This window comes from Patella vulgata, chromosome 1, assembly GCF_932274485.2.
Source record: "Patella vulgata chromosome 1, xgPatVulg1.2, whole genome shotgun sequence".
NCBI lineage: Eukaryota > Metazoa > Mollusca > Gastropoda > Patellidae > Patella > Patella vulgata.
Window position 1 is genome coordinate 13062530 of NC_065879.2, and position 72089 is coordinate 13134618.

At 35.2% G+C, this 72089-nt stretch overlaps 1 long non-coding RNA gene across 2 annotated transcripts; it reads left to right on the plus strand.

The window, feature by feature from the left end:
* Nucleotides 1-8790: 8790 nt before the first annotated feature.
* LOC126808678 (uncharacterized) lies at nt 8791-39108 on the plus strand. Of its 2 annotated transcripts, XR_007674718.2 has the most exons (4): nt 8791-9209; nt 9925-9987; nt 29100-29267; nt 35961-39108. It is a non-coding gene; the product is annotated as an uncharacterized LOC126808678 (long non-coding RNA). The 2 variants fall into 2 exon arrangements; XR_007674717.2 differs by lacking the exon at nt 9925-9987 and having other exon boundaries at nt 8805-9209.
* The last annotated feature ends 32981 nt before the right edge of the window (nt 39109-72089 follow it).

Sequence of the window (72089 nt, forward strand, 5' to 3'; positions counted from 1 at the left end):
GTTATGAGTGAATTTAACATAGCTTATTAACAGATAGATTTATATACCAAATATCCCACAGCATACACATATAAGTATACAATTACAAAGGTATGAAATAAGTGTACAGTATAACTATGGCCGAGCTGACTCGAGACATTCATGTAATATTTCACTTGTTTGGTAAGTTAACATAGCTAAGATTTTTTGTTACATCACACGTGTTTAATCCTGTTATTTTTTAATAATGGCTGCCTTTTATTCACCAAAATCACTAGAATGCACCTAATAAAAACTTAGTTTAGCGTTATGGGTAACTGCATTATATATACACATAAAATTACGATAATACACATAATAAAAACTTAGTTTAAAAATCAAATGAAATGAACTGGGGGTTTAAAGGGACAATAACACTCTTGCTGGCTTGACAGCTCCAGAAAATAAAAACAATAGCCTTATTCTAAGTACTAGATGTGTTAGTATCCTACCTGTTGTGTAAATTATCCATTAAATCCTACTTTACTTGTTCAGAGGGTTCAAAAATATTTTTAAATCCAAGTCACATTTGAAAAGCTTTACGTCAGGCTTTTCAAATCGTTTAGATGAATTTTTCCAATTTTTTAAATTAGGTGTGTTAAGATGAAATTTGTATCATCAATTAATTGGAAAATTGTAAAATAGTACAATTTGTTGACCAGAATAAAGATTGGGACATATTAGTTAGTTACAACAAGAGTGGTATTGAGCCTTTAACATCCGGTGTTTTTGCTCCAACTGGGATAATGAAGACGGGAAGATTGCGTAACGTTGTGAGCATGAGGATGCTAGGTGGATCAGTGCCATTTTTTTTAAAATAAGATCATTTCATTTTTTGAAATAAATCCATTTTTAGCAGATTTTCTTAACAACTTGTTCAGATTTATCATTTTTATCACAGTGCATGTATATGCCAATTTTAGTGTTGTGGTATAAAATTATGCAAAAATACTATTTTTTAGCAGTTTGTGTGAAATGGCACTTGTCCACCTTATTGCACAATCATCCTCAATTGTATTATACATACATACGAAATAATCACTGAGGAGATTGTGCGAAGCATATACATATAAGTAGCAATACCAGGTGTATGAATTTCGAGTTGGACGTTTTTCATTCCTCGGCATTCTTGATCAATTGTCTCTGTTTTATCAAAAGTAGGCTATGGCAATGCACCGAATAAAAAATTAGTATAGTATTATCAAAAGCTGGTCAAATTTAAACTAAATGTTATGACAAATTAAAAGGTACCATTTACTCGGACAGCATTGTTCTTCTTGATGAAACCAGTGGTAAATGATATTAGATATACCCTAGCACAACTTGACGGTAACAATAAAACCTCGACATAAATTTAAGGTTACAATTTCATATTTTCTAAGAAAGTCAAAACATAATTATTTCTGTCTTTTGCTCAATAGGTTGTCACTCACTATTATACGATCATATAGGTTATCTTTCTCACACTTAAAAATCTTCGCCCCGGAAATAATAACACAATTACCTCCCTTCTTTTCCTATTCCCCACCATGGAATAGCTATCTTCAAAGTTGAAAATGATATTTTTGCCAATTTCTCAACTGGCAATAGTGAATTATAGGATTAATAGGATTATTCTTTAACAAGGTAGGACTGTTTATAGGTACCATCTATTTTAGGGCTTTATTTTAATACTTTTTAAAAATATAACTTAAAAATATGAAATTGTAACTTTAAAGTACATAAGTGTATACAGGGAATGGTTAGTGACACCAATGACAATATCGAAATACGGAAGCACGGCTGTTCGATTTTCACAAAATTCGTTTCCGAGAAAATATGGTTCAAAATTTCAGAATCACAGAACTTCTAATTATTACAATGAAATGAAATTGAACTGTATGCTATTACTATCATTGGTTTAAATAGAAATGTAATGGGGCTTAACGTCATACTGTTCTGTTCCGACCGAGTTGATGAAGACGGGCATGCACCATACAGTGTATTATGAGGGACATTTTGCCCGGGCAGCGGCACTATTGCCTACTCATATCGAATTCCAACTGCCAAGGGATCTTTTACGTGCACTCCAATGTATACATGGGTCCTCGGTTTATCGTCCCATCGAAATGACTAGGCAGTTGTCATTGTCAGGCTCTTAGTCCTGTACCACTGACAAGGGGAAACCACGCCGGAAAATCCCGATGAACTTTCTAGGCCAATGCAGGGATCGAACCTCCAGGCTAGCGAGTCAGCGTGATCTAAATAAACTCAATAAGAACTAATTCTGTTTCTGGGGTATGTCCTAGTAAACACATTTTCATGTTTGAAGAAATTCTCGGAACCAGACTGTTCGTAAAACAAGGATAGAGATAGAATAGTCTGGTTCTCACACCAAGGTTAGAAATAGGACCTAGAGGGTAAAATTTAATAATCGTGGTCTTCTATTTGGTTTTGAGATAATAGGTGGCGTTAAATGCATACCTGTTTCACAAAATTGGAGGTCGAACTGTCTTGATTGACAGATAGCGATATGTTTGATAGATAATGTAAATAAAGAGAGATGCTAATTGTAGGCCGGTTGGGGAGGGGGTTAGGGTTAGTATTCCCCAAAATACTCATTTATATAAAGCGGCCATTGTAGACTCCGGAAATTCCTGAACCTCCAGAATCGGCCTACAATCAGCATCAACCGTAAATAATACGACAGTGGTGAGTCGTAAAGGGGTTTCCCCATAAAGTTATACTACATGGTGTCGTCACACCTTTCGACACTTACCATGTATATAATATCGGGTGAGTCGTAAAGGGGTTTCCCCATAAAGTTATACTACATGGTGTCGTCACACCTTTCGACACTTACCATGTAATATCGGGTGAGTCGTAAAGGGGTTTCCCCATAAAGTTATACTACGTGGTATTGTCACACCTTTCGGCACTTATCATGTGTTTTTACCTTTAATAATCGTATTTACCATGTAATATCGGGTTAGCAGCTAGAATCACAGCAAGGTTGTGGGCAATATGTATTGTGACAATATTTTGTCCTATGACAATATGTACTGTGATATTATGTAGTGAAAGTTTGTGCGTAGGAATTATGTACTGTGATATTTTGCCTTAGGGCATTATCTATGGATTTCCAGACAACATTTTACAGCCCATAATGTTCACACTCAAAATATCACCGTACATAATGCCACGAACAAACTTAATGTACATAATGTCCATGGATAAATAACAAATTTGCCACAGGGTTAGCTAGAATCGCTGTAAGGTTATGGGCAATATGTATTGTGACATTTGCCTTTGGGCATTTTGCCCATGGACAAAGTGGGACAGTCCGGAATGCCTCCGGACAAAGTGCCACAGTCCATAATGCCCAAGGACAAAACATCACAGTACATAATGGCCATGGACAAATGGCAATTCGATCATTGGGTTGGGATTTGCAGAAACTACTCTCCGTAAATATACGAAAACCAAAAACTAAAGTATACTGCCAGAATAAAGCTATGCATAAACCCATGAATAATGTTTAAATGATTGTATAATAATTCTTCAACTGGATGTTTCCTTTTCTTAGTAAAACCGGTATTAGGGGGGAAATTATTAGTCTGGCACGTTTGCGGTTGGCAGATACACCACAAAGGGAAAATAGCTAGGAAAGCAGTTTGTCTGGAGCTTGATATGGATTAAAAACCCATCTTTAACTTTAAATATAGATATAATCTTCTTGTGTTGTCGCCTGGTGTTATATAGGGACATATTTAAATAACATAAACGGTATCTGAAAAGGTTTTGATGTTGGTATGTTCGGCGCTAGAGTGATTGTATCATCACCAAACTTAATGAGCCAAGAAGTTTTTAATGACAAAAATGACAAAAAATCGTTGATGGGTTTTCTCGTGATTATATTTCTTAAGTTAAAGATAAACATTTTTAAAATTTTAATTTTGGATATTTTAAAGTATGTCTGAAGGTCCTTGAAATGGTCTATAGAATTCGGTAAATAAAGTGGTTCTAGCACGTTGATGTCTGCAATACACTTTAATCAAAGTTCAAGTAAACTATAGAGATTGGAGTTCTTGGTTGTTGTCATTATATATGATGTATGTATTTTGCTTTTGCCGCCTTTGCCTCTTAGAGTAGGTGATGGTTTTTTTTTTCGACGTACTTTGTCCATGTCTATAGCCCTACTGGAAACTTCTTGTTTGCTTTAAAAACAAAACAAAAAATCTGGAATAATATCGCAATTATGCTCTAAATTTTTACAGCTTAACAATCTCAAAATGTCGCGTTTTGTTTTGGCGTACATTGGGAATGTCTAGCACTACTGGGAACTTTTAAAATCACAAATTACGAAATGCCTTAAGCTAGTTTTAAATAATCTCGTAGATATACAAATCACTAGAGCAGCTGTAAATTATGCAGCTTATCAATCTGAAAATTTAATATTTGTATTTCGTCGGACTGTGTACTTGTCTTGCCCTAATGGGAACATCTTTAACAAAAAAATGGGCAAGCGCACTTGTCCAGTCGGTGCAGAACAGTAGGACGTTAAACCCCTTTCATTTCAAATCGCACCTGTAAATTGTGCAACTTAAAAATATAAAAAATACAGTACTTTTGTTAGGCCTTGTAGGAATATGCTTTACAAATCACAAATCCCCAAACGTCTTGATCTCGAATAATCGCTAGAGCACCTATACGTTTTACAGCTGAACAATCTGAAAATATGGTATTTTTGTTTTGGCGAACTTTGTGCATGTCTAACCCTATGGGAACATTTTTTTTAAAAGCGATCTGGAATCATGTAGTTGTATAAATCAGTCGCGCTACCTGTAAATTTTACAGCTCAATAATCTGAAAATGTTACAATTGACAAAAAAACTTAACCCATATGCTTTACAAATCCCCAAACGTCTTGATCTCGAATGATCGCTAGAGCACCTATACGTTTTACAGCTGAACAATCTGAAAATATGGTATTTTTGTTTTGGCGTACTTTGTGCATGTCTAACCCTATGGGAACATTTTTTTAAAAAGCGATCTGGAATCATGTAGTTGTATAAATCAGTCGCGCTACCTGTAAATTTTACAGCTCAATAATCTGAAAATGTTACAATTGACAAAAAAACTTAACCCATATGCTTTACAAATCACAAATCCCCAAACGTCTTGATCTCGAATGATCGCTAGAGCACCTATACGTTTTACAGCTGAACAATCTGAAAATATGGTATTTTTGTTTTGGCGTACTTTGTGCATGTCTAACCCTATGGGAACATTTTTTTAAAAAGCGATCTGGAATCATGTAGTTGTATAAATCAGTCGCGCTACCTGTAAATTTTACAGCTCAATAATCTGAAAATGTTACAATTGACAAAAAAGCTTAACCCATATTAGTCACTCGCTAAAGGCAGTTGTAAATATGACCCAAATAATGTCATGGAACAGAACTCTTCAATGACGATGACGAGATATGACAACCGCTTGACCTAAATTAATTGAGTAGAAAACACGACCCCCTCGTGGGAATCATGAAAGACCAGTACTCCCTATTTTAATTACCGCTGTCAGGTGCGAACGCGACGGGGGCGTTCCGCAAGGTGAGGCTCTCACTTCGCCTCTTTTCATAGTATTTAATTAGACCCCTGATGCCTGGAGGGAAACTGAGCGAATCTGATGAACGACTCTGTGACTGTTTATCTTTGCAAGTAACCTTAATTATCCTCTTGAAAATATCGTGACGAGAAGCATTTGCAACAAGAGTGAGGAGAGATGTAGTTTAGTAATTTTATGACAGAGAGAAAACTAGCTATCGAGTACTAGAACATGAAAAGGGCTTAAATATATATATATATGTACATACATAGCCATATGTGAAATCGGTTTATGAACACGTTCAAATAACTGTAGTTCCGTTTCTTTTATCCATTATCAAATAAATTAACATATTTTCCGATAATATAAATTGAATAAATTTCAAGTAACTGTAGTTCCGTTTCATTTAACAATTGTGACATAAATTACCATATTTCACGATACAAAAATGAATAAATTTTTATCAAAAATTAAAGAAACATTAGATAACTGGGGGGGAGAGAGAAATGGGGGTTAACGTCCACTTGACACAAACTAGGTCATTTCGGGACTAACATGGTTTTAATTTTGTTTCAATAATTCGCTTGCGCATAGGGATCTGTAGCAGTGGGAGGACCCGGATAAAAACAACGAGGTTGGACAGGCGACTCTACTCCTTGTCACGTACAACCGGGGATTCGAAACCACGCCAGTTGACTCAATGACAGGCCTTATGATACAGCGCACACGTGCTAACCATTCGGCCGTCCAGCCCCCCTGATAACTGGGGGACGGGGTCAATGTCTGAAGTATTCACTGCGGATATGCCAATGGGTTACTTATAGTGCTTAAGAGTTTTGCCTTTTAAGGGTTTAATTCCTTCGGGTTCCCCACAGAATCTGGAACCACTTGGACCTTCAAACATATTCGGGGAATTGTTTACAATTGAATATTTCTGAGGAACCACACCCCACATATTGGAGTTTGATGATGACGTGTGGCAACATAGATCTCTCTAAACAATAATGTGCTAAAAGGGAATGTGATAACGTGTAATGCAGGACGGGGGACCTGACAAGGACAGCTGTCTAGTCGTTCAGATGGGACAAAAAACCGAGGTCCCGTGTACAAATTGGCGTGCAGGTAACAGATCCCTTGACAGTTGGAATTCAATATAAGAGTAGGCCGTAGCGCCGCTGTCCGGGCAAAAATTTCCCTCATGGCGAATGCCCGTCTTCATTAGCCCAGTTCGGAGCAGAACAGTATGACGTTAAACCCCATTTCATTTTCTAAAAAGGTCCAATGCACTGGAATAATATTAACTTTTGCCTCATAGACATCTGTAATGGGACTGGTGTGTCTGTGTCTACTATCATATACATCTATTCAATGGGACGGACATCCTTTGTTGTGTGGCATGCCTGTCAACTTGACATGTTCTTCATGATATTACACTGACGTATATTTATGTAGTTTTGAAAATGGATTGCCCTTTAGGTTCGATGGTACGGTATTTTAGTTTGAGAAACTGATGTAGCTGAACATTAATATTTTGATGTTTTTATTAAGCCCCATGGCTTTCGCGACCTTTGGAGGACCTCTATATATGGCCTACACAGTAGATAGCAATGTTCATCTTATAGCTGGGACGAACACCAAAGTCCAGTTTACACGTAAAAGAACACTTGGCAATAGGCTTAAACGCAGTGGTACGGGCCAAATATCACTCATAGCACAAGGCATCACGTAACACGATCGGTGCAGAAACGTAGACCGTCAATTCCCATTTCATTTCAGTTGATTACTGTAAAGTTATTTCGCTATATTATAGACTTCAAGATACATTATGGGAGATTCGATGACGAGTTGGCAGTTCGCACTATAATAGTTAAAAACGAGATAATGTAAAGGCAGTTTGCTGAAAATTTCATTCAAATTGATCAACTATGAACCGAGAACTAAGCTATTGAAATTTCCGCCTAGCCTCGATCATTATTACTAAAGCCAGTACGATAAACAGCATAGTCTCGATTATCCATTTAATCGTTAAATCGTGATGGAAAGTTATGCAGTAAATCGGCCCATAGTCCACTAAAGATCGCAGACTAGCGATGTCATCTAGAGTTGATTATGGTCTGGATAGGTTATTTAATGTCTAATTAATAATTTAGGTAACATTTCAGGCCTAAAGAAAGACCTGCAATAGACAGATTTAGCTCTTGCATAATGTATGTTTAATGTACCATTACTGCAAAGCTACCTTGTAATATTGTATTGTTAACTTTAAATGATAATGCAACATTGCTATAACGTCATTTCTTCTAATGTAACGTTATCTTTAAATTTGATTTCGTTAATGAAATGCAATACTATCGTTACTGTATAGTTATTACTCTATATTATAGCCTTACTGAAAAGTTATCTTATTATGATTTCACCCAAAGTTATCTTGTAATCTTGTAATGTTACTTTAAACTCTAATGTGACTTTGGTATAACGTCATTTGTAGTAATGTGACGTCATCTTGCAACATTGCAGTGGCGTCATTTGTAGCAATGTGACGTTATTTTGTAACATTACTATAACTTTGTTATACGGTAACGTTATCTTTAGATTCTAAAGTAGCGCTATCTTGTAATATTGCTATAACGTCACATTTGTTCTAAAGTAACGTTATCTTGAAACATTGATGTAACGTCATCTTGTAACATTGCTATAACGCCACATTTGTAATGATGTTTCATTATCTTACAATAACACAATCCCTTTAAATGCTAACGCAACGTTATCTAGATATCACATAACGTCATTTGTATTATTTTGACATGACTGTAAGTTATCTTGTAAGCTTTTTACAACATTAGTATAGCGTTATCTTCTAACACAATCTTCTGATAAAAATGTAACATTAACGTTCTTCGATTCGTGTATATCTTCTGTACTGCGTGATACAGGCATCTTCGACCGCTGTATTCATTGGGTGTATTCAATGTTTCTGTGACAAGGAGCTCACTTGATACATCGGCTACAGCATGTCTATTCAACTGTATCTTCTTCAACCATAATAACATTGAAACACATACAAGTACGCCACGTCCTGTACAACTAACTACGACTATTGAGATTGTGCTGTTGAAAAGAGAAATGCGAATTAAGCTCGTTAGATTTCTTTAGTTAGAGAAATTCAATTGGCAAGCAATTCTTTCTTCTCCCTCTGTATTTCACTCGTTCATCTGCGGAGTAAAAGGAAGGCATTGAAAGCCTTCGTTCGATATTAGATGAAGAATGTGTCGGCTTTAAGAATAATGAAACTCCGCAAAGCATAATGGCCCTTTCTTCACCATATGAATAGCCAAATCCGCTTCTTTTAATGCAGAATCGAAGTGAAGTTAGATTTAGTTCGCTATGGCTCTTGATAAGACGTGTGTGGCTCATACTGGGGGGAAAATGTACAAATATATATCTTATGTTCTTGAATTCAAATTCAATATAATATCAAAATTCACCGAGGCATCGGAATGTATGGTCTGAGACAAGAAAAATGGGAGTGAAGTCCGTACTCAGCGATATTCTATCCGACCACCAGCTCGCCATATTTAAATTCTGGAATAACAACCTAAGACAAGGTATTATTATTATTATTGTTTTTATATTAAGTATTGCCAAATGTATCTTTAATCTCCAAAGCCGGAGATTTATTGTTGTTGGTGTGCTCTCTACAGAACGTTGTTAAAAACACATCCAGCCTCTGTGACGTTCATGTGGGTCTCTTGGGAGCGTCGTAGTGCTGCATTACGATGGTTGAAGCGAGCGAATGCCAATATTTTCAGGTAGTAACTTGTTCGATAACGAATGGATTAACGCATGTTTATATCTTTATGGTGGCATCGTAAATAATATATTAAGAATATATATACCGCGAAACGCTTACGTCAAGCTAGACTCATTGAGCACACTTGACGTGTTTGCACACGAACAGGGATGTAAGAAAAATTTGCATATATTTTTTTTCATTGGTCATTTTTAGTTTTTTGTTCCCGCCCGGTTCTACTTACCATTTTACACGACTAAATAAATTTCACTCGATGCTTTTTTTTTTATTTTATAAAGAATTCTAATTTAATTTTGTGATAATGTTTCTTGAAAAAAAATCCTGCTTCTTTTATCGACTTAAGAGAAAACAAAATGATTTGTTTAGCAATTTCAAATCATAAGACAAAATATTTTTTTTTTATATTCACTCTTGACAATATTTCATGAGTTAAATTACAGCATTTAAAATTTAGACTACGAAATAATTTAGTGAATCGATTGACTCACAATAATTAATTTTTTTTCCAGCCTATTTTACTGGGTTCATCCTGTACATATAATTTTAAATGATTATTTGTGTTTATCAAACTGGTAAGCATTGATAGAATTTCCCATAGTTATCCCTCGAATATATCTTCTACTTTCTGACTCATTCATGATTCATTTTAATATATCGTCAAGATAAATCGAATATTACCCAAGTCAGTTTTTAACTCATTTTACAAAGAACACTACCCATTGATACAGAAATATTATTTGAAGCCTTAATAGTATTCCTTTTGATAAACATGACGATTTGAGATGTCCTCTAGTAATATTATTCACCGGACAGTCACTGAGCACTGAGGTTTAACAAATAACCAATTTTATTCGGACAGATGATTATGTCAACCGTAGTTGTTTTCATAGATGATTTTTTGCCTCAGCTTGTTGGTATTCAATTTTTACTGAAATGAAATGGGGTTTAATGTGTTACTGTTCTGCTCCGACTCAACTTTTTAATGAAATGAAATTTGTATTTATCGTCCTACTGTTCTGCTCCGACTCAATATTTAATGAAATGAAATGGGTTTAACGTCCTACTGTTTTGCTCCGACTCAATTTTTAAGTCCCATGATGTAATATATAGAAAATGAAGAACGGATTTTTTGTCTTTATTCTAATTGTTCTCTCTTTGATGTTTTTCAAAATTATTTTTGTATTCATATTAAGCCGACACAAGCATCAAATTTTAGAATACATTTTGGTAGTTTTGTTTAAACTTTTTTGTTATTTTCTAATTGAAATGTTGGAATATCTTCCCAAAATATTTTAAAAAAATATTTATTTAAAAAATATTTATAAATATAATTTAAATATTCCAGTACATCAATAGAGTGTTAAATGCTAATGTCAACTGCTATCGTCACCCAGTATTCATCCGCATTTTGTAGCCTTTTATATTCTAACTTGTTTTCAATGGCGTGTGTTTATCCCGAGATAGAAATAATGCAAACATTCGGGTAATAAACGTTAAGTTGACTGGCTTAATTTAAAATGTATCTAAAAACTCGGAAAGGTAAATTTGTCCTGAAACTTATCATACCTGAGAGAACGGCAATCTAACCAACATCAAAGAAGTCGACAGGTAAAATAGATACCAGACGATTAACCGTAGTTGCGTATCTCTACTAAAGATCTTTGCTTTAAAAATTGTAACAGTAGGATTTTAAGTAGATTTGTATATAGGCTCTACACTGCCACGTAGATACAGTACTCTGATGAACGTAAAGGGACATTTGGTTGATGTTCAAAGCAAAATAGATTAAATGAAATGGGGTTTAACGTTCTACTTTTCTGTACCAATCGGTTTAATGCAGACGGACAGCAAAACAGGCATTAAATATTAATTTTTATAGCACAGCATCTATAATTCTTTGTTTTGGGATCAACATTTACATGGTGGTTTGGTTTTATTAGCCCTGTTGGTCCAGAAAAGTAGGACGCTAAACTTCATTTCACTATTATGGTTTCGCTTACACAGTATTGATTATAATAATTCGGTTTGAAGATAATATACACCAGTTAATACTGCGATGGTAATAATAAAACAATATGGTCCAGTTTTGCTGACTTTTGAAGACCCAACATTGCTTATATATTTACTCTGATAATGATAGAGTGAACGAAGGAGGCAAATGCGACTTAACTTTCACTCAACACAAACAAGATCATTTCGGAACTAAATAATTCGATTGCACGTAGGTGTCTTTAGCATGGTTCGGAAACCTGAGGACACACAGAAAACCCATGATGTTGGGTTACCATGTCTCTTTAAAATGTCTGTTCTATGGTTAAAGAGACTTCAAAGTACTTTAATTTCTTTACGAACAGAATGTGGTCTGTTTGTCTTTCGATGTAATTAGTAAATACTAAGAAAAAAAAATGAAATTGACACAAGATTCAAGCCTACAGAAAAACTCGAATTTAAACTGACTTTATTTAAGCAAAGACTTTTCATTCATTCATTCATTCACGGAGTGTTCAGTTCATATTAATTTACAATAAACTCATAACTGAGGAATCGTTCGGTATAACGAGCCTTTTAATAAGTCATTTGGCATACAATACCTCGGGTCAAATAAAGGCATGGTCGCCCCAACACTATCCCAAGGAAATGGTGATTGGCCCAAGCCTCGCTTAAGTCTCTACTGACCATAAGGCAGTCTACGCAAGTTCTGTTGCCTAACAGTACATCTGGCCCAAAAAGGCATGGTGTTCCCAACTATATCCCAAGAAGACGGGGACTTCTCCTCAGCCCTGCGTTACTATTTTCTTAGTCTCTACTGACTATAAAGGCAATCTGCAGTTACCCCTCTTTTGATCGACAATAGATCCGGATGAACAAAAAAAGGCCTTGTGTGCCCAACCCTATTTCAAGTTGATTGGTCATCAAGATTCTCGAGTCTCTATACTGACCACGAGGGCCATCTACACCGGGTCGCCAGGAATATGTGCATACCCTTAGGTTCAAACATACGGGCAGTGGAAGTAATAAAATATTTCTTAATAAATAAAAATGTCACAGAGCCACGTATTTTGGAAGGTTGCCATAATCAACTGTTATCCTATATATTTTTGTGGCAAAACATATTCTAATCTAATATTTTGTTCTAATCTAATAGTTTCAACTAAGACATTTTCTTGCTTTATTTTGATCTCGATGTAGATCAATATAATGCTTTACTCTTAATTCAAAAACAACTGAAGCTTACATAAATATTAAATATTCTGCCATGAATTCTAATAAAGAGTTGCAAATATGTTCTATTTTCGTGCACCAAATAAATCAGAAAAATATCTGTAGGAAATTGATTATAAATTGAGTTAAGACGTCTGTAGTGACATATGCTGTAAATAAAAATCCTTCTGTTACCCATGAAATCAATCACAATATAGTAACATACTGACTAGATCAATAAATAAAAATCACAACTCAGATTTTCATGTTTTAACTATAATATTTGGGGTATGGAGCTACCCGTGTAATTCCTACTTTTATAAAAAAAAAAAAAATAAAAACAAATCTTTTAATTTATGATTACTTTTGTTCTGAATTCTGTTAATCTCGAATTGCATTTGTCTTGACTGTTAATGATTGCATTTAGCAACGGAGATCTTAAGAAATAACCGCGATATATATATATATATATATTACTGAATTATGGGGAGCATATTTATACATAAACGCATTATTTTGATATTAGTATTGCAAAATATATGGTTACTATTATTTTGATAAGTATTAATATTTGACGGTTTGATTTTGTATATGTCGATTCGTGTTTTATATGAACTGTAATAAAACAGTTCTAAAAATGTTTGAAGTTGAAGTTTAATATGTGTTTATGAAATATAATTAATATAGGAAATACTATAAATACTTATATTTGGTTTATGTATTACTTTGTTTATGTTATTTCCAAACATGTATATAGTTGGAATTATAATGTGTATAAGCAATTTCAAATATTTAAAGTTTTCAGTTTTCAGTATATTTGTTACTTGTTGTGGTTGTTTTGAAATGTATATAGATTGTATTTATTTGTTGAAATACAATTAGTGTAAGAAATACTATAAATTTCAAATATTTGGGGCTTTCGTTTTTCAGTATATGTTTTACTTGTTTCGGCTGTTTTGAAATGTATATAGATTGTATATATTTGTTGAAATACAATTCGAGTAAGACATAATATAAATTTCAAATATTTGAGGCTTTGAGTTGTCAACTTATATATTACTTTGTTACGGCTGTTTCAAAACAAGTATAGTCGGTATTTATCGCTGAAATATAATGAATATACGAAATACGATAAAATTCAAATATTATTGTGTTCGAGTTTACGATCTATTTATTATTTGTTTTCCATATTAACATTCAAAACCAAAACAATTTCTGACATGTTCAATTGTTTGCCTGATTAGCCTAGGTTTTGTTACTGATCGTTAACTAATTGAATTTGAATTTCTTAATTATTTATTTATCTATTTTGTAAGGGTAGAGAGAAGTGGTAGAATTGTTATCCAAGATTTTTAAACACCAGATACTAAATAAAAGTAGTCCAAATTCTGGTTTCTTTATCATCTGTTTAGTGAAGATAGAGAGAAGGGTGGGATTATTTTTAACCAAGGGTTTGAAACATCAGATATAACATTTTAAACTTACTCTAAAATTTGCGACGGTGGGGTGGGGTGGGTTGGGGGAGGGAGGGGGGAATATTTAACCAAGATTTTTAAACATCAGAAATAACATTCTAAACATCTTACTCCAAATTGTCTTTATTATCATGTTGACCTTCATCACCCGTCTTTTGATGGTAATTGTAGTAGTTAAATCCTTATATGGATTTTAAAGCTAGTTGTAACTCTAGACAACTATTGGATATAAACAAGGGAATCGTGATAGATCACGTATTATAGGATATACGGTTACAGAAGTTAGTAATTCAATACCCAATTCCATATCATATTATGGTTTAGTATCATATTATATTCATAAACATATAGTTTGATGATAAAAATGATTATAAAGATTTAATCTGACTCTTTTAAGTTTTGAAGTGACCGAGATGTATGATAAATACAATAACACAGTGATTCCACTCCTATTAAATGTATCCAGTGATCTATAAAAAAAATGAATATTCTGTCATAACAATTACAATATTAAATTTGCAACTGAAATGTGTAAGCCAATGCACGTATCGTACTTGTTTATCATATCATCAAATTTTTAAAAGGATACACAAAGTAGTAAACCGGATATCATTTGTTTTTTATTTGAGATCATGATATTAATATATGTTACTCTTTCAACTACAATTTTTATATTCCCAGGCTTAATATGCTTTCGTATATATATGGTTTATATCAATTAATAAACTTGAAGTAAACGTTATTAATAATCCCGAGAATCAAAGACATAATGTTATGTTTCTATATATATTCGATATCAAATAGTCAACATAAACATGAAATAAAAAAAAATATTCATATTTCCTGTGAATCACGGGTATATATATATATATTAAATGCCTTTTTTAACGTCCAAATTAGGTTATTTCGTCCCCAAACTAGGTCGTTTCGGGACGAACGTATGGTTCAATTTTATTTCAATAATTTGTTTGCAGTGGGAGAAAACCCGGGGACCCGGAGAAAACCCACGAGGTTGGAAGGCGACCCTAATCCTTGTCACGTACAAGTGGGGAATCGAAACCACGCCACGTGACTCAATAACAGACCGTTAACCATTCAGCCACCCCCTCCCATCCCCACCACCACCTTCATATACAGTTCTTTAGTAAATATCCAACATGTTAATTTTACAACGTATAAATGAATAACAAAGTGGTTGTTTTCATATTGATGTATACAGTATTATACTATGATATAAAATCAAATATTTAATTAGTAAATATATATATAATAAGAACAAAACATTAAATTATTATAAAATTAAGAGAATATGTAGTTAGTCTATAGTATTATCTAAATAATGTTATGTTTAATATCTAAATTATATTAATATTTCTACTATCTATCCATCGTCTGTATGCTGGTACTTTATACAGTTCGATATCAATGAGCTATGATTTTTATTAAAGACATTGATATTGTCAATAATTGTTTCGATAATTAATTGTCATTGTCACGCACACGTGAATAGATGGATTTGTGTGATATTGGATGTAGATGTCCCTTTTTTACTGAAAAAAAAACAACACATTAATATATTTTAGGGTTTTTAAAATAAGTGAAATGAAAACTGGAAAATGAAGTGATTAATTTTCTGCTGTAGTTATGTTTTCAACAATAACAATATAAATACTAATGAAAAAAAGAAATAGAAATATAAAAAAGATCAAAATACAATACACCTTTTTATTATTACAAAATATGCGTGAAGAAAAAATAATTTACAATAACCCCCGAACTAAATTCACACCGCCACAAAATAAAAAATGAAACAATTTTTATAAATTATTCCCGCAGATTTGGATTCTTTTGTTATTCTCTATGGTAGATTTCGGGCGAACCTGTGTGATTTTTCATGATTTCGCTGAACCCTTAAATCGTTTCATGCGCTTTAATGATTTCCCTCGCTTAAATAGGGAGAAGAGGGGGTTTGAGTGGCCGTCAGATTTATCTTAATCAGCAATTTACTGAGGGTGAAACGCACTAAAAGAGTGGGAATTTTAACACGTTTTGAGAAAAAATACTCGTCTCATTTCTTAATGGTTTAATGTACTTGACCAAAATGATATTAATCACCCGATTAGCAAATTAACGAGATGAAATTGCCACTGAGACAAAAATCTATAGCATTTTTACATCTAATCTGTCATTAGAATGCTATTTAATAGCAAATGAAATGAAAAATATGATTTATATGTTTAGGGATTTGCAACAAAAAGGAGGATATTTTTCGATTCTATAATAAAACACCATACAAAAGAAAGAAAAAAGAAAATAAATCGTTCATGTTATGAATTATGAATAACACGAGCACACACGCAGGTATTTTTATAAAATGAATCTATATACATGATATGCATGTGCAATGATACATATAATGTGACAAACATGTACCATATTTATATATTTTGTTATGTTGACAATATCAGATTTTCACTTGAATAATTCACAATAATCCATTAACAAAACCTACAAATGTACTATTTTTATAACATTTTATATATTATATTAGTGATTGGTTCTTTCGGAAGCAAGTCATCAGAACATTATGTGTATATATGTCCTTGGCATCGACATCGCCTTACTTATGAATATACTGTAATAACCTATTTGTATGTTCTTTTCAATGGTTCTTATCTTTCGCAACCTGTAGAATATGTTAAAAGGTTGAATATATCCAGTCGTCGTGGTCACTGTCTATGGAAGAGATTTTTACATAAGCATCAATGCTTGATATTGTATCCATATATAGTAGGTAAATATAGATCATTGAGTCATCAAATAATAAAATATTGTTTAAATAATGTACAAATTATTATATTCACATTACTATTCATAATTGAGAAGAAAAAAAAATAATATTTAAGAAACGTTTTACTGGTTTATTATTAAATATTAGGTATGCTGAACTTTGTCACGTATAGATAGACACGTTTAGTGATAATAATAATTGACAAGGAATTCACTATTTTGTAAATCAAACGGCATGTATTTACAAAGCATTCGAAGTACTCGTTTTATTCAATAAGAATCGATTCATGCTAGCATATAGATTTTTAAGCTTAATTTTCTCCTGCTACATGAATTAATATATTATTTAGCAATTTACCAGTATATACATTCATAAGTTATAGGCAGTCATTTATAAAACCAAACCTAAACACTAGCATATGCAGCATAAGAAAATTTCAAATCATTTTCAAAAATGTTTGGTTTTGAAATTATATATATATAAAAAATGATTTAAAAACTCTATGCTTTTTCTATGAAGTTGAAATATTATAGAACCGTGATATTTTTTTATCGGATAAATTAAATATTATATTTCTTGAAATGTTGTTTATGTATTTTTAAACATTAATTATATAATTTATATAAATATCAGAATATCGAATTACAAAAATTCAACCACAAAAGACATCTATCTTAATTTCCAGTAAGCTATATTATTACCAAACAAAACTATTTCATATGAAAAATATCTGAATATTACCAGAAACTGCATTACAAGAAATGAACTATCTTAATATTCACAATGAGTTACTAAAATTTGCCCTGTAACTGATATTACCACAAAAAATATCTTAATATTCTCGAGGAGTAACTGATACATGTACAAAATTAAAAATTATCTTAATATTCACCATGAGTTAAATTAGAACAAACACAACGCGTATATCTAAAAACTAACACTGCAACAGTAATTACTTTTCAAAAATATGCCCAGTAACTGGTAAAATAGAAACAAGAACTATTTTAATATTCCCAGTAGGTTACAAAACATACGTTACACATAAACCTGTATACCTGTATTTAATTATTTACATCATGTGTTGTGTATACCAATATTGTATATAATAAAAGGGGTCAAGTCTTTACAACTTAAAGTAAATAGAGATTCTATGTAGAAATACATGACCTACTCACGTTTACCCAGGATTTATCATCTTATAACAAATTGTCGCTGAATAAAAGAGTGACAATAGTTTATTTCAACTTACTGAAATTTTATCCAGTGTTGATATTGTACAACGATTATGTCCCTTTGTTAAAGATGTGCGAAGCGCGCGACTGAAGCCCCGGGATTTGTCGTCATCGTTTAAAAGACGTTTGAACAAAACGAGGCATAGATAAAGCGAACTGAAAGGCGACAAGATAAATGATCTCCACTTTCATCATCATTTCACATTAAAAGTAATATAGCGGAATCCACTGAAGTGATATGATATCGGAGGTTTAATTACCTCACCCTTGCAAATCCCGGAGTACAATAATGTCGTCAAGTTAAAACAAAAATTGCCTAAGCCAACCTTATACGGTAGACATGATGAACTGCCGAGTCGGTTTTATTTTAAGCCCCAGCGACTGTCCGATGGACAAAATGACACCATATTTTTTCTACTTAATAAAAATAATGCTATTGAGACTTCAAATAAAATTTATTTTCAAAATATTGGGTTTATCTTTTGTAAAATGTGTTAAAGTGGTGTAGACATTATTTGATACCTAACCTTGCCTAGTCATTGAGATTACGGGCATGTCAATATAGCAACGAAATAGCACCTTGTTTACGACGTATTTTTATCAAGTTATTAGAAAAAATATCTTCTTAATCTATTCAGCAACACCTACATTTATCAACCTTGATCTGGCGACAATATTTCCTTAATTTTTAAAAATAAAATAAACACCAACTTTCCCATTGAAAGGGTAACGTGTTCCTTCCTTATTTAAAAATATGTTTCGTTTACGATCGTGTTATATTTAAGATGGTTTGACAAGACCCGTTTCTTTTACAACCATATTTGATCTTTTTTTAATGATTTCCTCCTAAGCAATTGATACATAATCGAACTTTATTGTCGACCAAATTTATATCTTGTCCAAGAAAAAACCCAATAAATATTCTAAATTTATTAACGAAAAGTTTATCTCTCTACCTTCTATAATTTTTAAATATTCGAGACGTTTCTTTTACGACGGTATTTTATCCCGTTTATGAAAGAATAATCTTCCCATCCTTTTGTATAATCAGCGTTAACACTGGTGACCAGCTTGTTACAAAATCATGCATTAGTACATTGACTAAATATATAAATACATTCCTCATCTTTTAATATATTTAGTGATTGGTAAAGACCGAACAGTGAAATCTTTTGACAAAGCACTGCTGTTTTTGTTACATACATGAAGATGTCCCAGTAGATGTCATGTATAAACATGCTTTTTGTATCCTTCCATTATGGGTAAAAGAAAATAAATAGTTGTGAAAAAAACGTGCATGAAAAACAAATTTATTATTTAAAAGCTATCTTCAAAGCACAGATTAGTAAATGTGTAAATTGAAAAATAAAAAAAAGAGGGAAAAAAGAGAAAAGAAACGGACGCTTGCGTAGAAATTGTGACCCGCATTTCTTAACAGTGGCAATATTGAACGATTTGGAATCAGTGTTTAATACCGTTAAATACAATAGCGACTATCAGAAAGCGATTAAGGCTTGTGTCAAGCTATATCTCAAAATTAATTGCGTTTTATCGACGCGAAGTTGTCAATCTCCATTACCCCAGCCTCAATGGTAAGCATACGGTCTTACGTCACAAATGTGAACCCTAATGGCCGAAGACTCTATTCAAGCGTCAGAAACTTCCATAGAAATGGTCGTCGAAATGAGACAGCCGTGTGATTGATGTGCTCATAATGCACAAATAATGAATTCGTTATGAATATTTCTACTAGCTAGTCACCTTGGTCAAGTTGGGTGTATTTTAATAAGTCCGTGAGATTAGTTTTGGGTTTTTATATATATACTCCCATAGCGCTGTATTTTATTTTGTGCATGAATTAATAATGTCAATAGTTATCAACACATGGCTAGTAAATAAGAAACTTGAATTCTGAAAACGCACCAATTCAAAGTGAATATGTCCTTCATGCACATAGAAATCCCGTTTAAATGGATTCAGACGGGTGTAGCCTGCGAAATGTGCTTCAATATCAACTGTAAATTCAGGATTTAAATCACAAAATCAAAGTGAAAACAGAAATTGAGATAATCGCCAGGGACACAAAAGTCTGTTTCAATCGGAGGCGAAGCGAACGATTCAGGCCGAAATAACGGGTTTTAACTTATAAAATGAAAGTGAAAATGTCCTTGATACATACAGAAATTCGGATAGTTCCCATGTATACAGAATTGGCGTCTAAATTGGAGCCGAAGCGATGTACTCTGGTCAATGTAATAATAAAAAGTGTCTTAATCCCATCTTGAATACCAGGCTTAACGTACAAAGTCAAAGTGAAAATGTCCACACAAAGAGAAAACCCGTTTGAATTGAAGCCGAAGTATAGTATTGGTTCAGGTCGATAGCGGGAAGGAAATGTGTCTCGATGTCATTTTGGGAATAACGAATTTATTTTTACGCCAGATTAGAGAATTAAAAATAGATACTATATATATTTCTAATAACCAACCCAAAACTCTATTTCTCCACAACTACAATCATTACAATCTGTAACTGGTTAAATGAAATAGGGTTTAACGTCCTACTTGCCTACACCAACCGGGTTAATGAAGATCGTGTAGTTAAGTTTTTTTGTCTTGTAATACTATCTTTCCTATAACATCTTGGGATTTAGTGTCGATACCATTTATTACTTTTTAAAATTTCCAACCATATAATATCAAATTTTTGTAATCAAACAAAATGTATATTGACTAATATTTCCCAATACAAACCATCATAATTCTAAAAAAAAATGTCCAACCATTTAACATTTTGTTATATTTAAAAATTTAATAATGTATGTTGACTAATACCGATTTACTCCCCCGTTTAAATCATGGATATAAACATTGTGGTGACAAGTATAAATAACCGAAAAAGGCATTTTTACATCTAAAAAAACCCCAAAATATTATTGCGTTAGCGTCTGAATTATTATTATCAATTTTACAGAAATTGAATTCAAGAATTGGTCTCCCTTTTCCTTATAAATTGATATTTTAAATGTGAAACATAACCATGACCAAATTTAACAGCTGTTTGAAATAGTTTAAAAGGCATGTTGCTAATGTAAGAAAATATTATATATTATCATCATCATCATCCATATACAGTGAATTGTTTTGCACTCGTGAACAAAAAAAATACATTTCTTTTTTCTTGTTAGTAATTATAAATTCGTGAAGTCAAAAACAGAAGTAGATTTTTTGACTTATTGTAGAGACTTCTATATGTCAAATAATTACTCCTATTATGTCTCTATTATATTAAAGAAATAAATAGAACCGCTTTTGTTTTAAGATTTTCCTATGAATTGAATTTAATTTCGAAGAACAATACTTCCTTTAAGATTTTGAGATTGGATTGGAGTCTATTGTATTTCTATTGTTACGTAAATCTGTGATAAAATGCAACCCTCGAAATAGTTAAATAGTCATCGATGTAACTTTCAATACACCCTTCGCTTCTTCCGGCCCCCTTCTTATTCAAACGATAAAAGTACAATAGGCATGGATTTTTTTAGAGAGGGAATCAAGATAGAAAGCAAAAACTTTTCTAAGACAAAAAGACAAATCTTTGACCTTGTCAAGTTTATAATTATCTCTTTTTTTATTTTTACTTCTTGGGATGATGTTGAGCATGTTCTAAATGGTAGTCCACTAGTCGCTTTTTAGACCAGACATTATTAGTTCTTATATTTTAATAAATTGTAATTATTCTGCTCTTATCATATGAGAGTTTCTGATTGTTATGAAACTGCTGGTTACATATCTCAGAATATTTATGAAACTGCTGGTTACATATCTCAGAATATTTCCATACCTAAACAGAATTAGAGAAACCTAAAAAGATATTTATAGTGTTAATATTCCATTAAATAATTGTTTTAAATGTCCTATTAGAATTAGAGAAGCTTTGGAAAATGTCCTGTTGGCATTAGAGAAACATCAAAGATATTTATAGTGTCAATAGTCGCTAAAAATATAGCAAAATAGTCAATATTATTATGTAGTTATTAATGTATTCTTATGATAATTTGAACAATTTATATTTTAAGTGACTAACTGTAATAGAAACCTGGCCAGTTGTTATTGTATTTTGTTCTAGCCCTTGTAGAAACTAATATAGAGACTGACTATAAAAGACAGAAATCATCCCTATAATTATTTTATATATCTTAAGTGATACATAAATATAATTAGAGTAACTTGAAAGATGTTTATAGTGTCCACATATGCTAAAATATAAGAAAATATTGCAAATATACTATTAAAAGTTATTGTGTTAGTGTTCACAACTTATATGTTGTGAATAGCGGAATAGTAATACATGTAAATACGTTAAAACATATTAAGATACATCTCAAACACTCAGACATCGTTAAAAGAATATTCTTAGTATATTTCTGTACTACTACAGTTAAGGAATTGTTAGCAGAATTTGAATTGGAAATTTCAAATAGGAAAATGGTTGTAATTGTTTAAATCTCTCTCAATGTACAAAACCAATTAATAGGCTCACATAACTTACGATTTGTAAATCAACTTTAAAGATTTGTCCCATAGGAGGAGCCAGTATCATTTTTTTAAAAAAATATTACAAACATGTATGAACAGCATGGTACCTTCATAGCACTGCTGTGATAAGGACTGGGATCCGAGAATTTCTAGATTGATGTTTTTTTCATAGAAACACTAACGGTATTTACACTAAGAAATGTTAAAATACTATAATTATTGTTCTGACGACAATACAACACTTTAACCATTGTAAGGTACTCTTTGCTAGTAAATATAGGTTGCTACAATCGGCTTAATTGTCCTGAAAAAACAGCACAATAATTACAGCTACACATTAGTCGAATTATCATGTACAGAGCTATGATTTGATTGAAAAGGAGGATCCAATTTAACAAATCAATTTGCAAAATCATGTGGTTTACATTTAGGCATTTTGCTTTATTGAAAATTATTTTATTTATTAATGGACGAATATGCAAATGTTTGTATTTGGCAATGTGGTAACTTATTTTTTATAAAATTTATATGTAGATGAAAAACGTGGACAAATACGGAGTCAAATATTTAATTTGAGTGTTTTGATGTGTAGAAACTTATTTTATTTAAATTTTATATAGGTTTAAATAATCGCAGGATATTGATGACCAACCGACAGTCCAGCAAAGTCGTACTAATGTATATATAAATAATGTACGTCATAGATCCTATAGTCTACCTATTTTGATGAATTTGTGAATTTGTAACTACGTTAAAAATTTGGTCCTCTACCACAGAATAACCAATAACAAAATCATAAAACTTATAGTCTAATAAACACCTACACTATATAAGTAATGAACGTTATAATAAGTGTATTTCAAGCATGGTGGTGGTGGTGGTGGGGGGGGGGTCATGGTGGTTCAATGAATATGCGGTCCCTGGATCGATCCCGGCTTTGACCGAGAGGGTTCTTTGCGAATTTCCTGTCTGGTTTATCCGTGTCAGTGTATGGTGGGGAATCAAAAATCGTCTATTCTTTCGAATGGGACGAAACACAGAGGCTCAACTCGTGTACACATGGGCCTTCGGGTAAACAAACCCCTGACAGTGGGCATTCGAGTAGACGGAAAAGCCGATGTCCGAGCATAAATTCGTAGTACACTGAATGCAATATGCCCGTCCTCACGAGCCCGGTTGGAGCAGAAAAATAGGGTGTTAAACACTATTTTATTACATGTTTCCTAAATTTGAAAAATATACATTTGATAATACCTATTATTGAAGAAGTATCACCATTGTGAACAATAATAAAAAAAAATAATAAAAAAAAACAAGAAAAAAAAACCCCCTGCATATCTATACATGTCATTATATACAGAAGGTTAATTTTTAATTTTTTCTGTCTTAGAAACAACGCCCATACTTTCTTCACCAATATTTCTTTGTTTTAAATCATCCATGGATAGCTTAAACATTCAAGATGGTTTGAATAATTCATAATGACACAAGAATAACTACAAGTTTTCTCTGTGGTATACTCTGGCACATAATTGTTGACTTAATAATAACAATTATTGTTTATTTTTATATCTTTGGTATTAAAAATTAATTGTTGTTTTTTTTTTAAAAAAGAAAAAAGATTTTGTATAGCATTAAGCAAATTAACATTGTATTATATTTTTAGGGTTATAATGAAACAATAAGTTTCTTATAAATAATTCTTTTTTTCTTTTTTTGAAAAATGAAATTATCAGGGGTGACATAAGAAAAATTAAAAAAACATTTTTATTTTAAGTGCGATAGATGTGTTGACGGTTACAGGGGACTAATTCAAATTTGGCAGAAATTTCATGTAAGGAGAAGAGCACAATTTGGCAGCTACATTTTTAAAATAAGCAGAGCACAAGCTGGCAGCCATTTTTATAATGAGACGAACACAAGCTGGCAGCCATTTTTATAACGAGAAAAGCACAAGCTAAGCTAGCAGCCATTTTTACAATGAGTAGAGACAATTTGGCAGATATTGTTATATCTTTCACTCTTTAGCATGGGTATTGGTCACATGCCTATCCGGTTTCGTTGTACATTTTCATGTACCTAATTCATCATCTTGCAGTACAACTTCGTCATACCATTACACATATGTTGAATAACTGTGTATTTTAAATTATTTTCAAAATTTGTTATTAATGTATATAAATTGTTATTTTCACACACTCATTGAATTTATATTATAACCATTAAGTACATTGGTCGACAATGCTTTTATTTCATACAAATTAAGTGGCACGTGAGTTCAAATTCAAAAAGATTTGAATTTTAATTTAATTATAAACTATATTGTAGTTCATTTAAAATGTCATCATGTATCAAAATTTCTTGAGCAGATGCGTGGCTAACATTTCTAAGATTTGATACAAATTAAGGAGTATGGGGGTCGGATATCCTACAGACGCGACATGGCAGAAGAAAAGTGGCTCAACTGAAATCTAAACCGCACGTTAATTTACGCGGATCTTGTTCATAACGCGAGATCGCACGTAGAGAGTGGCGACTCCATCTTCTATACAGCTACAAGTAACTAAATTTCTTTAATATCCCTAATTGTGGTCCATTGTTTCGCCAAACCTCTACAAGACATTTCAAAATAACTAGTTAAAGCTCTTAATACCACGTGAGCACGTTCTAGCGTTCTAAAACTCATGTCACACTGCTTCTCATGTTCAATCTGTCTCGTGGCGTTCTCGTTAATGGCGCCTGTCTCGTTTCCTCCTCTTCTTAGTCCTATTTTACACTCTGATTTTCTCAACATCAAACTATTCTGTGAGAACAGTACATTTGTCCAATACGACAAATTTGCCCGAGGGTGAAAATGAAGCATCGTTCCCAAGCAAGGAGAAAATTTTGAATAATTTTCGAACGAATCTGAACTTCAGCACCATTGTCCTTGCTTTTATAGGCGACCGACTTAAAACAAACACTTTTCTAACCAATTAAAACATGTCGGCACCGGAGAAAATCTCGCCTCAAGGCATATTGTATCTAACAGGCGATCTAAATTGGTAGGAAAAGAATAAAACACATCGGGACAAAGTCGTATAAAAAGAATTACAGACGAAAATTGGCAAAATATTTAGGTAAATCAGGGCAATTAAGTAGAAAATACTACAGATTGACCTACAATACATTGACGCTAAAGATTAAATAATGACGCCACGATGTCTTTCAATAGACCAACATTTTGATATATAGCAATTATGAATTCGGGACATTATATCACTGGACAAAATGACCCAATACATATGCCAACGAACAAAATGGCAGAGGGAAGCAATTCTTTTCCGTAACCTAATGATAACTTTTGTCATGTTGTCCATGTGCATTACGTAGCTTACTGTCCGTGTAGATTATGTCCGGATCAAAGTCGTAAAAAAGAATTACAGACAAAATATTTAGGTAAATCGCGATCAGGTCTATTAAGTAGAAAATATTAAAAATTGACCAACAATACTTTGACGTTAAAGCTGAAAGAATAAAGCCCCGTTGGCTTTCAATAGGCCAGCATTTTCCTATAGCAATTATGAATTCGGGACACTGTCATTGAACAAAACGGCCAAGTACATATGTCCACGAACTAAAAGGCAGAGGGAAGCAATTCTTTTTCGTAACCCAATGATAACTTTTATCATGTTGTTGGTGTACATTATGTCCGGACCCATCAATTATATTTCATTTTTTAATTTAACAAAATTAGAATTTACTTGAAAACTAACGATTTAATTTTACTATGATGATTCTGGTCATACAAAGTGGCTCTACATTACTTCTGTACACTTTCGTAAACTACTTGGGGAATGCCCACCCATTAGAATACACCGGATCTAAATACTTTAAAATATTATGTACGAATTTCAGAAAGTAGGGGCCACTGCAGCAAACTAGCATACACTTATGTCATCAATGGGTTATTTATATGATTAAATAAATAATTTTGAAAATGTTCTTATAGTCACTTAGGAAAATATAAGTGTGCACTTCTTTTGCACGTCCGCCCTGACATAGTAAATTAAACAAAGGATATAACTGAAAACAAAATTTATATTCAGAATGTCAGAAATATTTCATTTGGATTTAAGAACCCGTAAGGACAGGAGAACCAAGTTGCTTTATTCATTTAATGTAAATAAATCTAATTTATTTTATTTTCAAATGTTTGATGATATCTAACTTTAATGTTATTTTGTTTCAAGAATTTGAAATGAAATAAAATGGGTTTAACGTCCTGCTGTTCTGTTTCTACGTCAATGATATGAGCAAAGATGAAATCTTGTAATCTTTAATAATTTTAATTTAATTATTAAAGTTTTTGAAAGGAATGTTACTGCATTTTTCATATAAACATTGCATATATTAACTGCTCGAAAGTGTCAGGCGCAACAGAGAGGCCAAATGATATCAACACAGATTACACATAATCTTTAATAATTGCAAACGTTTTAGAATGAATATTTCACTACATTTGATCGTCAATTAAGCCTTGTATATACTAGATGCCTGAAAGTGTCGGGTGCAACAGAGCAGCCAAATGTGGAAAGTCGAATCGCGTTAAGGACATGTTATGTTCCGCTACAGATATATTAACTGTACTATGTCAAACATTAGAACTATTTTGGAACTATTTCTCTGTGTGGCGATCTTTACAAAATCCGCCCGTTAAGAAACCTATAAATACTGTATTCTCTAGCTCTTATACTATCTTATGACTTCATTTTGGAACTATGTTTTGGGTGGCCAATCTGCCCAACTGTTCCACAACCGCCCGTTATGAATCAATTTTTATTAGTGATGTGTTTATAAACCTATAAATACGAAACAACCTTCCATCAGTTAATATCAAATAATATCTTATTATCACTTTATTTTATTAATTCAAATCCCCGTAACATTTTCACTCCTTCTCTAACAAATCTGAATTAGCAATAAGCCACAGAAAATAGGTTGATAATAAAACCAATAGACGCTAAACGCTGATATTTTCTATTAGTATTAATACCCTAACAATGAACGTGTATCTGATACGTCGGATTACATTACAGTATTTTATTATTTGTTTATCATGAAAGGAAAACGCGTCTTTACGTTTCATTTCAATATGAATCCGGGTTGAAAAATTGATCGGTAACAACGAGTCGGTATTACTATGTTAATTATTGAAAATTGACTTGACATAAATCAGTATTTTTATAAAAGTGAAATTGACAAGCAAGTATTATTTATCTCACCGCCAGATGGTGTCCCTCAGGTGGATATATGTAGGTGGGAGAAAAAAAAGAATGAGTTTATTCACGTCCATAACGCCCATTTTTATATGTCATTCAATATATCACAATCAATTTGGGTTTAATATACGTCGATACATATTGGCCTATTTCACATCAATAGGATGGGAACTCAATTTTATTTTAGATAGTTTCTTTAATTCCATGTATAAAAGTTTCATATAAAAATATATAGACGGTGTATTAGAATAAAAACACTTCTGAAATATTTACGTCCGTATTACACGTCCACGGAAATAAATTGGTCTGTTTCCAAATTACTTTAGTTGGTTAAAACATTAACGTTTTGTTTGTAAAGAAATGAAACTTGTAACTGATGATTTATCTTCATATTTCTTATTTAGAACAAAATAAGCGAAATATTGATACAACTAAGAACGTTGTTGTCTTTATTCGGTTGTCAATATTACAAAATGGAACGTATGGGGTCAATAACCACACTTTTCGTAAACAACATAAAGGTCTTCAAAACAATAACAGCAGTTCTATAGAAGATAATTACTAAATTTTAATCGGAGTTACGTTTCTACAAAGTATCTCTCGTCCTTGTGATTTGAAGCCTATAATATTTGTTTTTTAGTTTAAATTACTAAATGCATCTTAATGAATTATTATGTCTGTGTTCCTCGAACTTTCAACATTATGTTATCGTGTCTGTAGATCGGTTGCGTAGTGCCACATTTGCTTTCCGTCTTCATTCGGACGTTAACAGGGGGGTTACGGTGGCTAAGTGGGTAAGGCGCTGTCTCGCTAGCCTGGAGGTCGGGTGTTCGATCCCTGCATTGGCCGAGAAAGTCCATCGACATTTTCCAGCGTGGTTCTCCCATTGTCAGTGATGCAGGACAGAGGGCCTGACAACATCGTTCGGATGGTACGAAAAACCAACCGAGGTCCCGTGTAAAAGATCCCTAGACAGTTGAAATTCGATATAAGAGTAGGCGGTAGTGCCGCTGTCCGGCAAAATGTCCCTCATAGCACACTATATGGCGTATGCCCGTCTTCATTAGTCAAGTTCGGAACAGAACAGAAGGATGTTTAACCCCATTTCATTTCAGGACGTTAACAGCCCCCCCCCCCCTCTCTCTCCATTTTATTATTTTATTTCATTTTGTATTTTTTTCCACAGATGAACTATACTTCGGTTGAAAGTAGTAGAGTTAAAGATACTACTATTATCTGACATTGCTGGTTACATATTAGTTTCAAGTTTGTGTTACTAGAGGTTACGAAAATTCGATCGTGGTATGAAGGCACTTTTACAAATATTTGACACTTTTCGCCTGAACGTATCCTTGTAAGTATTTGAATACATTTAATGATAGTAAATCGAGATGGTTTAATTGTCAATCTTTGTTCGGGTATTACAACATTAACAGATTAAGTAAATAAACGGGTGTACCTATTATTTTCTGTTTTGCATTATTTATTCAGACGTAAAGCTACATCTAGTAATTGAAACCTTGTTCTGTAACCAAACACTACAATCATTCACTACAAGCCCCTGTGAAATAGTGCCCCGAGAATTACACTCGTTGCTTTTCTACAATGAAGGTGGAATCTTGGCTAGATTTTGAAATTTTAAGATGGTCCTCGAAATATTTCGCCAGCTTTGAAACACCTTGGTTTAAAGTACAATAATTATAGTAATTTAGGTCCGTGTACATGGATTGGAAACTATCGGGTGCATTACACTTCAAATCGTTTGTGACATTTACGGTTGTGGACACTCCAAGATCATTCTTATCTACAATTATGTCACCCAACGATATTAAATGTCTGATTGACTTACTTGAACTAACCTGGAGTCGGCCATTGTGATTAAATAATTAATAGATTTTCCTATTTTATTTAAAAGAAAATGCCATTTTATTAGAAAAAAAATTAACTTCGCGATTTTTTTCCTAAATACATAAGAAGCGAGAAAATATTTAAAATACGTATTCTACAAAGGGTAAAATATACTCTATTTAAATGTTGGAAAAATATTAAAATCATTTGTATAGTTTATACCTCGCTATAACTGTACAACGAAGTTCATCGGGGATATGCCTGAAAAATGACTTATATATTCCATATAGTAGTAAATACTGCGAGGACATTCATGAACTAAAATTATACAATTGTAGTAAAAGAAAAGAAAAAAAACAAAATTTTTCACCAACAGCTGATTTCAACGTTTGTTGTATTTTAATCCGGGTTTTTATATTCCTTTATTTTTTCTTGTCTCTTTTTTTCATTCTTTCATCCAGGAAATGATTAAAGGGAAATCTTGTACTCATCCTATACGTTGCTATAACAACGCTCACAGTTCTGGCATACATAGCAACCAGAGTCTTTTAGAAACTGGTTCCAAAAGAAATAAATTCTGTTAGCACAATATATCAAACAGGTCTCTGTCTTATGATATTTTCTTCTTCCCGGTAGTACATTAATCGGGTTACATGAGTACTTGACATGCTGGAATGACGTGGTTTTTTTCTTTTCCATTAGTTAATCCTAGCGATTAGTTTATACTTATAATCTTTATAATTAATTGACTTGGGTTAAAGCCCCCCTGATCGTCAATATAAGGATTTTAAAATCCTATGCAAACCAAAATAATGTGGAAGTTGAATCTCTAAAAACAATACCTACATGTAATAGTGGTAATATCGTCGACAGCCTCTACAGACGGTATCAAAAGTCAATTCCACCTATAATTGTTAAGTCTTTTGGTGGAGCTCTCGTATTTCACAAGACATTTCGCGTGACTATTAAAAAATGTCCTCTAAATCTATTAGATATTTATATTTTTTATTTATAATATTTAACAATTGATCAAGAAATTGACAAATTCAGATTTTTTTGGCAATTTGATTTGATTAATTTTGTTCTGTTAATATCGGTGTAATTACTTTATTTATGCTATGAATGAAAATATTCAAAAGAAAAAAATATTAATGGGTGCGACTTCAAATGTTTCTGCTAACCTGAAATCTGAAAATATCTAAACCATAAAAAGTACATTTGTGCTTTCTGAAATAAAATCAGAACTAACAAATCATAATTCAATTCATTTCAATTTATTTTATTGGTATTTTTTAAAAACAATTTATTGACAGCCGATAATAGTTTTAGATACCTGTGTAGTTTGACGGTCGGCTGTCTTTGAAGTGTGAAAATACAATAAACAATTGCAATGATACTTGTTTGTACCTTTTATCGTTTTCATCATTTGATAAAAAATGAGTATGAAATAATAATAATATGTATTGCTTTTTGTTGTAATAAAATGATATCACGTCGCTAAATCTTAGTTCAACAATAACTAAATGAGCCTTATCTAATTGTCTGTGTTCCCGCTAGTATCATTATCCTTCAAACATCACTCACGCTAAAGTATTACGTCACTTAGGCTGTTTAAAGCGCCATTTTTGTTGCTGCTGTGTTCTAATCATTATAGCGGCCAGTTGCTTTTTCATGGTCTGATATTATTAAAACATTGAGGGATGTTTTTGTTTATCCGCCCGGAAAGTGAAGAAAATTAGGACGTTAAACTCCATTTTATTCATCCACTGTTTTGTTTACATGTATATATATACTGCCCTGATATTAGTGTTTTATCTGTATCATTGCTTGATGTTTTCCAGCGTGGTTTCACCTTGTCAGTGGTGCAGGACGGAGCGGAGGTCCTGACAAATGACCGCTGTCTAGTCGTTCGGATGGTGGGACAAAAAAAAACCGAGGTCCCATGTACACATTTGCGTACACGTAAAATATCCTTTGGCATTTGAAATTCGATATAAGAGTAGGCCGTAGCGTTGCAGTCAGGCATAATTTCCCTCATAGCCACTGTATGGCGTATGCCCGTCTTCATTAGCCCATTAGGAACAGAACAGTAGGACGTTAAACCCCATTTCATTTCATTTCATTTTCATTGCTTTATGAAAACTAGAGAAAGGTCATTCAGTAATTAACAATAATTTTACTTCACAGAACCATCTTCCGTGTATTTACGTATATAAACGACAAAATTTCTGACCTAAAAAAACCAAACTGACACCAAACTACAGTTTCATTGACCGAAATGATTAATAATATAATAATATTATACGAATTATTCGGCGATGGCTCAGTGAGAAAGACGTTCACCGAAAATGTTCATCGGGATGTTCAAGCGTGGTGCAGGGCGGAGGGCCTGATAAGATACAGCATATGGTCGTTCGGATGGGACGAAAACTGAGGTTCCTTGTACACATTGGCGTGCACTAATAGGATCCCTTGATAGCTGGAATTCTTTATTAATAATTTCGCTGTTCTGTAAACATTTCTTCCATCGCATATTGTATGGCGTATGCCCGTCTTCATTAGCCCAGTCGGTGCAGAACAGTAGGACGTTAAATCCGTTTTGCTTTCATTTTTTAAGTTCTCTTTACGTTGCTTTTTTAAAATTTAGAATTGGTTCTATAAGTATATAAACTAAGACCATATTATTTATATACTGTTTATAGTATTCTGTATTTAGTTAGTTCTATATTATTTACCATTATCAATGACTAATTGTTTCTAGTATTTTGTATTTAGTTAGTTCTATGTACATACAATAAGATCCAATAACATTAATGGTATTCAATCTGAACGTACTCATACACAATATGTACCATTGTTTTGCTTCATTCATTGTTTGATTCTCAAACGTTTAAAAACTTATTATTATTTCTTTATATTGTCTAGCATTGTTTAACGGAGGTTTTTTTTTGTCGATTGTCAAAGCACGGGCCAGTTTGCATTCAGTTCATATGTCCTTTATATCTATTATTTTTTCATTTGTATTTATTTATTTGACATACTCTTTTTATCTGAGATATTGTAAAACAAAAGTAAAAGACCCCAAAAATATTTTTTGCTTTATTTGTACATAATCTTGTTTTCATTGTGAGTGAATTTTGTTATGTGTTTGCCAGCGATTTAATAATTTCCTTTAAAAACAATAAACGAATGTCCATTATATGTATAAAATACATTTCATAAGGAAAGAAATTGACATATATTTTTTTTTCAAAATAAATAAAATTCATCTTTGTATCCACTAAAAAATACAGAGGCCCAAATGCTAGGAGGAAAGTGGTGTGTAGGAAATGTGTATCGAGCTAGTTTCGTTTTCTCATTCTATAAATATTATTAAACCGTGATGGGGGCACAGAGAAATCAGTTGATCCGACGGCCTATGGTTATCCAATCTGCAACTGCGTTGGTTTGCTGTTGTTAAAAGCTGTAAATGCACGACTTCTATTTGGATTACTTTGGTTTTTGTTCAAAAGCGAAGTTCATTGAGAGATCCTATCCCGGTGTTGTTTCCAAAACATATCTTATTACATATTTTGTATGAAACTTTGCGCACACACCAACCTATTAATTGTGTCATTTGATAATTGGAAAGTTCTCGGATTTCATCATTTTTGAACCCCTGGATCCATTTGCTTGATATTTATTGTTTATTTCTTGCAATTTCTATGTAGTTTGTCATTTTCCGGCGTGGTTTCCCATGTCAGTGATGCAGGACAGAGGGCCTGACAAGGACAGCTGTCTAGTCGTTCGGATGGGACGAACAACCGATGTCCCTTGTACACATTGGAGTGCACGTCTAAGATCCCTTGGCAGTTGGAAGTCGATAAAAGAGTAGGCCATAGCGCCGCTGCCCGGGCAAAAATTTCCCTCATAGTACACTGCATGGCGTATGCCCGTCTTCATTAGCCCAGTTTAGGAGCAGAACGGTAGGACGTTAAACCCCATTTCATTTCATTTCATTTATATGTAGATTGTCTTGTCGGCTCTGTTTTACGTGTACTGCAGTCCTCCTAATACAAACAAATTGGACTTATTTTGGATATACACTGGCGCGGGATAATGATCGAGCCTTCTTATAAATTTGTGTAGACTTTCAAGTGATAATTTCCCAGGATCTTGTAACGCTTTCTGTGCTCTAGTTAGAATGTATCTCTTAGAGTTTTGATACAAGAAGCTTAAGGCGAGATACATGTGTAATTTCACTAAGTGACCGCTCAATGTTTTCTTACTATTACCACATTAGCTAATGACGGTGGTCAGTCTCACGTGCGAATCTTGACCACTTTGACTCAATCACGAAGTTGACACCTGTCTATTCAGAAGTGACCCGCAATCATTAGCAAGGACTGATCGTATCTTATGTAATGTATTGTAACCCCCCGGGGTCAAACCAGTAAAATGTATCATAAGACCGGGTATTAGGGATAATACCCCACACCGTGGTTATTATTTGACTCGAATCCCCAACAATAGAACCAACACAAATCTGCGCCGAATTGGTGATTTTTTAATTTAAACCTTCCATTCATAAAACGTAACACGTCTGTTGTCGTCATTGCACGTGATTTATCACGGTGGTGTCAAAAGTTGACATCTTGTCACGTGATCTTAATCACCCCGTTAATATAGAAATGATAGTTTTTAATTGATATTTGTAAAAAAAAAGATGTATTTTTAATTACTGTAATAAATAGTTAGTGATGTCAAGGATCTGAGTTGATGGACTTCGTCAACAACGCGGCATATGTTGCTGTATTCAGCACATCTATTTTTCAAATAACAATTTCCACGGTCTTAAAAAATTTTCGAAAGACCGAGTGTGATTTTGATGATTATTTGATTACGCATTAAAGATGCATACGTTGTTAAACGCAAGGTTTTTAATTGCTTTTCTCTGACTGTAGATTTATCTGTCGAGTAGATTCTAAGTTTTTACCCCCGGTTATAACTCATTGTGCAAAGTTTATCAATGATAGGGGGTCTGTATCATAAGGTCTGTCATTGAGTCAACTGGCGTGGTTTCGATTCCCCGGTTGTACGTGACAAGGAGTAGGGTCGCCTGTCCAACCTCGTGGGTTTTCTCCGGGTCCTCCCACTGCTAAAGACCCCTACGCGCAAGCGAATTATTGAAATAAGATTGAGCCATGTGTTAGTCAAGAAATGACCTAGTTTGTGTCGGGTGGACGTTAAACCCCATCTCTCTCTCTCTCTCTTTCCCCCCACTCTCTCTCTCAATGATAGCTTCAGCCATTCTTGACTTTTAATTTAAATTATGTTCTATTTTAATCGTCTGTAGAACGGTATGCCATTAAGTGTGGGTGTCCAGATCACCGCCGCTAACACGCGACAAGAAACACGTGTTCTATGAAATCAAGCAGAAATGTAATGCTGAATTTACGAAAAAAAAACAGTTTTCAAATATTCTGCAGTTCTCAATTATATAAATGAAATGAAATGAGTTTTAACGTTTTACTTGTCTGTACATATCAGGCTGATGAAGAAGGACATCTTAGGAACTCCCTCGGCTATCACGGAGCTCTTACCATTACCTGTCGAACCGTTACATAGGTTCTTAGAAGAATCATTACTTAAAATAAACATAATGCAAATAAATAAGCCACATCACAGTTCTCAAAATTATAATCTCATTAAAATACACATCTATATTTCGTTTCGTTTTTCATACTTTCGATGAATTATTAAAATACACATCTATATTTCGTTTCGTTTTTCATACTTTCGATGAATTATTAAAATACACATCTATATTTCGTTTCGTTTTTCATATTTTCGATGAATTATTAAAATGAAACAAAACAGGATCTGTGTTTTAATCAGATTGTAAAAATTACTGAATGAAATAAAATATAAAGGTAATGCCTTATTTGATCATAATAATGGGGGTTTAAACGCCCTACCTTTCTGCACCAAGAAGAATATTTTCCATGCAGTGTGTTATGAGGGGAACTGTGTCCGGGCAGCGGCGCTATAGCTTACTCTCAAGGGATCTTTTACGTGTACGTCAACGTGTACACAGGCCTGCGGTTTGAATCCCATCCGAACGACTAAACACCAAGTGGAAACCAAGTCGGAAAGTCGCAAGGCCGTTATACCAATTTGATATTTACTGTATGTTTATGATTTATTTTTGTCGTTTCAGGTTTGATGAATTTGTGGTGGATGCTAGATGGCAGCAGTTGGTGTCGTGACTATTGAGGAGACGGTTTTACGAATCGGAAATCTAATCTTAAATTTACAAACCGTTTCCATTTATTGTATACAAGTATCTTGGCATTTAAAATATCTTGCCCAAATTTCTGTTCTAGCGAAATTCTTTCGTTTTAATCCATACACCATAGCAATTTCTTTTCAAAAACATACTATAGATAATCATCTTTAACTAGAATTGTTATTGTATTTAGTTACAGTGTTATAGTTTCATGATGCACATGGCTAGTGACTTGACGTGGTGGTCGGTCCGTTTCATTAGCCCAGCCGGAGCAGAACAGTAGGACGTTAAACCCCAGTTCATTGACGCGACAGATTAAGAAATTATCGTGTATACAAGTAGAGCATTGGTAGGCGGGGTTTCTTGGATAGCAGTCAGAACTATTTCTGAAATCAGAAATGTCGAACGTTAATGCCAATCCATTTGATTCATTTTGAAATTTGTCATGCGAATTTTATCTATGCACAATCGGTTCCTTCCAAACAAGAAAACATGGGTTCTGAATATTGTCAATTACTAAATACTCACTCTTTTGAAAACACACGAACAGGAAAAAAGGGCTGACAAGCAATGAAATTCTTGTTTCAATTCACAACCTGCGATATTTTTTTTAATTAAAATTTAAAGATGTTAATTGAAATGCATGATGAATTATATACGTTACTGATGATGAGTATATTGTTGTGTCTGCGTTTTGAGATAACTCTCGCTGTATTATGAATTTATATATAGAAGTCAACGACTAGAATCGTTTCACGCCGTTTCTGTGGCCAAACACAGCATCAGCGACTTTTTATTAATCTTTAGAGAAGATCAACTGAATCGTACATTATCCATTTATTCTGAGTCAAAGTCGTGAAATTTAGTTTCATGGTTATTAATAATCGAGAAGGTGATCAAGTACAATGTCGGTGTCGTTTCTTTTCAATACCCTTAAATAAATTCCGATTTATGAAAGAGTTCTGACCACGTTACTAATACGATGTTCTTAATATAAAACCAAACATTTCTGTTAAACAATAAATTGAATGAACGAGGATTCTATGATAGTGTTGTTGACATAACGTAATTAATTAAGTAAGTTGTGTGTAATAGTCTAAGACTGGGTGTTGATTTTCTTCTATTATTTACTTCGTCCCAAGATAGATATTAAAGTTATAGAAAGGAAAACAATTTAGAGGTGTTCTTTCAGCGGTGTAATAATGTACCGGATGACACGTGTATAACTTGAATAGAATAACTTATTAAAACAAACTCCGAAGATGAATGCACCAGGAAAATTCATTTCTATGACTTAAAGGTGTTTTATTGAGTACTAGTTAATAAATTGTATGTTCTGTGGGTGTAGGGTAGAGAGTTCGGCCGGTAGCGCCCATGGTCGCCAATTTTTACCCCTTGCCAACTGCCATCATGGTCGCCATTTTGTTACTTCTGGTCAACTGCAGCATAGGTCGCCATTTTGTTACCTATGGCTTTCTTGGGTCATGGAACCCATTTTGTTGCGCAATCTTTAATTTTTATAGATCAATAGAAAAAAAATATATATAAACTAATAAGTATCCGTTAAAAAAAACGGAATTATAGATATGTGTAGGATTGGAGCCGGAAACTGTGTACGATTCTGTAATTGTATAGCACTATGATTAGACAAAAAAACAAACAATTTTTATACCCAATCACAATTGGGACATCAGTTGGCCACACTCTCTCTCTATGTATATGACTGGTTACTCTGGACCAACCTACCCCCTTTCAATTGCACACAAAAATATGACTGGTGACTCTGGACCAAACCTATACTCTTCAAATGCACACAGAGATCTACCTGCTTTACATCGATTTTGTATAGAGATTCACACGTTTGTTTAGAGCACACTATAGTCTATATATCCTCATATAATGTAATAACCTTCCTAATTTAAATTCCGTTTTTTGTTCTCTTGACAACGTAAAATAAAAGTTAAAAAAAATAATTAAAAATTCGTAAACTTTATAAATTGAAGATGTCTCACTTGAACCATAGAATTTCTTTTCCTGTATCCAGCTGATTAAAGAAAATGTATTGAACAATACTTAAACAAATAAAGAGCAGAATATTATTATTTTAGAAAATATCAGAAATAAAATGAAATTGGGTTTAACGTCCTGCCATTCTGCTCCGACTGGGCTAATAAAGACGGGCATACGCCAGTGTGCTATGAGGGAAATTTTGCAGACACAGCAGCGCCAAGATTTACTCTTACATTGAATTCCAAAAGGGATCTTTTATGTGCACGCCAATGTGTACACGGGAGCTCAGTTTATAGATATATTTTCAAATGTTAGTCCCTGACATTACTCCTGATAAACCGGAATAGTTACTTCTGCGTCCACATTAGGATTCCCATCCGTAATATATTTGTACGGCAAGTTATTTAAAAAGGGTAAGTGAAGAATACTATACAATATGATGGATATCAAGAATATTGAACATTTATTTCTAATTTGGCTATTAATAAGACGTATATGGTAAGATGGTGGAAATAATATTTAGTTTTATCTCTTTCACTTCTACAGCCTATTAAACATACATTATACAAGGGCAGAATCTGCCTATAGCAGGTCTTTCTTTAGGCCTTATATGTTATAAAAACAATTAATTACACATTTGTTAACATGGCTAGACTATAATCAACTCTGGATACCTTCAGATTGGTCTGATTTTAAGTAGATTAGAACAGTTCAGCCATTTAATAATTTAATCTAAAATTGGTGAAGCTAGGCTAAGCTTCGAAGAACCAGTACGGTTATTACAAGCAGTGCACACGTCTTGTCAAACCTTTAAAGGCTAATATCTTAGCTCAGAATAAAGTAACTTGAATGAAATTTTCGCATTTTGCATTATCTATTTTTGAACTACAGTGTATTATAGCATGAGCGACCAACTCTTGATCTAAATCTTACATAATGTATCTTTAAAAATATTTGAACTAGTATAGCATAAACGACAAACCAACTCTTTATATAAATTGTACATAATGTATCTTTAAAAATATTTATTCATTTGTTTCTTTAATTTGAAATAAAATCTTCAAAAATAGCTTTCTTGATATTGTTTCTAATATCCTACGCCCGGAAGTCACACATATATGTCTAAATTTGAGAAATTCTTAAATGTGTACCTTAGCCTATGACTAAAACAATAATTTATAGTTTGCGGTGTGCTATGGGGGACATTTTGCCCCGACAGCGGCACTACGTTTTACTCTTATACCGATTTCCAATGTATACATGGGTCCTCGGTTTTTCGTCCCATCGGGAAGACGAGACGCCTTTCTTTCTCAGACTGCCTGTCTTGCATCACTACCAAGGGGAGGCCAAACTGGGAAACCTGTGGGAATCTTTGACCATATAGCCTAACCCCAGTAGTCCCCTTGGATTGGTAGTCTATTTCCAGGTCGGTTGGAGAGGTCAAAAATCTCCGCAAGGGTTAGGCTTACCCAGAGTTTCCCATGGGTAAGGTCTTGGTACGGAAATGACCGCCCCAAACGGACTAAAATAAGGCCAGAATTGTCCACACGCCGCCTTAGCCAAAATAAACTTCAGGGTTACCAAGAAATCCCGCATGGAAATGAACTCCCAATCTGAAAATGGACAGCACCGAACGGCCCTACCTTGTATGACACGGTTAGATGTTTAAAACCTGTCATGTAGCCGAACAGCTCAGTGGCTTGGTTTTCTTTTATGGCTGTGGCTTGAAAAAGAAATTTCAACATCTAGTGCATCACATTTTGATAAATTGTTCTGTTATCGGATCAATCGAGGTATTTACCGTCAATAAATCTGTAAAAATAATATGACATGACATGTCATGTCAGGCTAGTTAACGACACGTCATTCTACTGACACCTCAGACCAGTTATAGTATCCACGTCAACACTCAACGACAACTGTGGTTAGCCGAAACGTCCCCTAACCTGACAACTTCGCTACATTAATTATGTTATGACGTCCCACTTGAGACATTTCGCGAATCAGATCAATAAAATCGACACTGTCCACTTTACTCAACTCAATAGTGTCAAGATGTGTATACTCTAAATAAAAATGGAGAGGACAATGATCCTTGTGTGTTTCCCTAATTATTTGGCAGTCTCATATTCGGCTTAAAAGCCAATAGAAAAATTATAGCCAACACATTGCGTTGTATTTCTGTAATCCACAAGGTGAGAAGGTGACCTGTTTGTGCCTATGTTTCTATCACTCACAAAGACTCGCGTGCTTCCCAAAATGGATAAATTAAAGTCCCCGTCTCTCCTCGGGTGTCCATTATAATGGTGGATGTTTTGCTTGATATCATAAAAATAGACTCCATATCAAACTCTGTTCATGAGGGTTATGGTTGGGAAAACGTTGTGTACAGATTCTTAAGCTGCTCCTACATTGCCCCTGTTCTTACTGGATGCTGACATTTACATTGTAAAACAATACCAATAAGCGATTTTATCTTTATCGGAAAGATGACCCTTCCAAGATGTCCACCTTAATTACCTCCTTGTGCCACTTAAAACTACATAAAACAAGAGAGCGATTGAAGACGGAGTCAATCAGTTTTTATTGGCCACCGTGGATGATAAATGGTCGTATTGGAGTTAATAAATGGGTTGATTAGGAGTAATACAGATATTGGGGGGTTAAATGGCCAGGATCATCTTGCTGTATTTATCCTCATCAGTTCTACGACTACATCAGATGCAAATCTTAACATCACCAATTCCATTAACTCCAAGCTATCGGGGCGGATTACTCCCATATTCCACATTGGCAAAATTGACACCTTTGCACGCGCAGTGTATCAGACACGTGCATCGAGCTCGCACTACCGAGCACGCGCGTCAATCAGCATTTCCTCTCCATCAGAAGAAACCCTGGCTAACGAGAGAGGATTGCAAATGTGGACAATTGTTGGGATTGGACTTATGGAGGTTTTCAAGACGAATTCAATTATTTTAATGGCAGAAGCTGAGTCAGTTAGAACGGCCATTACAAGGCTAGCTTAGTCGGAGATTAACATTGACAGCTCGGTAAACACGCCTGACAGCCTGGTATCCGGCAAGCCTCGACTGCCATTTCCATCTCAAAACCATTTCAATGCTTCGTCTTGTTTTTTAATCGTCCATCATGCTTGGTTGATTTTTAGTCGTTTTCTCAGGAGTGGATTGACCGTCAGATGAGGGTATAAAGCGGTCTAATGCCGGCCTAATCACATTAATCACTACGCCTATATCGCCATCTAGCAAGGAAGCGTATAATCTAATTGTCATTGTTTTAATGAAATAAAGAGCACGGCTTGTCACGTTAAATCTAGTTAGGTGTGAACGAGGTCGTCTAACAGCTGAATCCATCTAATTCAACTTCTTGTATCCTTTTTAAGCATTATTTGCTCATTTTATTCGCGGAGGCTTGATACTGAAAATAGAGTAAATGATTTTGTACTTTTGCCTAATTTAAAAGAATATTCCACGAAAAACATATAAGGCCTTTTTAAAGATAAGGTATGTCTCCCTTATGGGATATAAGTATGTACTTCCATAGACTTTCCATTTATGTAGTTCGGGTACCCATTATTTATCGATTGCTTGTCTACACCTACATGGACGATAAAGGAGTGTGGCATTGTAATGGCGGTTACCGTGAAATTTGGGATTTGGTAACCAAAAAATAAAATCAGAAAGTTGAAAAGTTTCTGTTATCCTTCGAAAGAAAAAGTTTATCTACTTTCTTTTGGGCTTCGAACTGAATTTAGATTTCCCTTTATTATTGATGGTATCACATATTTTAATATGTGCCCCAACACCCTTCTCGCTCCTTTCAAGATTAAGAGAAAAGCTGGAAATAAATTACGTGCACATTTTATGAAGTCTTTCTAGCTACAGGAAATACACTTATGATTAAATAGCATGTGTTAGAACTATATTTGAAATGAAATGGTGTTTCACATCAGCATCGATGGGGCTATATTGCGCCAAGTTAGAACTCTAGGATTCGAAAACTGTAAATACAAACGACTATAAAATAATGTATCTATATATGACAGACACATCTAAGTCGTTTAAGACCCGATAACATTGTGCTTCCAGATCCACAAGAAAGAACCGGAAATAAAAATAAAAAAAAAACACCGAAGCACACGAAAAGTGATCGTTTCATCCTTTCACGTCTATAAACCTGGACTGGATCTCTCAGAAATATACACGTAAACTGCACATTAATTCAGACGGATACATGAAACTTAAATACAGTGTATTAACTTACAACAACCCCCCCCCCCACCTACCACCACATTTAGCCACTGAAATCCGTTCTGGCAAAAATTATAAGCAGGGTTTTTTTTTCTACCAAGGTGCGTATATTATGACGCAAGCACATTATTATATCTAATTTAAGTTAGGCATCTTGAAAATAGTAATTATAGTCTGATATTAGTCGAGTATATTTCTAGGGTATAATTAGGGAGTTCAATTCGTCTAAAATAACAAAACCTATATTTAAAAATCATTCAGCGATACAATGCGGGATGGTAAGTATGTTAAGTACTGCTATTGAACAGTAAATGCCTGTATGTTTTGACTTATATTGACGACCTCAAATGTAAAACGTTTGAGAGTTTGAATAAAGTTGTTGTTGAAGTCTGAAAACGCAATCCTGGACTATCGTTACATACGTCTTTTAATCTTTTACTTCAAACTTAATCTTCTGAAACGAAATCCAAGTTATCACACTATCTATCTATACGAAATTGCATGTGTTTTTCGTCTGTGCGGTGGTTTTCGACGACTTAAAATTTAAATCACCCTTACAACCCCATAGAGCCCTATAGAGAAGATTGGTACCCTCCTAGACAGCGGTGGGTAAGGGTTATAATTTCCTCAAGGTAACAAGATGTAAACAGGGCTAGCGCTAACCCTAACCCAAGAACCATTCACAGTTGGAATTCGATGACGTGTAGGCGGAACCGCCGCTCTTTGGACAACATTTAGCTCGCAGTACATTATATGGCCTGATTGGTGCAGATAGTTAGAACATTAATCCTATGTCATTTTATTTCCCTTGAGATTTAATTTCGGTTTCCTTGGTAGATTAGTTATTTGCAACATACACAGTTTAGCTACGAGTGAATCAAGCTTAACGTCTCGCCAAAACAATAATTCGGCAATTTTGAAACTAACATGGAAGTCGTTTGTAAACTGGTTTCCAGCCAGGGCTTCCTCAAGTTGCGCCCATCAATTGGTGATTCAGACCCTAAACAGTTTATTCCAGCCCTGTTAAACAGCAGGGAAGAAGACAACGGGAGCGGCGATAAGATACCGTTTGGTCCCACTAGCAACCATGAGGTAAAAATCACGAAGATCCTTCGCAGCCCGAAGCCGGGTTTCCAACCCTCATGATATGACACACGAATTCAATAACCAGCTTTTGGCCACGGATGTGGTCATAAATCAAGATGGTAAACCGGTGTGATTTTTACTTTCAGTGTCGGATTCGTATTACAGAAATGACTAATATCTTCAAAGAAACTCGTATATCATTCAAAATACCGGAAATGAATTTATGTTATTAAATCTTCAATGATATTCAAATTATGAAATATTAAACATGATAAATTTTATGGCCCAAAGGGAGACAACTGACATCATTAACTCATTTGTTATATCATTAATATTTGATTTTAAGCTAAGTCATGCTTATTTCAATGTTCCTATAGTTTGTGGACGTATAAAATCAGTTAGGATTTTTTATTTCGTTTATCTCATAAATTACAAACGCAACCCAGTAATAAGTTAGACGCTGACTCGCTAACCAGGAGGTGCCAGGTTCGATACCGAAGTTTACAGCCTGTTTTCCGATTGTAAGACGGGCAAGACGGATGGCCTAGCAAAGAAAGGCGCCCGTCGTTCACGTCTGAGATTAGCATGTGACTGGGTGATAATGGGAAGTTTTTTTTTGCTTCTGAGCAATGTGGAATAAGATATTGTATTCAGACCGCCATCGTCTCCTAATTTCCCACCTGGAAGGTATTTTACAGTTTAATTACAGAAACGATATTTCTGAACGAAAAAACCTAATCATTCATTCATTCATTTTCAGATATAATAAAATGCAATTGAAAAAATTTCCAATCTCACAGATCATATCCCCCTAACCTTGAGGAAGGTTTGCTGATCGAATGGTTAACGTCTGTCATTGAGTCAAGTGGTGTGGTTTTGATTCCACGCTTGTACGTGTCAAGGAGTAGTGTCGTCTGTCCAACTTTGTGCGTTATTGAAATAAAAATTGAACCATATGTTATTCCCAAAATAACCCAGTTGGTGACAAGTGGACGTTAAACCCCCATCTCTTTCTCGCCCCCCCCCCTCTCTCTCTCTATCCCTCTCTAACCTTGAACATCGTGTTCTCCCTGTCTTCCACAACACAATAGACAAACTCATGGGATGCTGGCTTGATTGTGTAGAAGTTGCAAAACCTCTAGAGACGTTTGACACAAGTTTATGGAAAACCCACAATATCAATTTTCTAATGAATAAGGTAAATGGGTTGCTCTGCAGATTGATAAATAATTTGTAGCTGGTCTTTCTGATTGACATTTACAATGTTATTTTAATACACATTTAGTAGTTGTGAATGTCTCCGCGGGATTATATCTACAGTTACTCAAGGTGTGGACTATACTCGGTCGTTATTACAAACGGATCATATATCGCATAATATTATTTATTATATGGACACAGGTGCTTCGCGTGGGAAGAATAGAAACTATGAATAAGGAACCAGTCATCTTGGAAATGGGATATCCTGCCAAAAAACCCCACAAAAGACCGCTCACCGATACGCATGTGTCCAAAAAACAAATATGCCATGTGTCATGCCATGATCGTAATCGAATTGGCTGAGCCTCAGACCTTCTCGAAGAGCGGTTCTCAGAATAATATCTAGGGAGCCACGGTGGTTAAGTGAGTAAGACGTTCGCTCGTACACCTGGAGGCCCCGTCTTCGATCCTACGTTGGCCGAGAAAGTTCATCGGAATTTTCCAGCGTGGTTCCACCTTGTCAGTGGTGCGGGACAGATGACCTGACGAGGAATAACTTTTAGTCGCTCGGACGGGACGAAAAACCAAGATCGCATTTACAGTTGACGTGCACATAAAAGATCCCTTGGCAGTTGAAATTCGATATAATAGTAGGCCGTAGCACCACTGTCCGGGCAAAATGTCCCTCATAGCACACTGGCGTCTTCATTAGCCGAGTTGGAGAACAGTAGGACGTTAAACCCCATTTCACTTCATATTCATTTCTAATCTGAAAAAAAAAACCCCCAAAAAACCAAAGATCACAGGGCGAAGGCAAACAAAGACAAAGTTCTAATTTGCAATTTGTCATTTTTTAAAAAATCTATTGAAACCAAACATATTAATTCTAAAACATACGATAAGTAAGTATGTTTTTGTTTTAAAATCGACATTACCAAACAATTCGATTTTCCAGTAGATAGTCGTATAATTAACCCGGACAATCAGATAATTGTTTAGGGGGGTTCATAAAACATAATGCTGTTATTGTCATCATCAACATAAAAAAATATGTATGTATATGACAAAGGATCTATTATCTGCTTTTCTGTCGCTTGCAAATAGCTTTTGTCTTTCTAAAACCAACATTTGAATAAGTGTGTTGACAATGCTGTTAGAACTGTAGAAAACTGAACTGAATAGAACCATCGGACTTAATGGTTTGAGCAAACCACAAATTGTAACCATTGTTAACAGTAGGGTGACAGTTTATAAGCGATACGAACTGATAGACAATATGAAATAAACGCTAATTATGATGTATGGGAGAAAAATGGATTCTACGGCTCCCCAACAATTAAGCGACCAATTCGCTATAATACAGGAAAAGCAAAGTGTGTTTACCCTAGTCTTGTGGATGTTCTCTTGTCATAAAGCTTCTGTCGGTGTTGATTAAAAAAGACATTAAAAGTATATATTGCTGTAATTGTTTTGAAGGTGGGATGAATGTATAACATGATTGAAATGTACCATAGAAAAGGGTTAAATATCGATCAATAATTCAGGTATCTCACCCAGGTGATAATCTGGCATGGACGGTTCCGACTCGTCCTTTTTTTTCATACCCCCGAAAACCAGATTTGTGGAATGTCTCTGAGCGGTTCATACCTGTTGCTGTTTGTTCAAACCTCCAAAAATTAGAATAAAATCTGATTAAAGTCTGTGACGAGTGGTTCCTACACGTTCCTGTTGCCAAACTTCGGAAAATTAGAATAAAATCTGATGAAAGTCGGCGGGTGGTTCCTAACCGTTCCTGTTGTCATTATTGGAAAATAAGAATCAAAACCAAAATTTGATGCAAATAATTCTACCATTATGCGCATTTGCATTTCAAAGGATAACTTATGACACTTAATTTTTTCGTAGTTTTTATAAAAGAATATAGAAATGAATGTCCTACTTTTCTACAGTAACTGGACTAATGAAATCCAGGTACTGTCTCTCGCCAGCCCCTCCGTCCTGCACCACTCACAATGGGAAACCACCTTGTAAAAAAACTAATACAGCAAGCATACTGATTGCTATTGTGAGTTGAGAGATGGATGATACGACGGTTCGCCTTAGTAGCTGGGTGGGGGTGGATGGCCGAATGGTTAGCACGTGCCTGTCCAACCTCGTGGGTTTTCTCCGGGTCTTCCGGTTTCCCCCGACTGCTAAAAACCCCCACGCACAAGAGAATTATTGAAATAAAAATTAAACCATGTTAGTCCCGAAATGAACTATGGACGTTAAACCCCATTTCTCTCTCTCGGTAGCTGGATTAAAATGCACTATCAATACCGTTCCGGTGTATATATAAACATCCATTAACAAATGATAAATTTTCAGATTTTTACTTTCATTTTACAAACTAACTAACAAAAGTAGCAACAAAGTGTATGTTGCTAGTATTGAATCTGTGAATGGAAATGAAAGGGTATTTGACGTTTCCGCACCTACCGGGATAATGATGACGAGCATACGCCATGCAGTGTGCTATGAGGGCAATTTTACCCAGAATGCGGCATTTTGTGCCTACTCTTTATCAAATTCCAACTGTTAATGGTTCTTTTCGAGACATGCCAACGTGCACACGGGACTTCGGTTTTCATCCCTTCGCACCACTGGTTTAAAATTGATCATCCATACATTTCCAGTATAAATATATAGACACAAATGATGAATTTCAGGATTTTACTTTCGCTTTAGCAATCTGATTATTGTACGTTCATTAACTCACTGACCAAGAAGCTAGCAGTGACGTAATCAGATTGTTAACAGCATAACACGGTAATACACATGGGGAGAAGTTATTGCATAAGTTATCGAAGTAGAAGCTGCATGAGGCTATTAAGTGGGTTGCTAATGAGCGCATGTAATCATCCAGGGGCAGCCGAGTAGAACCGAATATTACCGAATGGAGAAACCCACAAATCTCTTACACAATCTGGTAATTCGTCTATTCTAATCTCGCCCATTCACGTTAAGTAACATACAAAGCGTTATTTGAAGAGAGCGATGGAGTGATAATGTTTAGGGTCAGACAATCTCATTTTTAGTTAACCGGGATCTTAATTAGCCTCATTTACTCCTTGAGTTGCCCATCTTCGCCTCACCAGGAGATGAGAGTTGGAGCATTGTTCAGGGTAATAAAGTTATGGGTATAATTATGATTGTATCCTTACACAACAATACATGATCAGTTCTCTCTTAATAAGATGATGAGAAAGGTGGGACAGCAACACCAGGGGCTCCACAAATTCTCACCAAATTCTATAACTTTTGTCACAGTTCAAGCTCGAAAACAATGGCGACAAGCCATCGATGTCCATCACAGAGTGATAAATGACTAGTCACAAGTACACACCACAAACTTAAACAGTAAATGAGGACGCATAGCCTGTCCCAGGTACGACACTCGTCTTCATTAGCCTAGTTGGGAGCAAAACAGTAGGACGTTAAACCCCATTTTATTTCATTTCCCAGGTACGACACCCGTTACTTATGGGCACTTACTGTGGGTACCATATACACCAGAGCAGGGATTACCCAGGGAAACGGAGATCAGTGAAAAAAAGGATATCGATGGAATTCGGACAATGCGTCTCAGTTGCTGACAGCAATAGGGACGATCGGTATTGGTTGATGTATATTTATGTGAACATTGGTGGGTAAATGCAGGAGTCCTCGGGTGGAAAATGTTTGGGAACCAATGTACTATGTTTGATGTTGTGCATAATATTGTACGGCCATTATTTATCGCTAATAACCCCACATAAAATGCATTATGTAGATTACGTTTGGAATAATTATCCGGGCGAATCCTTTGGGGAGTCGGAAATGCATTTATAAATGTGCAAACCGTTAATTTCGATTTATATTTTTAAAAATTTATCCGTTATATCAATAAACATATTTAGATCATGACTCATGCTTAATTATTGACCCGTTTCAAGTCTTTCCTTAAATTAATGTACCTGTGCACCTCAGAGTAGAGTTCGAATCCGGCTCTTAAATCAACTGAAGTTATTAATATCTTTATTTTTTTTATTTTGTAGATCGAAAATGCCCATGGGGCATAAGAGATCGGGATTGGGCTATTTCCCAAATCACACCACAATTAATACATTATTAATACCAATTCTTTCTTTTCACTCATAGTATTTAGTCGATGCAACCAAAACAAATTTCCGGCACCATTTCTCTTCATCTTTTTTTAACTCTTTAATGTTTATTTTATTTGCCGATAAAAATTTGGTTACAATATGACGTTCCATTAGCCAGGCGATATCATTAATATTCACATTACCACGCTGAGGTCTTTTCTCGGGCTGGCCTAACGACAATTTCCGCTTGCTGAAAGAACAGACATTTTAAACATTTCATGCTAACAAAAATTGAATTATGCACGAGGAAATTATTTTGAAATCAGAAGGCATTTAATAAAACGGAAAGTCTTTGAAATAGCCTAATGTTGCTACAATGGCCATATTCTCATCTGATCACGCTTCGATAGCACCAGAGACTAATTCTAAATACGCTAAGCAAGTTGTGCCGTCTATACGTCCATTGTGGACTTTTGGAATAATTTTATTTGGTTCAACTTTGTTAGTTGTACGTCGTAAGTTGTGGACAATAAGGCATACGGCGCGGAGCACCCCGCTCATGACCTCCGAATAAAGTTGGTAAATTTGGATAATTGGAGGAGAATTGCGACAGAAAATGAAGAGAAAATGCAATAAGCATAAGAAAGTTGCGAGTTGCTGGCAGTCGGGTCTAACTCGCTTCACAGTGGCAATCAGCACGCACAATTCTATTTAGTCCTTTTTATTCCGTCTTGATTTCATTAAGAGTTTCCCAATTGTGTGTTAATCTGTGGAGAAGGACAGGCGAGGACTGGAGAAGAAGATTTCTCTAGAGACCGGGTAGTGATTACTGGTGCTTCAATCTTTCAGCTTATATCTTGTTCTACATGACACTTGAAGACATTGAAACACGGTTTGAAAGACGAGTTGGTTGTTGCGAAATACGGCGCATTTCTGGTTCCCATAGCAGTACCGTGGAACCGCCTGAGCTCGTGTATCAAGGGAACAGCACGACAATTAATGAGACGATGTGGTCATTAATTTCGAGTCATAAACAGACCAGACATTTCACTTGGTGGGTTCTGGCTCGATAGACGAACAAGTACTCGTTCTTATTAAAGAACAATTGTGTTATAGAAAATGTCGAATAGTACAAGCAGTATTTTTATACCGCGCTCATGAGTTAGAAAAAAAAAATAAAACCTAGGCCTAAATTCATGTTTTAATTTTATTGTGTACAAATGGCTAGAAACTCGAAAAAAAAAACCGTTAGCAACATTAAATATCCTTATTGAAATTGAAGAAAATGGCTTAAATTTATGTTTTACTTTTATTGTCTATAAATTGCTAAAATAAAAACACGAAAAAAAACCCCGTTAGCAACATTGAATATCCCCATTGCTTAGACGAGTGAATGTCCCGGGTTGGAAACCCAGTGGAGAACTCCCAGTTTTACTCATGCACAGTTTCCATGTGGTAGCTCCTAAGGGAAAGTGCATTTAGTCGTTCGGATGAAAAAAAACTCGCCGTTCACCGGTGCACACATTGACGTGTAAAGATCCATAGGCAGTTGAAGTTCGATAAACTGTAGGCGGAAGCCCGAGGTCCCGTGTACACATTGGCGTGCACGTAAAAGATCCCTTGGCAGTTGGAATTCGATATAAGAGTAGGCCGTAGTGCCGCTGTCCGGGCAAAATTTCCCTCATAGCACACTGTATGGCGTATGCCCGTCTTCATTAGCCCAGGTTAGGAGCAGAACAGTAGGACGTTAAACCCCATTTCATTTCATTTCATTTTGTAGGCGGAAGCACCGCTGACCGTCCAAAAGTCATAGTCCTAGTATTACACGAGTTAACATAGAAAACAATTAACATAATGTTAGTATCAAAATGATATCAAAAGTCGTGTGTTAACTTACCATAGAAAGTTAACATAGAAAACAATTAACATAATGTTAGTATCAAAATGATATCAAAAGTCGTGTGTTAACTTACCCTGGTCCTGGCTACAAGGAGGCTTTAGGGGATCGTGATCCACATACATCGGACCAATTAAGCAAGTTACGAACGAAATGGAAACCCGGTGGCCAGTGTACACATTGACGTGTACGTAAAAAGAGTCCTTGGAAGTTCTCCTGCTAGCTCCATTATTTCTTCGGAAAAGCAGGACTTTAACCCCATTTACTTCCATTTTATTCACCAAAAACCTTTAGATTGCGCCCGTTTCATTTTTTTTTTATTCTCTAAAAATGTTCAGATGTTTATTTCATTCTCCAAATACCCGCAGATCGCACCATGTTTTTGCAGAAAAGTGAACCCTAAATTATGTTATTCTCCAAGAAACCTTTAGATCGCGACTAAAGATCAAAAGTGTACGCTTTACCAGTGGATTATTTATCAATTAAACATCCGATAAAAACACGTACAAGTAATCAGTGTGATTATTTTCCACTGTCTTATCAGAATCTCCATTTAGCAAATAGATTTAATAAGATCGAGATCGCGCGTTTAAACTTCATCAATACTTCTATATAGCTAGTCAGAGATTAGCATGGCTAATAAGAATTTAATTTTAACTATATCACCCGCCTAGCGTGGTCGTATTCATGATTCGAGAGATAAACGCAGCACTGAGGTCCCAAGGGATCCACAAATTAAATTTCTGACTTGTACAATATTCCATCGGGCTTTGAGAAGCCATCGCGTCAGCAGCCGGAGCACGATATTCTATTGTTCATTTGTAATTTGCGAGAAATGATTTTTGGACTGATTTTGGTATTAATAAAGAAACTTTGTTACAACTTTGAACGGGAATAGATCAAATGGACCCAATGCTTCCGATTATTATACAGAACTTTACAAAAGGTATTTTTTTCTTTTCATGGATATGATCGAAATCAAGCATTTTATTTGGAATGTGTTTTATTAATAGACGTATTAATTATAGATAATTTTGGATATAAAAACAATAAATTAACTTCTTATGTAGTTTTTGTGTATCTGGAACACTTGTAATATTTCGAAGAAATGCAAACGTTCATGATGACTTAGCAAGAATCCTTTATCTGGGTTACCTAACCATGTTAAGCAACTTTTGCCGTCATATGCAAAAGACTCAGTATTTTGAACTGAAGGGAGAAAGGATATTTCTGTACATTTTGACCGTTTGATTGAGATACACGAATCCACATATACCGATACACTGTGGACTCTGGAACATTGTGAAACAGTTGTCCTATCACTGCTATTTGGCCCCTCTGAACGGTGGATGCCAAAGAGTAACACGCTTTTCCGTGGTGACAAAGTAATACTATCCCACGGTTACGAACAAAATGACACAATACCTAACCCAATCCCAATAATAAATGTACCAATTTGTCTGTTTGCATCAGGTACTGTAGCATTTTGTCCTGTGACACTATGTCACAAAACAACACGGGTCCATTTTGGGTACGATGAACAGCATATTGAATATTTTTTAAAGTTACAAAGTCGATTCTTTGTCTTGATAGAACTTTGCTCCGGCGTCTTGACAAACTATAATATGGCAGTCTGAACCAACACCGAGACTATGTCAGATACTGTGCCAGCCTGGAGGGAATTTCGGCCGCCGATAATGCGTTAAACAATTGTTTATTCTAACGATTTTTCGTCTAATCATGTGTCAGGCTTGCCGATGGCCACCGTGTGTCGAGAAAACAATCTAATTCTCAACTTGACGGTGAACAAGATCTGTTTCAATAAAACTATTTGGTTTTGTCCGGTGTTTCTATGTTGATGATTCTCATTCACGACATCATGAATATGTCCGAACACCTCTTAACAATACTCTTGTTCTAACAAAGAACCAATTTTACTAACACGGTCTCCTCACAATTATGGGAAGTTCCGTTAGGTTTGGAACGTTAGGCAATGGTTCTGCTAGGTCGAGATGTCCATATATGCTATTTATTGGCTTCGCCTCCAACACACACACCCCCGTATTCTTAATCTAAAAGAGAAATAACAAACTTGTTTAAACTGGTGTTTCCATATTTCTAGGAAGTCCCACTTGCTGGTTCCTGGTTGAAAATGTTTGAATTGTATGCCTTCTTTTGGGGCAGAAACGAAATGAAATTGAGCTTAAAGGCTCAATACCACTCTTGTTGTAACTGAATAATATGTCCCAATCTTTATTCTGGTCAACAAATTGTACTATTTTAGAATATTTCAATTAATTGATGATACAAATTTCATCTTAACACACCTTATTTAAAAATTTTGAAAAATTCAACATAATGGTTTGCAACGTCTAACGTAAACCTTTTCAAATGAAACTTCGATTCAAAAATATTTTCGAACCCTCTGGACAAGTAAAATATGATGTAATGGATAATTTACACAACAGGTAGGACACTTAAACATCTAGTATTTAAATAGAGATATTATTTATTTTCTAGAGCTTTCAAGCCAGCAAGAGTGTTATTGTCCCTTTAAGGTGGCTAAGTGAGTAGGAAGAAACTGGATCGCTAGTCTGGAGGTCGCGGCTTCGGTCCCGGTGTTGACCGAGAAAGTTCATCGGGATCAATGATGCGCGATGGAGGGCCCGACAAGGAGAGCTGTCTAGTCTTTCGGATGGGGCGAAAACCGAGGTCCCGTGTACCCATTGGCAGTGGGAATTCGATATAAACACACTGTATGGCGTATGTCCGTCTTCATTAGCCCATTTGGAGCAGAACAGTCGGAAGTCAAACCTCATTTCATTTCCTACTACTGTGCACCAACCCGGGTAATAAATACTGGCATACACTATACAGTGAGCCATGAAAAAAATAGTTTGCCGGTCAACGGTACTACCGACTAACCAGAAAAATAACAGAAGTTGTATCAGATGTTCTAGACAGAAGGAGCACACCCTACCTAAATAAGGCACTGTACAAACTCTAACTTGTAGCTAGATAGAGAGATGATTCGATTAGAGAAAAGCCAAGGCTGTTCCATAGAAGATTTTGTCCGGACAATATCCATCAACTGTGTCATCGGTCAGGTTATGTACATAAGTTCCCAAAATTGAAATATTAGCGGTTAATTTTTTTAAATGGGTACAATTAACTAAAATATCAGCTTTCATCGGTCATGTGTTTATATAAACAAGTACAAAAAGTATAATACACCAGCTCTCATCGGTCATGGTGGTTATGTTAAACATACATTATGCAAGCGCTAAATCTGCCTATTGCAAGTTTTTATTTAGGCTTCAGATGTTATAGAAATTATTAATTAGACCTTTATTTACATGACAAGCTCAAACTCAACTCTGTGGACCCTCGAATGGCTTGGATACAGCTTGGATACAAACGTCGTCCATTTAAAATTAAATCAAGAAATGGCCGACCAAGCTAACGTTTACCGTTAGTCACTGACGTCACTACTGGAAACTGGTGATGAAAGACCTACCAAGCGAGGGTACCATAGCCATTGAGAATGTTACTTGATAGTTGAGAATATGTGGATGGAGTTATCGTCTGTCAATCAAACGATTGGCAATTCTTGTAGACGGTGCGGACACAGTTGATACCTATTTCTAGTCCAAACTACCAACAGTGACAACTCCGTTCAGAATAAAGTAAATTGACTGAAATTTTCAATATTTTTTTTATCATATATTTTTGAAATAATATAGCAAGAATGGCCAACTCTTTATTAAACTCTTAACTAATATATCTTTAATAAGTATAACAAACTGAAATATCAACTCTCATCGGCCATCGTGTTTATATATCCGCTCTCATCGCATCACTAAAACAAAGACCATTGTTATCTAGTTTATTGTTTGTGATTATCTCTCAGATAGTCTGTTACAATTCAATGTTTTTTGGTAGTTAAGACGCTTGTTGGTGATAAAATGCATTTAGGTTAACGATAGACTACTTAATTAAAGTAACATATAAAAAATACCAATCTTCATTTAAGTACCTTCGGTTGTCTTTTCTAAAAATTATTTATACGTATGTATGTCTGAGAAGTCCTTACATAGAAAGCTCTACAATGGATTTAGCATTGGCTATACATGTTTTATTACTGAAATGCAGAATTCAGCTTTCCTTCATATGTAGATGAACACAATTAAAGGGCCTTGCCACCTTCCAAGCCCGGGCATTTTTTTAAATTTATTGTCTGCTTAGCGATCATACACTGATATCACGTATCCTTTATTGTGAATCAAAGTTACTTGGACTAAATGGCCATTTGCCCCGAGGTCACATTGTACCAAGTGTATTCTGCTGCTGAAAGTTTTACTCGTGTAGATTTTCAATGCAGCTGTAAATAGTAATATATTTCGTGTGCACTGAGTAGTATTTCCACACAACCTTTACACTTTGAGATACAATGTACCTTACACCTCAGTATTCAACGTTTGTGTGCTTGCATCTTCTGCTTTCCCAACAGAAGGGAAACGAATTTGAATTCGGTTCGATTCATTGAGAGAATATAATCTGGGTTTGGCGGTTGCGTTCTGTCTTGTCTTTACATTTAAAAAAAACTTAAATCACGTGTGTTGCTTCCCTTTTACACTTGGACATAAAATCGACACGTGCTGCTCTACATTCGGTCTTTTCCTTGACTTTCCATGTGAATGATGGTTCAACATTCTGACAGACATTTCATGTCATACTACAAAAAAAACTTGAAACACGTGGCTATACTTCACACGATTTAGTTGGATAAACAAAATCAATTCATGGAAAGAACCGAAACGAAATTATTTTTATTGAATAATAACTGAAACGAAAGGAGAAAGGAAGTCTCGGTTTGAACATAAAACGAACGGAATAAAGATCTCATCTCAGACTATCACTCCTCCTTTGTTGCAATTATCTAATAATATTACTGCTAAGGTTGTGTGAAGAATATTGTTCAAAGACTGACTAGTTTAAGTGTTTCACGCACTAGCGTAGCTCAAGCTTTATAAAACTGCTATAGCATGAAATTGCTTTCAAATCGTTGAAACGAGCGCCCCCACCCTTTAATTACCGTGTCAAAACATTGTAAGATTAATTTTTAGATTCCCCAACATTTATATAATGGCTAATTGGTTCGGGTGAATAGAGCGGTTCATTCCAGATTTCTATGAGTGTAGTTCGTCTTTTCTTTGCGAGTAAACTAAAAAATAATTAAGAATTTTTGAAACTATGCCTGGAATTAGCCGATTTCTTTCGTATCCCCTGAGCAAACAAAAATATAATTAAAAAACTCTATCACCTTTAATCAAAAACTAAACGAGGTTTTTTTTTGTGTGATTACAGTGTAACTTGATTTGAATAGAATGCAGCCATTTTTAGTTGATGCTTGTTAGAGTTAGTACCCTTTGACATAACTAACTTTAAAAGATAATGACCTAATGTAGATACACTGTAAACAAAAAGATTTAATTTGATTTTGACATGTAATAGAAATAAAATAAATTTGATCCTTATTTATAAAGGTCTGGATCCTCAGGACTTAAAGCCGCGTTTCGTTATTTAGATATGTCGAACATTATCTAATTTTTCACGTCTAAATCCACACCAAAATTTTTATTGTTTGACATGAATTAAGAAGCCAAAATGAGATCTCATCGGTACGTAATTCCCAGCGTGGGATAACCTGGGGGTCGCTGGTTCGCTCCCGGGGTTGGCCGAGAAAGTTCATTGGGATTGTCCGGCGTGATTCCCCCTTGTCAAGTAATACAGGACGGAGGGCCTGACAAGCACAACGGTATAGTGGTTCAGATGGGAGGAAAAACTGAGGTCCAGTGTACACATTGGCGTGCACGTAACAGATCCCTTGGCAGATGGAATTCGATGTAAGAGAAGGCCGTAGCTCCGCTGTCCGAGTGAAATTTCCCTCATAGCTCAGTGTATATATGGCGTATGCCCATATTCATTAGCCCAGTCGGAGGAGAACAATACGACGTGAAACTCCATTTCTCTTCATTTCTCCCAGCATGGATTTAAAAGAGTCGCATCAAGTCGCTGGTTTGTTTATATCAACAGCAGAGAATGCTGAATGTTGTGTAAAAATTGCACAGAATTGGACCATGTTTGATTGGTATTCACGAGATTCAAATTTCAAAATATTCAAAATGGCTCAAATGACGACCCGTGGCTTTCAACCGGACAAGACCACGAGCGAGAGAGAGAAATAGACCCCTACGCGCAAGCGAATTATTGAAATAAAATTGAACCATATGTTAGTCCCGAAATACCATAGTCTGTGTCCAATGGACGTTAAACCCCACTTCTCTCTTTTGACACCACGCGCAAATGTGAGTAAAGGGCTATAAATCAGTAAGAAATGAAAGAATCTCATGAAACACGAACGTGATTTGTCACTATGCTATATATAGCAGTATACCAACCACTAATCAAATTCTCCACAGTTTAACTATAAATATTTCTGAAAAGTAGAATTTCTCTTGATTTTTAAAAATTAAGTTTAATAAAGGGCCATAATTCAGAAAAAAATAAGAATCCTGCAAAACCCGAACTAGATCTGTATGCTTCAAGGCTTTACTGACATCTTTTTTAAAAAAAAATATATTACGTGTATCACAGTTTTATTTTCTCATTGGTCGGTATAAATAAACTGTCCAGATATAATTGACCACAACCGATGTATTTATTGTCCCACGTCCAACTCTGAAACAATCTTCTGAACTGTATGGTCTCTAAATTTCAAACATCGTTTATCGACGATGTTGTTGCTAGGAATAGCACGAACCATCTCTGACTAGGAATAGCTCGAACCATCTTTGACCATTAGTTTCTGCTAATATCAGGTGTTTCTGCTTGGAACTGGAATAATTTCCGGCACCGTCCCTGTTTCAAGATGGCGTCCAATCCTCTTGAGTTCTAATTATCGACATGTTTTGCCTTGTTCGCCATCTTTGTTGGCCAGGAAGAGGAAGTAGCTTCAAGATGGCTGCCATCAAGAAGTAATTGGACGGATTAATTGCCCGCTGGATCTCAGTGACTGCTGGAGGTCTCGTTCTTGCTGCCTGAAAACAAAAATTAATTAATGAGTATTTTAATTAGCTCATGGACGTGTTATGATAAGAAACAAAGGAGATTTCAGTTTGATTTCTTGCTTATGACCAACCACATGCAGATTAGAACAAGGGTACGAGGAACCACAGGTGCGACATAAATTTCTAATGAGGTATTATTTAATCTTATAGACGACAAATGGATATATAAAAGTATACCCATAGAGAGAAAAGAGGTGTGGGAGGGGGGGGGGGTGAGGTAATATGCATTGCAAAACGGATCAAGGTGAAGAAATATGAATGTTGATATAAGAAACTGTATAAGTGTAAGTGAAATGAAGACGAGCATTATATACCATGGAATAAGAGTATTGCCGTGATGTCAAACAAGAAGCTCCAAACGTCTAGAAGAGGTCACAATAGTTCGGACATTTTGAGAAAAGCATGGGTTAAGGTGGCTCAGTGAGTAAGACTTTAGCTTGCTAACCTGGAGGTCGCATGTTTGTGCCCTTCGTTGGTCGAGAAAGTTCAGCGGGATTGTCCGTCGTGGTTCCCCTTGTCAAGTGATACAGGACAGAGGGCCTAACAAGAGACACGTCATAGTCGTTCGGGTGGTATGGAAATCCGAGGTCAGGTGTACACATTGGCTTACACGTAAAAGACCACTTGGCAGTTTCAATTCGAAGGCCGTAGTGCCTCTGTCAGAACAAAATTCCCCTCATAGCACACTATATGGCGCATGCCCGTCTTCATTAGCCCAGTCGGAGCATAACCGAAAGACGTTAAACCCTATTTCATTTCATTTTGTGAGACTAACATGGTTTTTTTCCATGCTCTCGATTGCAAAGAAGGAGTGCGCCCTTGACAATTCCAACAGTTAAACAGGCATTGTGTAAGTGATAAATCTGCCTATCGCAGGTCTCTCTTTGGGCCTTAAATTTATATAAATTATTAATTAGACATTTATGAACATCACAAAACCATAATCAACCCTCGATGCCATCTGATAACATTGATTTTATGTAGATTAGAACGGTTCGGCCATTTAATGATTTAATTTAAAAATACTTGAATGACCAGTAAGGTGGTTACAATCAATGCACACATCTTGTCAAAACTACAACCATTTGAATGAAATTTTCAATATATTCATTTTGAATTATCTTTTCTCTAAACACAGCGAGAACGACCAGCTCTTTCTCTAAATCTTACATAATGACCCTTAAAGGGTTCTTTAATAAGGGTGTACATGGTGTTTGGTATCGACATGAGCGACTAGATACATTTTCCTTCTCAGTACGGTGGGTTACAAGATTCTATGATCAGATCATTTCAAGCCCTCCGCCCTGTACCACTGATAAGAGGGAATCAAGAATGAAAACTCCAAGGAAGTAATCGAACTCGGCGGGACAACAGCGCTTCCCATTAAAATAACGACAACTAATAACACGTAGCACCATTGCATTCTAAAGAAACAAACTGAAAAACACACAAATAAATCTTGTAAGAATGATAAAGTCTGTGAGAGTTGTTTAAGTAAAGATCTACGTTGAATTGTACACAACTAGGCCATTTCTATTGATCCCAATGGCCTTTCATAGTTTTTAATCATGTTTGCTACACAAGAGAATCATTTTTTCTGGTGATGTACATGTGAAGAAAACATTAATCTCCATGTCGTTTTCTGCAAGACGGAGGTTATTTTTTTTTATTGTAGTTATTTACCGCAGTAGTAACGTGAACATTACAACTCAGACATAACATTTTATTCGAGCCAGAGGAAAAAATGGGATTGAAGTCCACTCGACAGTTATCGGGTCATTTCGGGACTAACATGGTATTGTGTTGTTTCAGTAATGAACGCAGATATTCTCCCATGCAAAGGGAAATTGTAAAGAGGGTTATAGTTTGGGCCTGGATTTTAAACAACCAGAAAGCGGTTTGTTTTAGTTTTATATTTATTTTAAGCAATTTAGGATTGTTTATCAACCTGTCCCAGCTTTACTGTCTTGCGGGGCCTTCCATGGTCTTAGATGGCTTTACAGGACTATTATCAAACGGCTTTAAGACAAATGAGATAAAGAAAACTTTTATTAAATTTAGTGTATGCCCAGAAATCAACCGAAACAAAGTAACTGACGAGATAGGGAAAACACCTTTATTAAATCTTGTGTGTGCCCAGAAATCAAATGAAACCAAATTACTAACGACATAGGGAAAGTACCCTTATTAAATCGTGTGTGCGCCCAGAAATCAACCGAAACCAAATAACTAACGCCATAGGGAAAATACCTTTATTAAATCGCATGTGCGCCCATAAATCAACCGAAACCAAATAACTAACGACATAGGGAAATACCTTTATTAAATCTTGTGAGCGCCTAGAAATCAGCTGAAACCAAATAACTAACGTCATAGGGAAAATACCTTTATTAAACATGCATTATGCAAGAGCTAAATCTGCCTATTGCAGGTCTTTCTTTAGGCCTGAAATGTTTTCTAAAGTATTAATTAGACATTAATTAACCATGGTTCAGGCCTTAATCAACTCTCGATGGCATCAGATTTCTCCGATATTAAATAGATTAGAATGGTTCAGCGATACTTTGATTTAATCAAATATGGAGGACCGAGACTTAGCTTCGATCAACCAGTACGGTGGTTGAAATTATTGCACACGTCTGTCAAACCTTCAAAGGCTAATATCTTGGCTTGCAATAGAGTAATTTGAATGAAATTTTCAAATTATTCATTTTACATCATCTACTTTCGAACTATTATAGTACGAATGGCTAGTTCTTTATCTAAATCTTACATAATGTATCTTTAAATCGTGTGTGCGCCAAGAAATCAACTAATAGCAAATAGAGCTAGGGTGTACTTAACATAAACACCAATAATATACGAACAAAGCAAAATAATCTCCAAGACAACTTTCAGTCATCGGAATCTGTGGTCTTTACAAAGATTGATGAAATATGAAAAACACATCAAGTCGAACAGATCGTAGAAATGATTTGTACTCCAGCAAACCTTTCTCTCGACAAATGTATGGAGACAGTAATGTCTTTCCTTCAGCAGTCAGATTAATTCGCGAGTCAAGAACAGCAACCAATATCAGAAATTAATTTTCATGTACAACATAAAAGTCGGTAAAAATCAACAGAAAATACTCAAAGCTCCATGTGCACAGCTATTTCATTAAAATACGAACGCGTGTCACGTGCGCACTTTATTGACGAACTCGCCGGTTTTGACACGTGATTCAGGAATTAATCCGTAGCTAAGTTTCTGTCGACACACGTTTAATATTTAGAGAGGCTTCTCTTGTAAATCGTTCCAATCTCCTCGTGGAGAGATTCGGGTCATTAAGAGGGCGCTTTAAGTCATTCTATGATGGAGTTTTGACATGTAAGAGGGTAATTCGCAAGTCGTCATTACAGCCAAATAAAGACAGGACTTGTTATGGAAAATGGAGCCTCGTTTTACGGTAACTAACATGTCAAACAAGAGCTTTAAAGAGGGTCACATGATGTGGGTCAAATCTCGTAAATCAACGTGAAAATCTAACAACTCTCGTCGAGAAATCAATCAGCCAGCTTTTCAATTTCATTGATTAAATATTTTCGCCTCGGCTTAAAAATGTCATCAATTTGATCAAATGATTTTAAAAGTTTCTGATGAAATGCCTTTACAGATGAAAATATAAAGTAACAAATATGCCAACATGCCGGCAGAGTAAACTAAGGCTCAGCTTCCGTGTCGGCTACTCTAGAATCAATATTAAAAATATTTTCCTTTTTTATTTCAGACCCAATCTATTTAATCCACGCTAAATTTACCCAAGTATTTAAGATTTCAGCCTAAAATATTAACGGTAGATAATCTCCATGCTTGGATTCAATCGAATTAAGAGAGAGGGGGAGAGAGAGAAATGGGTTTAACGTCCTCTCGACACAGACTAGGTCATTTCGGGACTAACATATGGTTTAATTTTATTTCAATAATTCGCTTGCGCGTAGGGATTCGAAACCACACCAGTTGACTCAATGGCTCACCATAAGACTTTACCCAACACCTATAGGTGGCGGTGGCTTGTTTACATCGTCTGAAGAGGTTGCCGAATTTTGCATAATTTCCAATTCTTTATATTTTGTATAGAGATTCAAATTCCACATATTATGGTCTGCAGGGGGATTTACACCCCATGTATTTGTTATTTTGGTCGGTATAGAAAAGAGGACGTTAAATCTCATTTCATTCATTCATTTGGACATTCTGCGTCCAGAGATCCATCATTTTCTTCTTTCGAGAATAGATCTCTGTTTTGAATGGCCGCCATATCCAAAAATTAGTATACTATTTTGTAATGCAGTTCTACTCCGTTTCTTATCTGCCATACACACAAAAAACAAATAAACCTTTTGAATTTTATTGAATGGATGCGGAATAAATACTTCTCAAAATTCACGAAGTATACATAGTATTTTCGACTAAAATCGTCGATTAAGGACTAAAGTGGCATTCACCTAGCTTAGTGTCTGTTGTCAAGCGGAGCTAGCAATAGAAAGGCAGCCTAAGTTTAGTATTCACACCCTTCCCACACGAGTGCCGATCAGCGACTTAACAGTAACTAATTGCAAAGTTTAAGATTGCGTTTTGGTGGTGTGTTTTTTTTCTTTAAACAATATTTTATTCAGAAATTGAAAGGCATTGAGGAACAGGCATAGCATATATGACCTCCCTCCGTTTTGACTTGGGAATCAAACTGTTTGGGATATTCAGAAACAATACAAAACTGCGGAAATGCACTGCTGTTTTTATTAGAGGTAACCAGTGAATGTTAATAACAGGCCAATTGCCTACACATGAACATAAACAGTTCATATGGGCGGCTTATCTGACGGCCCCATTTCACTCTCACAGAGATACACTGTCAAAAGTGAAAATGGAGGTTTTTGATTTTTGTCTTAATAATGAGTAATTGCTCCACAAATCCTCAGACATTCGGCAATTCGTCGCGGCATGCTCCTAATCAACCGTCCAATCACGATTTGGGGAAATCTGACCCACTCCTCTTGTAGTGCCACGGCCAATTCTTGCAGTGTTATCGGTTGACGTTGACGTCGACGAACACGTCTCCCGATCAAAGTAAGCGTAACACACTAAAGCAAAGATACGCTAAACAGTAAATCTTATGCAAGAACCGATGGGAAAGCAAACATGGATAGGATAAACCAACAAGCGGCAGTTTTCATCAACCCTTCCTTGAAGTGTCAAATTTGAAAATGAACCCCTGCCACGTGTATGACACTATTGCGTGTCGCATGTGCAGCTCAGTGGTTCTGTTGGGACGATAAGTTCTTCATCTGTGAACATACTCTCAAAGCATGTCAAGTGCCCATGACTATTTATCATATCACAACCTGCATATGTATTTGCATTTCAATATCCCCTACTTTGTTTTGAAGAGTATATAATACATTTTAAAATAAAAATAAAATGAATTAAAATAAAATCGTTTACAAATATTATGGAAATATTCAATATATTTTAATTTGCCTACGTGTTTCTACTTATTTATAACTAAATATATTGTTTTTAATGATTCAAGTATTTAATTACACACATAAATATGGCAGCATCTTCCGCTTGACTTGTTTTATGAAGCATCGTGATGTCATCCGAGACGAAATCTATATGATATATTATGTGAGAATGAATATATATGGGGATATTCAAGTACATGACAGGATAAGCAATTAATAGAACTGAAAATAGTATATGGTGATACCAACTAAGCTAAAGATTTTGGCGGGTAGGGGCGTGCTGGTCGTTGATTGTACAAGGGGAAGACGATTCCGTAGGGCACAGAAACAAAACTTTTATATCGCACGGGGAGGGCGCTGGTACTTCGCCCCAACGCCGTGAAATATTTGGCTGTATGGGAACATGCTAGAGAGGCGGCTTGTAGCATATCTGAGACACGGTATAAGTTTAAGCAATATGACCATATTGAAACCACGTTGGGCGGGGTGTAGTCTAGTGGTTTAACGCATTCGTGTGAAATCATAAGTTCTGTCATTGGGTAAAGAGGCGTGGTTTCGATTCCCCGCTTGTACATGACAAGGAGTTTGGTGGCCTGTCCAACCTCATGGGTTTTCTCCGGAACCTCCGGTTTCCCCCACCGCTAAAAAGCCCGACGCGCAAGCGAGTTATTAATTGATATAAGAATTGAACCACGGTTAGTTCCGAAATGAACTAGTTTGTGTCAAGTGGACGTTAAATCCCATCTCTCTATATATTCTGCTACGACTGGGCTAAAGAAGACGACAAACGCCATACAGTGTGCTATAAGGGAAATTTTGCCTACTGAAAAAATAGAACCCATGCCGTAAAATATGTAATCAATAAGATATATATTATCCATTTGAATAAGTGCACTTGAATTAAAACCGATATGAAAGAAGCTCCATGAATTGATGACAAATTGATTATCATAAGTAGCGGAGTAAACAATGATTAAAACATTTAACCAATCAAATCCTTTAGTGAATTATTGCCCTTGAAACAACTTAATAAAGAACTAAAACCATTTATTTATTATCGTCCATGCCTACAGTCATGTTTCCCGACTTCAACCAAATTACCTCCAATTTATTAACGTCTGTTCGCAACGTTTCCAACCCCCAGGCGGGAATCGAAGACGAAATAAGAAATTCAATTAAGACGGCAGAACATCAAAGTGTTTGCCCGGAGGGCACGTGACATGCACGTGCTCTGAGTGACAGGTGCGATATGACAGTTGATGTTAATTTCACCGTGGTTAATTTATATCTATCTACACTATTCATCGCAGCGGATTTATCCAAAATATGGTTTTAGCGTTTAATTTCAAACTTGAAAAGCGAGACGCTTGGGTTTTTTTTAATTGTTCATTTGAAATTGTACGGGTGCTCTGCGTTCTGGAACATCAGTAAGCTTGCCGTATTTTAGCTTTGTTTACATGGCATTGCTATATTCTCCACATTTTGGTCATTGTTTTTGTTGGCGTGAAATTATTTAATTTTATAAAATACGGTACCTATATATTTGATGTGCAAGGTAGGAAATACTAACTATAGGATATAGTCTATTGATTTTAAGAACTACATGGAGAAAGAGAAGGGCCTTCTGCTAAACGTCCTCAACTGACTCGCAGTTAAACCTAGACAGCCGGGAACGTCTTCTAGGATATTTCAGAAGAAGCTGTATACTATGAGAAGTGTTTGCAGGATTCAAACAGTTTGTTAATAACAATAATAGATGCGTTTGGGTATATATTATATAAATTAATAACAGTACTGCGAACAGTTTATCACTTTATGCGTCTTCCGTATCACCAAAAGTAACTTTCAGTGGCTAGCCCCTGGATCCATTTACTTCATCTGATATGAGCGTTTGTCTTGTGTAAGTGTTTGTGGTTCCCCCTTGTCAGTGATGCAGGACGGAGGGCCTCACAAGGACAGCTGTCTAGTCGTTCGGATGGGACGAAAAACCGAGGTCCCGTGTACATATTGGCGTGCACGTAAAAGACCCCTTGGCAGTTGGAATTCGATATAAGAGTAGGCCGTAGCGCCGCTGCCCGGGCAAAATTTCCCTCAAAGCACACTGTATGGCGTATGCCCGTCTTCATTATCCCAGTTTAGGAACAGAACGGTAGGACGTTAAACCCCATTTCATTTCATTTCATTTTGTTTGTTGTGCGGTCCCTTTCACTTACTAATAACATATTGTAACCTATTTTAGTCTCAAATTAACAGATTTATCTTACATCCACCATTGCTTCACGTTGTCGAGTCTTTGACAAAATATAACCCGATTGGTACTGACAGTTTATTTCATGTTTTCGAATGCATTTTACGATCTGTTTCTAAATAGTAAAATGGTCGATTCTATATCAATGATCAGCTTTCTGGGTTTTTATATTTAATTGGTTTATCGACGCCGAGAGACTGGATAACATAAGCTATTAATTATTCCAAGTAAATAGAAATACACAAAAGAGGCGTGGTTCATTATGTTCTTTGAATAATCGTTAATATAATATTGTATTTAAACACAGCGGAACTTATTTGCATCATTTGTCTATGGACTACCATTAATTTTAGGAAGGTAAATAGTCATTTACTTCTGAAACGCTATGAAGTTTAAAGTCTGAAATGTACTGGAGAATAGCGTCTGAAATGCAATGGCGAATAACGTCTGAAACGCAATGGAGAAGAACTTCTGAAATGCAATGACGAATAACGTCTGAAACGCAATGAGGTGTAACGTCTCGTTAACACAATCATCCAGTTATTTTGAGACTGGTATATATTTGCATTTTAATTGCTACGTGTGCAATGCGAGGGGGGGGGGGTCTTTCAAGTTCACATTGATGGATCTCAGTTTATCTTACCGTTCGACCGACTAGACACACCACTTTCCATGTTAACCATGTTAAAAGTTGGAATGTAATTCTCACCCGTACCGCTGCTGTCCGGGCAAACATTCCCTCACTGCACACTGTATGACGTATGGCCGTCTTCATCAGCCCAGTCGGAGTAGGCCGTTAAACCCCTTTTCATTTTATTTTGCAACTTTGGCACTTAGTTAGTCTGTATCGTTTGTTGAGGACGTCGAGTATTGCGAAATTGTCAGGTCTTCATATATTTGTAAACATTAAACGGAATTGAACTATTTTGGAACTGATATCCCCTTCACAAAAGTGAAGCTTGCAGGGGATTTAAAATTCATTAATTCACTACCAGCGGTTTAAAGCTTCCGGAATGTACGCTCATGTTTTGTAAGGCAACGTCTTTAACGATACGTTGTAAGAAAATATTTATCGGGTGTTTGTTTCCAATAAAAGTGTGGCAAATTTGGTATTTATGGAAAGTATAGATACCCAATCTTACTACAACAATACTGGATTACCCGAAAAACACCCATGGGGAAAACACTGGGCAAAAATGTGAGGGTATCACTAACTGGCAACCCGACTGTTGTCTGCTAGCTTATTGTGTGTGAGCTTGACTGAGGGAGCGGTTGTTATTTCTTCCTCAAATGGTTAGGCGGCTTTGGAAACATTGAGAGGTGTCAACTACAAAATTAAACGGCGAAAAAAGAAGATCAGAAAGTAATGAAAAATACATTCTGAAAAATGGGCCATCCCTCAATGTATCGAGGTGACATACATGGTGTCTAACAACAGTTTATTTATAGTTTGAGGTATCTCACAGCGAAAACACAGTTTTAAGAGGGATTTGAAGCAAATTTTAGATAGATTAATTATAGTCTGAATATGTTTTGGGTTCAAATATATCGGGGTGGGACGAATGGTTAGCACGTACGAGCTGCATCATAAGGTCTGTCATTGAGTCAGCTGGCGAGGTTTCGAATTCCCGGTTGTATGTGACAAGGAGTAGGGTCCAACCTCGTGGGTTTTCTCCTGGTCCTCCGGTTTCCCACCACTGCTAAAGACCCCTACGCGCAAGCGAATTATTGAAGTAAAATTGAACCATGTGTTAGTCCCGAAATTAACTAGTTTGTGTCAAGTGGACGTTAAACACCTACTCTCTCTCTCTCTCTCTCTCTCTCTCTCTCAAATATATCATCAAATCACACAGTATGTACGCGGGAAGTGTCTTTAAAACCGCATAATTAACAACTTTGTTTTAATCATACCGTGTTTACTTACTAATTAAAGATAAACTTTCATAATTAAATCATCAAAAGCATTGTTTAAATCTGCGATTAAATATTACACGTTTCTTCTGTAATTAGTGTATCTACATTATTTACAGAACGCCATAGTTTTCATGAAAATATGTGGCCTTCGGATATACATCATCGAGATGTGTAAATAAGCACCAGAGCTGCTACAAAAAAAAACAGTCAATCAAAATTTTTCGATGAAAGCTAATATTTGAAATTAAAAAAAAGTAAATAGAATTCTGAAATAGAAAATAACCAATGTTGTTTGTTTAAATTCCAAATTTCAGTTTAAAGTGGTTATCTTAACCATCCTCGAGAGAGGTCAATGTCCGGTTAAATTCACGAGTTGATATTCAACATGACTTTTCCCAAATCGAAAACGATAAAAAAAAGTCCAGGCCCATGTTACATCACCTTAAAGATCCCGCGGATGAAAATATCGAAATAATAGTTGGACCTAACACTGCTGTCAGAGCAAAAGTTTCTTATAGCACATTGAATGGCGTATGTCCGTCTTCCTTTCTTTCTAATTCCAAGCCATTGTTTCTTAAATTTCAAGACGAGACGGGTAAAATACTTTTCGAAAATTTCTTAACTGATCCAACTTCGTTTTGGGCTACATTTTGTCCCACCTTCATACCCTAAAAAGTCTTAATTTCGAGCTTATACTGGATTAGATAGGGATACAGTTATTAACGGGGACTTATAATAGATTTGATACGGATATGGTTATTAATACCTTTAACGGGGAATGGTTAATACGGCTTAAATTATACACACTACAGCAATTCGCAATAAATAACTTATTTTAATCGCCCTGGTTTCTTTCTGCCTAATGCCGCACGTACGGTTTAACTAAAACCGGATGTTCGGCTTTATTCTAAAACTTAACGAGTAAACTACCTTTATTCACCACAAGGACTTTGAGTTTGTGGGAATTTTATTTATCGAAGTTCATTCGATTATATTTTTTTTCTACTAGACAAGACTTATAATATATAAGGACGCGACGAAAATAAATTTATGCATATTTACGTACACGAAAGGCGTTCACTAGATCTGCGACAGTAATAATAATAATAAAAAAAAACACTATTCACGTCACCTTGGTGTCGGGTTGAATCCGGGTTTTCAGAACTGGAAATGAGGTTCTATTGCGAAATCAACAACGCATATTCGTGACAAAACATGCTTGGTCAGAACTGAGTCAATTCGACTATTTACAGTAGAGGAATGGTGTTTCGGGATGACAATCGAGTCCTCTCCCCTTCCCCTTTCCACACTATACTGGAAACCTAAACTTCCTATATTGGAACTATTGGAACAAACGGTTTATAATCGTTCTTTATCATAACCCAGATGTATTTGAGAGAGAGAGAGAGAGAGAGAAATGGGGTTTAACGTCCACTCGACACAGACTAGGTAATTTCGGGACTAACATATGGTATAATTTTATTTCAATAATTCGCTTGCGCATATGGGTCTTTAGCAGTGGGAGGAAACCGGAGGACCCGGAGAAAACCCACGAGGTTGGACAGGCAACCCTACTCCTTGTCATGTACAACCGGGGATTCCAGATGTATTGAAGACTTTACATTAGTCATTGTTAAAGGACAGTATTGCTGTCAGTCATTATCACATATGTGATAGAACTGGTTAAACATATTCCAAATATAATTTTAACACAGAGACCACTGGTACCAAAAATGTAATCGAATGTCACTAGATAAGTGAAAACGAGAAAACATTCCCTTGTATTTGTCCATTCTATACTTAATAAAAACATGGCAATACACACATTATCGTAGCAATGATCTCTGTGTTAAAATTATATTTGGAACGTGTTTAACCAGTTCTATCACATATGTGATAATGACTGATACCAATTTTGTCCTTTAAAACGAGGGTGGTTAACAAGTCTCGAGTGAAACAAAGTAGCTTCGGGCAAGATTAACCCACGAGATAAAACGAGATATCGCGTAGTTATGAACTAATAAGCATCTATTTAAGGAAGAGAGGTGGTTATTATTAAATAAACTATTTTTATCTTAAAGTTCTTAATCAAACGCGATTTCAGAATTCAATCTTAAATATAATGTTGAAATCAAAGAATGGAGATTAACGTCTATTCAACACAATAATTCCGCCATTTTTAGACTTTCTATGGTCACGTGTGCAATGTGGGGTGGAATATTCACCCGGACAGTGGGATTTCTACCTACTTCGCCTATCAGTAATTCTTTAATGGGCACTCCGGTGTGTATTCCGGTGAACTTCGTTCTCCCGCTCCAGCCAAACAACGAGGCAGCACCTTTCTTGTTAGCTCTGCACTTGTTTCACCATGACATTTGGGAACCAAGCCTTGTTGTTTTTTGTTGTTTATTACAAATTTAACGTCCATTGCATATTATATGATACGGGTCGATTTTAAACAAACCCGGCTTTAAATTTCACAAGGATTGGAACTTTGGTAATTCTTATCGATAGCCAAGTGCTATTACTACTAGGTTTGAAAGGGAACGGTCTACAACTTTAATTCTTAAACATCACAGTATATATCTGCAATTTTAAGAAATTCTCAAGTGGACATTCAAAGATTTTTATTTTGTTTTTTTTTTTCGTTTCGTATATTTCTTCAAAATCTATATTATTCAACCAGCAGTACCGAAATAAAACGAAACGAAATAGACGCTACATTTTATATAAGGTAGAATGTTCCTGTCTACCCCACCACACCACCACCTATAAAAGAAATGCTAATATGTTTCTTCCGTACTTAAAGTTTTATTGTCGATATTTCTCTACCAATAATATCAACAAACAAAAAAATAATATAAAAATAGAAATGAATTAACATACACTTTAATACGAGGGGGGGGGCGCTCGCAAGGACAGGCGTCTAGTCGTTTGAATGGGGCTTAAAACCAGGGTCCCATGTACACATCAGAGGGCAGTAAAAGAACCCATGTCAGTTGGAATTCAATATAAGTGTAGACCGTAGCGCCGCTGTCCGTACAACATTTCCCTCATAGCACATTGTATGGCGTATGTGCGTCTTTATTAGCCCAGTCGGAGCAGAACAGTAGGACGTTAAACCCCATTTCATTTTGTTTATATTTTAATAAGATAGAATGTAGCCAGTGTGAAAGAGTTAAAAGGTGGGTATTAGAAGAAACAGGTAGCCAGGTGGCTGATGGACAAATTGACACAATCTAATCAAGGTGTGTGTGTGTGTTAATCTCTTGAACTGACTTTCACAATATTAAAAATAGAATTTCATTATTCACTGATTAATCGTCTCGAATACAAAGACTAAGAAAGCAATACTCTCTTCTTGGTGAATACGGCCATTGTTTAGGGAATAAAAGTAATACGGATGGTTTGTTAATGCGTCTATAGAATGGTTATTGTATGAAATAACTCTCGCCAATAAGATGTTTTTACTTCGTCTAATATAACTGCCTGGAAATATTTTTAACACAAGTCAAACGGTGCAGTAATTATCTACAGCAATATTTCTTACTCTTTAGAACATACAAATTTGAAAATTGCAACAAGAATTTAGAGAATAGTCTTGGAAAGATCGTCTAAAAAGATTAGTAACTCTGTTCCACTATTGGGAGTTATATTCTCTTACTCTGTTCAATAATAAATGCCACTAAAAGATTAAGAATTCGTACATTTAGAACATTTAAATTAGGCGCAGTCGTGCATACACCAAAAGCATTATTTCTTACTCTGAGAATTGAATCAAGAATTTAGAGAACACTCGTTGAAACGTTACCAAAATAAAATATTAATAGCTGTTTTCCATAAGCTTGTATTCTAGTTTATTACATTATCCAGTTACTAAATATATTAATAGCTGTTTTTCCATAAACTTGTGATATAGTTAGTTACTCTATCCGATTAATATTAATAAATGTTTCCATAAACTTGAGTTATAGTTAGTTACTTTATCCAGTTAATATTAATAGCTGTTGTCCATAAACTAGTGTTATAGTTAGTTACGTTATCCGGTTAATATTATTAACTGTTTTCCATAAACTTGTGTTACAGTTTATTACTTCATCCAGTTACTAAATATATATTAATAGCTGTTTTCCATAAACTTGTGTTATATTTTAATACGACATACAGTTATTACATATAAGCTTGTGTTGTGTTTTATCACTTCATCCAGTTACTAAATATATTAATAGCTGTTTTCCATAAACTCGTGTTATGTTTTATCACTTCATCCAGTTACTAAATATATTAATAGCTGTTTTCCATAAATTTGTGTTATATTTTAATACGATATACAGTTACTACATTTAAGCTTGTGTTGTACTTTATCACTTCATCCAGTTATTAAATATATTAATAGCTGTTTTCCATAAACTTGTGTTATATTTTATCACGATATACAGTTACTACATATAAACTTGTGCTGTGCTTTATTACTTCATCCAGTTATTAAATATATTAATAGCTGTTTTCCATGAAGTTGGTGCTGGATGTTGACCCTTTATATATCGTGTCAAGAGGATACAGAATTTGCGAACATTTCAATTGATAATATTATTCACATACTTATACATAAATTATTTTTGGATTGGTGTTTATTTTAGAAATTTAACTTTCACAAGATTTTAATTTGCCAC